Below are 67,467 nucleotides of genomic sequence, written 5' to 3' on the forward strand. Positions count from 1 at the left end.
CTGCTGCTGTGGATCCCCCCAAGCCCTTCCCTGCTGCTGCTGTCCTGCCCACCGGTGCTGCCCGGGGGCCACCAGCAGTGCCCCGGAGCCTGCCCCCCTTGGACTCCCGCCCAGTGCCCCCACTGAAGGGCTCCCCCGGGTGCCCCCTTGGCCCAGCCCCTCTACTGAGCCCTCGGCCCTCGCAGCCAGAGCCTCCCCACCGGTAGGATCCAGGGTACGGCCCCCCAAAGGGGGGCCCAGACAAACTTGATGCGTGGCTCCTCCTCCTCCCCCACTGTCTGGGTGGGGGGAGGGGCAGGCCCTTCCCCCTGGCGTCAGGCAGGCCCTGGCCCTGGAGGCTGAGCTGGGGAGGTGGGTCACCTGGAAGATGCCCGGGAAGAGGGCCGGGGTGGGGTGGGCAGGGTACTATACCTCTGGCGCTGAGGAAACTCTGCCTTTTTTCTCCCCAGGGCCTCCCAGGTGATGGGCCAGCCCCAATGAAAGAACTTTACTCATGGGGTCCTGGGAAGGTGTCTGCTTCCCCCAAGGGGCCCTGCCTAGGGGGTCTGTTGCACCCCACCACTCCACTGGGCTCACACAATGCCAAGGCTGACAGGAGTGTTTTTCATCATGTCCTGAGCTTAACTTTACCCCAATTCTGGGGCCCACCACCTGGGAGCCAGGTGGTCAGGCTCCAGCTGTGGGGCCAGGGACTCCGTGGCCGTGGGGTTACTACGTGCCCCATTCATGCTCCAGACTCTGGGGCAAGGTAGGCCAGGGCTTCTGACCTGCACAGGTGAGAGTGGGCTATCCCCAGGAAAGACCATTCTGTATTTTTCTGTCCCCATCTCCCTAGAATGGAACCTTTTTGAGGGCAGGTCCTTGTCTTTGTATGTTCTGTCCCCAGCCCCACCTCCCAGGGGCCGTCAATAAATGTGATGAGGATGATGATGCTGCCGACTCCTCTCTGCCCACGCAGCTGGCCACTCTGCGGTCACAGACCCCACATCTCACCTCCTGTGCTTCCTACTCTTGAGACGCCCTCCCTTCCTCTCTGCCCATCCAAAGCCCAGCTGTCCTTCAGGTCCAGCACTGCTGCCTCTTCTATGAAGCCTTCTCTGATTACCAACCCCTGGGAGTCTCCTAACTCTTAACTTCCCAGTACTTCTGGGCAGAAGTGCACTCTGCTCCATCACTGTTCAACTACCTCACCTGTACACACCTTCTTTTCCTGGGTTGCTATAAACCCAGTCAGGATGGCACCTGCTCCTTTCTGGCCTGCCAAGTGACCACCCCCATCAAACGATGGTGGGGTTATATTGGGTAAATACTAGGCGGCAAGCTTGGCTGTTGAGCTTGGGACACAAAGTTTGGAGAACAGGATTGGCTTCGGTCAAGTCTAACGAGATGAAGTTTGGCAGGGAGGCATGGGAGGTACTGCAAGTTAAGAGGGGACAATCAGAGTGCTGTAGAAGCGAATGTGATCTTGAGCCATGTTAACAAGGATCAACAACCAGCAAGAAGAGGGAAGTATTGGGTTGGCTCAACACTGTAAGTGGGATCCCCCAAACCAGCACCTTTGGAGTAATGAAGAAAAAGAGGATTGGGACTAAGTCCCATGAGGAACAGTTGAGGGATCTGTTTGAAATACATGTGTAATATTTAGCCTTTGAATCTCTAAAGGCTAGAGATGTATAGCCAGAAGTCATGCAGAGCCAGTCATCAGAGTCAAGACCAATGGGTGGAAATCACAGACTGCCAGGTTTGGGCTCAGTATGAGGCTTTTAAGTCAGGGTTGCTGCTGCAGGTAGATGGTCCCTAGTCCTAAAGCTGTGCAAGCAAGACCTGAGGTACTGGTTGATGGGTTCCTTAGAGATTTAGGCAATGATTGGAGGGACTGGCCCATTTGAGCTTTTGAGAGCCCTTCAAGTCCAGACAGTCTGATTTACCCTGGGTAGGGGTGCAGTCAAAGTGCTGACAGTGCCCACTTGAGAACTGCCATGTGACACTGGCCTTCGTGTTCCTGCAGTCCTCACTTTTCCTACTGCTGGCACTTGAGCTGCTGGAAGCTCAGGGACATTGGAACCACATGTGCCTGCCTAAGATGACAGAAGACTGTATGTTGGCAACTGCCCACAGTTTGAGCACAGCCTGGGGGCAGGCTGGGCTCCTGGTGTCCTGGCCTCTTACGCCTAGCCCAGGCTTCCAGTGAGTTTTCTCCTAAAGGAGAACAGGAGCTAAGATTGGGCATATCTGAGTTTCCTCCACTACCATGAATTGGGGAGCATCCTCTAGAAGGCAGAGTCTAATGTCCACAGCCTGGTTCAGTCTCCCCTCCCCAGCGCAGGTGAGAAGAGAAAGCAATGATCTAAGCAAGGGAGAGAATAGGAGGGGAGAAGAGTGTTCTCATGGTAACCAGAAGGAGGTCCTTCAAAAGGCCTTCCACTCTCCTCACCTTTAGGAACTCAGACTGTTTTAGAGTGAGGAGGGAATGAGGCCCCTCAGTGTTCAGGTCCAGCATGAAAAAACTCTTGAAGCAAGTGGGTACAAAGACCACTAGAGTGGAGTGGGCCCACTTCTGGGCCATGGGAGAAGCTTAGAGTTGGATGGTTAATGAACTCCACTAACCCTCTGCTTGAAGGCACATAGAATGTTCTGGAGGGTTCCAGGCAGTTCTGGCCCTTCTGCCTGCCAACTTCTGTAACTTTATTTTTCCAGGTTCTGGGCCCTAGAGAATGTTCCTGATGGTAATCTCTGTGAGGAAGAACAAGGGGCCTATGAGAAAGTTCCCACCAATTAGACACCAGCGCTTTTATAAACCAAAACTATAAAGTTGCCCATGTAACAAAACTGCTCCTTTTTGATAAAAACAAGGAGTTCCTGCCCCTCCAGACAGTGTTATGTACACCTCCTTGTTTGGGAATCACTAGCTTCTGAGTATTTTCCTAAGCTTCCCCCTTGTTTTCCGAACATGAAACATAACAACAATAAATGTTATTTTTAAAAGTACATATGTCCCTCCCCCTAAATCAAGGCTTACTGAGCTCAGGAGGCCTAGAGTGGGCTCCCATCTTTATCATTGAATCTGTGGTCACTGCAAAGCCATGGCTATAGGCTGCCCCTGACCTCCAAAGCTACAATCAAATGGTTTCCAAGAGACAAACTTGGACTAGCTGTGGGTTTATCCCTTTATACAAGGATTTTACACAAGGTGGGAGTACAGGAATTGGCATTACTGTACCAAAGGAACTCTGGCTTTCTTCTGTCTAGGACCTTGCCACTGATGTAGATTTCTCTTGTCCCACAATAAAAATGAGATTCACACTCTCCCTCCCTGCATAAAGTGTGAGTCTTGTAACAACGTGTGATATATAGCGTAGGGTTCTGCAAACTCAAATGCCTGTGGAGTCCAGGAAGGTCACAGAGGTGCAAAGCAGTCCATTCCCACAAAAAAAGCCAGCCTCCCTAACTTTTCTGGAAATGCATAGTCCTTTTTTTTTTGTTTTCCCTCTTGATGGACATGGGATACAGAGAGGTATTTCTCTGCTCTGGGCAAAAGGGGGCAAGTGTATTGATCGAGACCTTTTACATTTCCCCTGTTGGTGGGAGTACAGCAAACTGGGGAGCAATGTTCTATTATAAACGGCAGGCACTACAGCTTCTCCCAGGTGATGATACAGGTATGAGAGTGAGCTCAATGGAAGCACATTTTCTCATTTTCTGAGAGAAGTCTGAAATCTAGATTTTTACACAAAGTCTCCAAAACTTTTTTGAGTTATTTAAAGACACCATGCCAGCCACAGCCAAACACCATGTAGGTTGGCTGTGGCCCATGAACCATGAATCTTGGTCTGTTCTTGGGCCTCCTGAAGTCAGCCTTCTGTCTAGTAGTGGTCCCCTCTCAGGACTGAGGGCATGAATGTGGGAGGGGCAAAGGTGGGGTTGGGAGGGCCAAACCACCTCCCCACTAGTGAAGACTGTGTTTGGACAGCCTTCAGAGACAGTGAGATGGCTGCATCCAGAGACCCTATGACCTCCTGACACAGTGAGCGTGAACTCTCTGCACTAGTTTCTTGGGGATGAGAGCACAGAATGCTCTCGGTATATTCAAGTTCATGCTGTCCACACTCAGGTTTCACTATCCTCCTCACACACTAACAGAGGGACCCTCAGCTGCTGTAAACAAGCCAGGCGTGAGAGACAAGCTGCTGAAGGCAGGTAAGGTGGGCCTTCTCCTAGGATTTTGCTTATGGCAGGTGGCAGTGTGACACCCCATCACAAGGCTGAGGCACAGAAGGGGCAAAAGCCAGGATAGATGCCACTTTCCTAGTGCAATGAACTCAAAAGAGTGGACTAAAGTAACACCACCACTTACCAGCTGTCCTGACTCTCACTCTTTATGGGATCTGGTGTTTTTGCAGGAAGCCCTTGTCCCCTGCCATTTTCCCAAAAGACAGTGTGGTAGCCACTCACTTGGGCTCCACCCATGGTGTCTCAGCCTCAGGCTATATATAATTACTATATACATGATTACAACACACTGGTCTAAGGTAGGCTATTCTTACTCATCTTGGCTCATGCTGCAACAAGTACAGAGGGCAAGGTGTGCCCGGTGAACGAAATGCCAGAACCTCAGAAGGGAGCAAGAAACCCTACTCTCTCAGCACTGCAGTCTACAAAGGATCATTTCACCTAGCAACAGATAAAGGGCAATGGAGGGAAACAGCAGTTTTGACTCAGGAGGAATAAAGGCGATCTGATCAAGTCCAAGACAGTATCGCAACTGTCTACACATGTACACATTTGATTCCTTTGTCCATTTTAGGACCTGTGTACATGGTTCACTCAGCCTGGCACTGTACTTGCACCCCCATCCCCACCACAATGAGCACTGCTGGGGACAAGCTGGGCCCCTCGTATTCATCTCCTGGTCCAACCTTCTAGAGTTTTGTTTTAGTTTGTGACCAAAAGGAGAAAATGAACTAAAACAGCATGTGTGAGCCTTCCTCCACTATTAAGAATTGGGGAGCAGCCCCTAGAAAGTAGTGAGGGCTAATGCCCACAGCCCCAGGGCAGGTGAGAAGCTGGGAAAGTAAAGACATGGGAGATCTTGGGGGTGGGGGTGGGGGCAAAGGGAGAAATACCATGAGAACTAGTTGTGGGTGAGGGGTCCTTCCAAAAGCCTCACAAATCTTCCCTTCCAAGAAGAGCCCAGACTCTTTCAGGGAGGGGGGTAGGGAGTGGGGTGTCAAGAGTTCAGCTCTGTCCTAAAAGACGTGAGGCAGGTAGGATGGCACTGTAAGTAAGAGTGGAGTGGGTCTAGTTCAAGGCCTAAGGAGAGGCTTAGAGTTAGATGGTTAATGTACTTTATTGACTATCCTGCTAAAGTTGCACACAATGTTCTGGAATGTTCCAGAAGTTGCACACAGTCTGACTCCCACCCCTAGACCCCTGAAACCTTCTGGAACTCTTTATCTACCACCTTGTTCTGAGGCACCAGGGAATGTTCTTGGCTTAGATCTTCAAAAGAATACAAACTTGAGAAGTCTATGTCCATGAGCCCCTGAGAAAGGTCACAGCTATTACAGACCATTAGTGCTTTTACACACAACTCCTTTTGATAAAAACTTTGATAGAATCTTGCCGAGGACACTGTTATGACCCAACTCCTGTTGAGAACCATACTTCTGTACATTTTACTAAGCTTCACTTCCTGTAGTTTGTGTTTCAAAAATACTTTCCCTCGTTTCCCAAATATGAAACACAACATTAAATGTTCTATTTTAAAGTACATATGCCTCCTCCCCACAAATCAAGTCTCACTGAACCCAGCAGGCCTGAACAAGAGTGGGCTCTAATCTTTACTGCTGAATCCTGTGGCCACTGCAAAGCCAAGACTAAGAGGTTGCCCTTGACCTCCAAGGCTAGAGAGAATCCATTGTTTCCAAGAGGCCAAGTTGAACTAGCTGTGGGTTTATCCCAATTTATACAAGAATTTCACAAAGATTGAGTGCAGGAAGTGGTATTAATATACCAAAGCACCTCTGGCTTTGTTTAGAACCTAGACTTAGGCCCTAAACCTTGTTCCAGATCTTTGGGAAAGGTTTTCCTATCCCACAGCTCTACATTCAGCCCCAGCGCATAAATGCTCCAGCACCTACCACCTCACAACTTACACGGCACCTGCAGTGACTGGGGGTTAAAAGAGCCTGACTACAACTCTAGCTGAGTGATGACCCACTGCTTAGCAGAATTATAAAAAGAAAACAAAAACCTCGGCCAGCTCTAATGAACCCAGTTTCCATCATGCACCTCCTGTCCCTCAGTAGTCCCTCTAAACCCCCCAAATTCCCCATAGCCTCAAGTAACTGTGTTTCAAGGATTTGGCTTGTGGGGCCTGTGATAAACACTGCAAAGTAAACAGAAGGGTGGGCCACATTCAAGAGACTGAAACTCCCAGTTTTTTGCTCTATTTCTGGGAGAGGATGAGCTGCAGTTAGTCATGGGACTGGCTGGTAAAGGGATGACGAAATGGCAGGCACACTGTCCCAAGGATAAACCTGACTCTATTAGCATCATGTTTCAAATCACTGAGCCCCCACTAGAACTATGGATAATAAACTATGACAGACCTCAAGAAGGCAAATGACTTGCTCCTCTGCTGTCATGCCCGAAGGAACTCCTCCAAGGTCATATATTAGATAAGCGTGGGCACAGGAACACTTACTCCTTATGCTCCATGACCTTGTTTTCCCATTCCCACATGCCATCAACAGAATAGGGACTGGGTTCTGGGGCTGACAATAAAAGGACGTCAAGGTTCCCACACATCAAATTCTTACCCTATGTCAGGTCTCACCTGTGGCTTGGGGAACTCACAGAAAGACAAAGTTCATACAACCCCAGAATTTTTCTTTTGGCAGCCAACGATTGGTCACATTGCACGTTTCAAGGTTACAGAGGAGCCCCACAGTACAAACGTCGGGGGAGCAGACAGTGCTTGCTCAGAGCTTTACAATAAAGCCAAGAGCAAGGGTTCCAGAAGTTGACAACCACAGGAAGGCAACCTCTGGAAGCAGGCGCCCAAGGGACTCCAGAAAACCCTTCATTCTGGGCTTTTGGGACTTTCCATCTTGGGGCCTCTTCTTGGGCATTCAGAATCCTTTTCTGGGTCGTAGGGGAGGGACATGCAGGTGAACGGCTAAGCAAGGTGGATGGGGAAAAGGAAGGGGGAGAACAGTTCCTTCGGACCCCAGCAGAGGTAGAAAACGGAAGACAAAGGGTTCAAGAAGACAGGAAAGGCTATTTTCTTGGGGTTGGCTGGGGGCTGCTCCCCTTTCCTCCTCTCTCCAACTACAAACGGAAGCTTATGATGAGGAAGATAGTGACGAGAAGGACGACTAAAGTGGCATCTCGGGTCTCGTCCCACTGGAAGTCCTTCTTGGCCCGGTTCTCCTGCTGCTTGCGAAGGGCCTCTCGCCGGGCCCTCAGGCGCCGTTCGCGCTCAAGCTGTTCTCCGTAGTGCGCCTGGTAGAAGGCGTCAAAGTTGAACATGGTGCGGTTGGCGCCCGACGCGGTCCGAGAACGGGCCCCAGCCCGAGCGTCCGGCGGAGGGGTGCGGGACGTGCCAGGGTCGGCCGCCGGCGTCCTGGGGGGCCGGACTCCAGGTCCGCGCAGGTCCTCGTAGCTGAGCAGGCCGCGGTCATACTTGCGACGCAGGGTGGCACTGCTCAGCACCACATAGGCCTGGGAGATGCGCGTGAAGCGCTCGGAAGCCTCTGTGCTCCCCGAGTTGCGGTCCGGGTGATAGAGGAAGCTCTGCCGGTAGTAGGCCTCCTTGATTTGCGCCTGCGTGGCTGTGGAGGGAACGCCGAGCAGCTCATAGAGCGCAGTGCGCGAGTATGGCCCGTTGCTCAGGCAGTAAGTCCTTATTACTTCTAAGCCCAGGTCGGATCCCGGCTTCTGTGGGGTCCCCGGGGCACGCCATAATCTCCACAGTAACAATCTCGGCCACCTCAAATCGCGCTTGGCTACCATCTTGAATACGTCCGTGGGCGGTGCAAGATGAACTGGCCTATGGGAGACAACGTTTTTCGCAGCGCGTCAGCCCTATAGCCAGTCGAGTAAAGAGGAAGGCGGGGAAAGGCGTGGAGCATGTGTATTAGGAGGCAGCCGCGTGACCGATGATATAAAAGTTGGGTTCCGGGCTAAACCAACCGCAGTCGTGCTGCTAAGGTGGTGGGATGGCGACACGTGTGCGGAGACCGGAGCACGGCGGCCCGCCGGAGGTGGTGAGGCACTAAGTCCCGCGGGCATCCCTTTTTACTTTTCCCACGATCTCTGCTCGATACCTTACCTTTTCTGTTTTTTTCCCCCCCTCAGTTTTATGACGAGAAGGAAGCGCGAAAATACATGCACAAGTAAGGGGAGCCTGGATGTTTTGCGGTGTCGGGGGTCGGGGACCGGCAAGTTGCCTTGACTGCGGTCAGAAGATGGGGGATGGGGGAAGGGAGGGACCCGGGTTGATCCTATTTCTTACATTGGCAAAGTCAACTCTAAGGAAATCTCAGAATCCCGTAGGCCACAAGTGAACCTAGCATTAAAACGGGGTGATCATACCTTTTTCTAGGTTGTTCTCCAAAGTTTAGTATGACAACTCGTTTACAGCGTGTGGCAAAAGAGCCAGGGGGCAGTGGATACGTGTAAGGGGTCAGTGCTGTTGGGGGGAAGGAAGTTATACTTGCAGAGAATCATCTGTGTGCCCTTTTACATGATCTCTCTTAAATTCTCACGACAACTCTTGATATATAGTGTCCGAATTTCTGAGAGTGTAGTCATTTGCATCATTACAAAGCCTTTTAACAAGTGAAGCCCAGGGCGGGGCGGGGGGGCTTCCACACCTAGCGTTTCTGATAGGCTACTCGGTACAAAATTCTACAGGTAGCTGTTCTTTCCATTCAAAGGAGAGTCCAAGACCAAAAGGTCAACAAAAATCCGGCCCAGCTGTCGTTTTGTAGCAAGTACAAACTTTTTCCAGCGGCAGAGGCATTTTGAAAACCATTGTCTGATTCTTTTATCTTGGGAAAGCCAGATACACTGGCTTTATATTACTTTTATATGGTAACCGATGGTTGTCAGTCATCTTTTGAAACATGTTTAGTCTCAACTTCTTGGTATGAAGAAAATGTAGATGTTTTATTTATACTTTTTTGTATGTGTGTTGATATTTAGAGCATATTGGGTTAAGTAAGATACATTATTAGGTAGGATACAGAGGGTTGGGTAAGCTGTTACTACAGTTAATTTTATGTGCTTACTATTTTTTTTTTGGTATCATTAATCTACAATTACATGAGGAATATTATGTTTACTAGACTCCGCCCATCACCAAGTCCCCTGCACAAACCCCATTACAGTCACTGTCCATCAGCGTAGTAAGATGCTACAGAATCACTACTTGTCTTCTCTGTGTTGCACAGCCCTCCTCGTGCCCCCCCCACATTATACATGCTAATCATAATGCCCCCTTTCTTTTTTTCCCCCCCAGTCCCTTTCCCTTTGGTAACTGTTAGTCCATTCTTGGGTTCTGTTATTCTGCTGCTGTTTTGTCCTTCAGTTTTTTCTTTGTTCTTATACTCCACATATGAGTGAAATCATTTGGTACTTGTCTTTCTCCGCCTGGCTTATTTCACTGAGCATAATACCCTCTAGCTCCATTCATGTTGTTGCAAATGGTAGGATTTGTTTTTTTCTTATGGCTGAATAATATTCCATTGTGTATATGTACATCTTCTTTATCCATTCATCTACTGATGGACATTTAGGTTGCTTCCATATCTTGGCTATTGTAAATAGTGCAGCGATAAACATAGGGGTGCATCTGTCTTTTTCAAACTGGGCTGCTGCGTTCTTAGGGTAAATTCCTAGGAGTGGAATTCCTGTGTCAAATGGTATTTCTATTTTGAGCTTTTTGAGGAACCTCCATACTGCTTTCCACAATGGTTGAACTAATTTACATTCCCACCAGCAGTGTAGGAGGGTCCCCCTTTCTCCACATCCTCGCCAACATTTGTTGTTGTTTGTCTTTTGGGTGGTGGTGATCCTTACTGGTGTGAGGTGATATCATTGTGGTTTTAATTTGCATTTCTCTGATGACTAGCTGTGTGGAGCATCTTTTCATGTGTCTGTTGGCCATCTGAATTTCTTCTTTGGAGAACTGTCTGTTCAGCTCCTCTGCCCATTTTTTAATTGGATTATTTGCTTTTTGTTTGTTGAGGTGCTTGAGCTCTTTATATATTTTGGATGTCAACCACGTGCTTATTATTTTAACAGTGGTTAGTAGAAAATCGTGTGTGGCTTGTGTTTTATTTCTCATGGACAGTATTGCTATAGATTTTTTTTTTAACATACAAAGCTATTGCAGTATTGACTGTGTTCCCTGTGCTGTATTTTCATCCCTGTGACTTACAGCTGGAAGTTTGTACCTCTTTGTACACTTCACCTGTTTCGCCCATCCCTCCGCTCCCCTATTCCATGGCAACGACAGGTTTATTCTCTGTATTCATGGTCCGTTTCTGTTCGTTTGTTTGAGCTTAGATTTTTGTTGTGCCTTGTTGGTCCTTACGTGTCCGAGTAACATGGATAATTTTTCTGGAAAACGTGTTCTTGGGTAATGCCGTATCAAAGCCTGATTGAGTTGGAAATACCCAGTGGCTGGTCATTAGCTGAGTGAATTGGCTTCCTTCATGTTAGCTTTGCAGCTGGTATAGTTAAAATTTGTGTCACAGAATAATTTGTCACTGTACTGCATGGGCTTTGGGGGTCACTTTTAAATAGTCATAGCTGAGCTTGGTGGCTGGGAGCACACCTTGGGATTGTTCTCCTTTCTTTTGCTCTGGGGGGATTGTGGCCCAGGATGCTGACCACGGGCTTGTGTTTGTGCCTTCGCAGCTCACGGATGATTGAAGTTCAGACCAGGATGGCTGGGCGGGCACTGGAACTCCTCTGTCTGCCTGAGGGCCAGCCCTGTTACCTGTTGGATATTGGGTGAGTGGCTGGGGCCCAGTTCCCATTGCTGAGGTGGTGGTGTCTTTGCTGATCTCATGGTTGAGCCCCTGTTCATTTGTTTTCCAGTTGTGGTTCTGGGCTGAGTGGAGACTGTCTCTCGTGTGAGGGGCACTATTGGGTGGGTGTCGACATCAGCCCTGCCATGCTGGGTGAGTATTTCTGGTTCAGTGCTGGGTGGGTGGCTCCCCTTACTGGCACAAGAAGCCACATAATCGTGTTTTTTTCACAACCTGCTGTAGACGCAGCCTTGGACCGAGAGATGGAGGGAGACCTACTTCTTGGGGACATGGGCCAGGGCCTCCCCTTCAAACCAGGCACCTTTGATGGTTGTATCAGGTAAGTCTTCATCCTGCTTTAGTCCTGCAGGCCAGTGCACCTGGCTGTGCAGATACTTAAAAATGTGTCCCCTGGGATTTTCAGATTTACAAGGTTAGAGCAAGGCCCCCAGAAACAAATTTTTTTTTTGTTTCTAAACTACATACTCCTTCTCTTCTCTTGTGCTGCCCGGTTCAGGCACCCTTTGGTCTAGATTCCACTGCGGGTGGGAGAGGCCTTCTGAGCCTCTAAAAGCCATCTTGTGGGCCCTAGCAGCCATGTTGAGGGTCCCAGCAGCCATGGTTTTACCTTTTTGAAGAATTAACAGAGTGGCCTGGACTGCTATAGTTTCTTTGTGTTTTGGGGGTCCTTTCTGGGTCATCAGAGTTGAGTTTTGAGGGTGTACGTAGCACTTTGGTAACAGGTCTTCAAACATCGAAGTTATTATTGAGACAATGAAGTTGTGCTGGGTTTTCTGTGGTAAGTGCTGAGTGGTGTAGTGTGTTTTGGGGCAGAGGAAGGTGTGAGTGGTACAGGGGAGACGACCTCCTGTGACTGCAGGTTAAGCAGGAGGGATCTGGGTGAATAGTAAAAACACGGGTCTGAGGTTTTCTTTTAGGGCAAGGGATTAGTTTACATCTGGGAACAGGATTGGGAAGAAAGAAGTCAAGGATAGCAATTGCGTTTTAGTAACTGGGTAGGATGTTCTATACCGCAGAAAGCCAAAGCCAGGGATGTGGCTGTTGTGTTTTAGGAACAGACGGTCGTTTGTGTTTGAGAGACACTACTATGGTGAGTTTTTATTTTTAAATGTTGATTATATGTAAGACTGTACAAGGTGCTGTGGAGTTTATGGAAACAAAACACAATCCCTGTCTTTAAGACTCCGTGGTAAATTAGGGGCTGTGAGACAGAGACCAGTCAAGTACACATGAGTCCGAGTGTGGGGTGTGACTTAGGGAGTCAGGGGACCCAGGTGAGCACAGGAAAGGCTGGGGCTGGGCCTTGAAGGTGGGGAGGATTTGGATGGTCAAGGAAGAGGTTTCCACGTGAAGGAACAGGGTGAGCAAAGACAGAAGACAGAAAGTGGGTAGGGAGAGCAGTCTGATGGGTCATGGGGTGAGTGAGAGATTACTCAGAAGATGAGATTCTGTGGGATTGTTCTTGGAAGGCTTTTCACTCTGTGGGTGGTTGGTGGGGAGCTGGCAGGGGCAAGGTCAGATCTGTGTTTCAGGAAGATTGAGGGAAGTGAGAGAAGAGGGGAAAATGAGGTTGCTGAGCTATTGAACTGGTACTGAGTGCTGACCTAGGAGAGTAAAAGTTGGAGGAGCCACTGGGGCCTGGGCTTCTGTGGGTGGGTGTAGAGCAGAGAGGAGGTGAAGCCAGAAAAGGACATGCTGGGTGCTGGAGGTGTTCTGTCTGGGAGCTGGTTTAGGAGTAGAGTGAGGATGGCTTTGTGTAAGTACAGTAAAAGGAGTTTCTCTTGATTGGAGGGAGGGAGTGAAGGGGTAGGGGCAGAGGGAGCCTCCACATGCTTAGTAATCTTAGATTTGAGATGCCTGTAGAAATAAGATGGAAAAAATGTTCCTTGGGGCTGGCTGCAAGGAAGTTAATGCTGACCTGGGTATGGGCCAGTATGGTAGAATCGTGACCCAGAGTGGACCTGCACATGCCCAGGAAGTTCCTGGCAGGAGGGTTTCACTTGGACATCAAGGATGTAGCTGTTAGGCTTGAGAGGCTGGAGGGGGCCATGTACTTGGTCCCTCTCCTGACTAGCTCCTTTCCTTCCTTTTCTTTTTTTAGCATTTCTGCTTTGCAGTGGCTCTGCAATGCTAATAAGAAGTCTGACATCCCTGCCAAGCGCCTGTACTACTTTTTTTCTTCTCTTTATTCTGTGCTGGTGAGTATGAAATTTCCCTGCCTGGGCAGTGATTGCATAGAGGTGTCCCATGGGAGGACCCTTCAGGTGGGACCACATGGGGTGGCAGGACCACCTTATTGTGGTTACTATTGTCCAGGTCCTTAGCCTAAACAGAAAGCTCAGTGGGCTGACACTCCCTAAGGAAATGCAGAAGATGCTGATGTCAAAATAGGAGACCAGTCGCAATGCCTGTGTCCACTATGCTCAGCCTTAAGCAGAAGTTGGTTTGGGACATGGACTCCATAGAGTGAGGACTGGGACATTGTGTCTAGGCCCCACAGGACACCTTCCAGAGTGCCCTCACCTGTGACATCTCACCTGAAGCTCAGATGGGGAGCAGGGTGCTTATTTACTCCTGAGAAAGCCTTTTTTTTTTTTATTTTGGTATCATTAATCTACAATTACATGAGGAACATTATGTTTACTAGACTCCCCCCTTCACCAAGTCCCCCCCATATACCCCATTAGTCACTGTCCATCTGTGTAGTAAGATGCTGTAAAATCACTACTTGTCTTCTCTGTGTTGCACAGCCCTCCCCGTGCCCCCCCCACATTATACATGCTAATCATAATGCCCCCTTTCTATTTTTCTCCCCCTCATCCCTCCCTTCCCACCCATCCTCCCCAGTCCCTTTCCCTTTGGTAACTGTTAGTCCATTCTTGGGTTCTGTGATTCTGCTGCTGTTTTGTTCCTTCAGTTTTTCCTTTATTCTTATATTCCACATATGAGTGAAATCATTTGATACTTGTCTTTGTCCCTCTGGCTTATTTCACTGAGCATAATACCCTCTAGCTCCATCCATGTTGTTGCAAATGGTAGGATTTGTTTTCTTCTTATGGCTGAATAATATTCCATTGTGTATATGTACCACATCTTTATCCATTCGTCTACTGATGGACACTTAGGTTGCTTCCATTTCTTGCCTATTGTAAATAGTGCTGCGATAAACATAGGGGTGCATCTGTCTTTTTCAAACTGGGCTGCTGCATTCTTAGGGTAAATTCCTAGGAGTGGAATTCCTGGGTCAAATGGTATTTTTATTTTGAGCTTTTTGAGGAACCTCCATACTGCTTTCCACAATGGTTGAACTAATTTATATTCCCACCAGCAGTGTAAGAGGGTTCCCCTTTCTCCACAATCTCGCCAACATTTGTTGTTTGTCTTCTGGATGGTGGCCATCCTTACTGGTGTGAGGTGATATCTCATTGTGGTTTTAATTAGCATTCCTGAGAAAGCCTTTTTAACTTTTATCTTTATGACCAGTGGTGTTGATTTTCATGGTTTACTGAGATCTGGGTAGGGATGGTTTGAGGTCCTAAGTCCTGAAAATGAGTTGGTTTGTTATTCTGGAGGACCCAGGGGTTGGTCTTGGTACCCCTCAGGTCTTGGCTTCCTCAGGGTAGGTGGTTCCTGCCAGTGGCTGGTGGTTCTTGTGCATTACATGGTTTCTCCCACTTGGGAGGGTTAATCCTGAAGTTCTTATGGCTTTGTGTTTGCCTTTCTCTGCTGAAATGTGCTTCCCTTCTATGTTTAAATAGTCAGTTCCTGCTGCATTTAGCCCTGTGCTCAAGTGTTCCTCTGAGAGATCTTTCTTGAACCCAAAGTAAATACAGCACTCTGTCACTTGCCATCTCTTTGTCCTAATTTGTTGTTCTTTTTAGCCCTTAATCACAATTAAAAACAAGCTGTAATCCTCACTAAAATGTGAGATCTGGAAGTTCACGGGCATCTCTTCTGTTCATGGCTGTATCTCGTCCTGAGAACACTGTTGTGCTCTTAGTGGAACACAAATATTAAGCAAATAAGGAAGGAGAGTCAGGGTCCTGGCCCCATGGGATATTGTCAGATAGTGACGTTTCTTTTGCTTGCAGGTTCGTGGGGCCCGAGCTGTCCTGCAGCTGTACCCTGAGAACTCAGAGCAGGTGAGTCCCTTGGCTTCGGGAAGTGCAGGGAAGGGGGAGGAACCCAGAGCAGGTGCGATGTCCTGCCTCTTACTACCTGCCCTCCTGCTCTTGGGAAGTGACAGAACAAGGAACCTTATGCTGATTGGTGCAGAAAATAGGGAATGAGCACCCCAGAGTGGTCCCTGTGATGCCACCCCCCCAATGGCACGTTTTTGTGATTTTCTCAGGAAAGGGTGGTACCTGCAGGGCTGGGATAGGTGGTTTGTGTTCTCTTGACAGGTAAGATAGTATTAACAGGTAAGTTAGTAAATGTGATAGGAGATTATTGATCTCTATAAGCAAATAAGCATAAGTGGGGAGGTGGGGAGACAACGGCACAGGCCTCTGTTCTGCCAGGGGAATGAGGAGGTGCCAGCTACAGACTCTGGAACATAAGTGGTGAGTTGTCCCTGACTCATAACCACCAATGAGTCTGCCTCCCAGGTGGTGGCAGAAGTTTATTTCCTGAGTGGGCTAGGAAGTGAGACTTGGGGGGAATTGCGTGTTGTGTATGCCCCTGAGGGGAGTATATGCAGCGGCTGCTTCTAGCCTGCCCTTGCCTCTGTGGCTTTTAGGGACGCAGAACTGGGAATAGTCTGATAAAGACCTTCGGTTCTCCCAGGCGAAGTTCATCTTGGGACTATATTGGCTTCTTGAAGGGAGTAGAGGGAAGGTTGTCTGCTCCCTCGGCCTCTCTGCCTGACCCCCTTGCTGTTCTCTCCTCAGCTGGAGCTGATCACCATCCAGGCCATGAAGGCCGGCTTCACTGGTGGGGTGGTGGTGGACTACCCCAACAGTGCCAAGGCGAAGAAGTGAGTGGGGGCGGGCCAGTGAGCTGCCCGCGCTGCAGAGAGAGGGCAGAGGTGTGGCCCCTGATGGCCACCGAGGAGTGGGCCAGCATAGTGCTGGGCTGGTCTTGGGGCCCTCCCTCTCTGTACTTGTCTGGGAGGGAGCATGAGGACCTGTTTTGCCCTGCAAAGCTTTGTGACCCTGTCCCTCACTCTGTACTTTCTCATTGTAGGTTTTACCTCTGTCTGTTTTCTGGGCCATCGACCGTTATGCCACTGGTGAGGGGCCTTGAGTTTGTGGGCCATGGCTTTTGGTTTCCTTTCTTGTTGGGCTGGGCCCAGTACCTGTTGGAAGGGCTCAGGCCTGGGTGCCCAGACCTGGGGTGTGGGGTGGGGCAGATGAGATGAGAGACCTCCAGGGTGATCTAAGGGTACTTGGGTTCCTGTGCAGGGCCTGAATGGGAACAGTGATGAAGAGGAGGAGGCCACAGAGTCTGTGTTCCTGAACGAGAGGTAAGGCCGTTGTTCAGCCCTGCCTAAGGGGCAGGGAGTTGCTGATGCCCGGTCCATTAGTAGATGTGGCAGAAGGAAGGTGCTGGCAGCAAGACGACTCATTTCTCTCTGCTTTTACCAAGTCTCGGGTTCAGAGGCAGCAGTGATGCCCAGGTGGTAATAGAACCAGGGAACCCCGGCTGAGGCTGCCTCCCCGACCTTGGTCCTGGACCCCATCCCCTCCTGGCTCCTGTAGCTCTCCTTCCTCTTCCGCATCCTCGTCTCTCCTCTCCTGGGTGATTCCTGTCAGTGCACAGACGTGCTGCACAATTTCTCCTGTCTACAAAAAGACCCTCCTTCAACTGCACACCAGCTCCTGGCTACACAGGCCCGTTCGCGGGCCTCCCCTTGTAATGGAGCTCCTCATCCTCGCCACCTCTGGCTGCTTTGCCACCACTCTCTCAGTCCTCTGCTCAGGCTTCTGATTTGGCGCAAATTGCTCTTGTCAGGCCACCACCAACCTCTTGGCAAATCTGTGTTCACTTCGTAATTTTTCTTCTCTGCCTTCATCTTAACTTGAATGCTCAGCAGAAGCTGACACAGCCGATCACTCCCTTCACGCTCTCCTCACTTGGCTCCCCTCCCCGTCCTGGTTGTCTCGTGTCCTCTCTGGCTATTGCTTGGCTATTGCTTCTCACAGCAACCTGGGGCCCAATCTGGCCCCTTCTCTCTCTGCTGCCTTCGATGCTAACTCTAGGTTCGTAACTCCAGATGTATATCCTTGGTCTCAACCCCACCTCTGATTCTGAACCACCCCCTAAGTGTCCTTACCTTGACTTCCCACAGGTGTCTCAAACAAAAGCGCTCAGCTTTCACCCCCAAACTAACTCCTCCCTTCTCAGTCGCTCCGTCTTCCTTAACCTGCCCTTCAGGCAGTCCGCCAGCAGGTCCTGCGCCCACAGCCTCCGGGTGTAGCCAGTCCCAGCCCTCTTCCCACTCCCACCTGGGTCACTGAAAGCTGCCTTGCTTGTCTCTCTGCTCCCAGTCTTTGCCTTTTGGAATTTTTTTGCCCAGCAGCAAGACTGATCTTTTTTTCCCTTTAAAAAAAAAAGTACGTCCCGTTTTGCCATGTAAGTCATGTATCTTCAGTTGAGTTCTCCTTACCTTTCTTGTTTCCCTTACCATCTTTCAGGGCTCTAAATCCTGTGTATTTGTTTACTTGGTTATTATTTGTATCCCCAGCCAGAAGGAAAATGGGAGAAGCTGGTATGATGTCCCTGACATCAGAGTAGTATCTTGTTAGAGGTATTCTGTATTTGTTGAATGAATAATTGTAAGGTAGCAAAGGAGTTTCTTTTTTAGTTCTGGTAGAAACGAGTGAGGTCTTAAGACTTTAAAAGACACTTAGGAGGAAAAATAGCAAGAGAATAGATGAGTTTGAAAGGCCTGTGGGTTGTGAAGATAGTGTGTTCCTCATGTCCACCTCAGGTTTATGCCCTCTGACCTGTGGCCCTCCAGGGTCATCTCTCTTAGCTTCCTCAGCCCATTGCCCCTGAGGTTTTGGGGGCTCTTCTAGATGTTTTCTGCTGTGAATTGCCCACCCCTTGCTCCCAGCGGGTGGTTTCCCCTGCTGCATCACAAAGGAAGTACAAATTGTTAATTCCCTCCAACCACCTTAGGATCCCTCTGGTTGTCACAGTGGTACAGATGACATGTCTTAACTAAATTTGGGTAAGTTGTGTGATCTGAGCATCTAGTTCTCATCTGTTTAAAGGAAAGAGGGTATAAGGCCACCGACTTGGGTAGCTTGTTGGGTAGAGTTTATACAGGACTCTCCACAGTGCCTGGCCCAGACCGAGTCTCCCTGGCTCCGCGGGCTCCTAGGTTTCAGTCCTCAGGTGTTGGGAGGGCCAGATGTGGCTGCTGTCTGTCAGATTAATTGGGTTTTTCCTGTTACTCTCACTGCTAATCACGTTCAGGCCACTTAACAATAGTGAATTAAGGAAGGTGAATTTTTTAAAGTTCTACTTAATCTTAGATCTCTAATTTTTTTTAACATAAATTTTGCTTCACCTGCACCTGCCTTAATCCTCACCACCTGGCCTCTACCCTGCCACTCCTAAAGCAAGGGGTTTGCCCTGCTGACCATTTCTGCTTGGTGCCATTGGTCTGGAGTTCTCAAAACACCTTCACCTGCTCCCTTTCTCTCCCTGATGACTCTTTACCGTTGTTCTTGTGTGGCTCATGTCTTATCCCCTACTTGCTACCCTGCCCCACAGCTTGTCCTTCCTTACAGTCTCATGGGGATTGGTCTTACGTGTCCAGCCCCCAGTTTGCACCTGGCACATCAGACCCTGTCCCCCAGGTGTGGGTGCTCTGGGGTTTCTTGCGTGAACTGCTGCCTCTGCTCACCCTGAAGTGCAGTCATGCTGTGTTGTCCCTTTGGGGTAAGATGTCACCGCTTCCCTGAAGGGAGAACACATTCTTGGTGTTCTCACCTCTGTGAACTGGCCCAGCCAAGTGACATTCTGAGATTTTTTTTAAAGTTTTTCTTTGATTAAAAATATGCGTAAAGAGGAAACAGCAGAGTAGGATCACTCCATCCTTGGCAGACCCCAGAATCTTACTTCCATCTCGACTTCCCCCTTTGGGCCTTTCATGGAGGCCCTTGTAGGTATTCTTGCCTGGATGCTGCCCCCACCTCCTGCATGTAGAAATAACCAGCTTGTTTGGTTTTGCCCAGACCCTGTGCTCTTTGGCCTCCTGGTGCTCCCTTTGCAGCAGCTAGGTCTGTGCGCTCACTTTGCCTAGGGTAGGGGGTCATGGCCACCCCCCAGTCCTGGGCTCTTCAAGGGCCTGGCTGGTTCGTGCCTGCTGTAGAACATCCCTGGGCCATGCATGCAGGTGCTCAGGAAATGGTGTGCGTTATGCTGGAAGTTGGGGATCTGGTTTGGGGGCCTAGGCCCCAGTTCTCAGGCCTTTCTCCCACGGGGCTGTGGCAGGTCCCTTTTCTCCTCAGCCAGGGCTAGAGGCCAAGATCAAGCCCTGAGGATCATTGTCGGGGCTGTCATGAGCTGGGCAGCCTTGTTTTCCTGCCTCAGACATTTGTAGTTGCTGGGAGCCCCTACTGGGTGTGTACCAGGCACACTGACCCACAGCCACAGAATGGCCTTAGGTGGCTGCGCTGGGCATGGGGCCTCTGGCTTGGCTTGGACAGTATCAGGTATTCGGGAGCTGATCCTGGCCTGTGTTGCTCCAGAAGTAGTTTGGTCCCCTGCCTGCCCCACAGGCAAGTGTGTATGCACCCCAACAAGGAGTCATTTTCCCCAAAGATGCCCAGAGCCGGCATCTTTGTGCCAACTGGGTGCCAGTGTGGCATCTGGGTGCTAGCCAGGCGGGGCTCCATCCATGGGCTCACAGCTGTGTCTCCCGCACAGGATTCCGCATAGCATTGGAAAGCACAGGGTGATGTGGAGGAAAAGGCGTGAGTGGGTGCTGGAGAAGAAGGCGCGCTACAGGCGTCAGGGCAAGTGAGTACCTGGGCTGGACATAGGCTGCTGGGGCAGGGGTGGGTGTGGCCACTAAGGGCTCACCTGCACTTAAGAGTCCCAGGTTCTCAGTGCCTTTCTCTGAGCCTGTTCTTCCTGTTACTTGTTCATCACAGGGCAGTCAGACCTGATACTCAGTACACTGGCCGCAAGCGCAGGCCCCGCTTCTAGGCGTCAGCTGTGTCTGACCGGACAGCTGCGGCCCGCCTCACTGCTGTGCCAGCCAGCCCAGGCACTTGCCTCAGGGAGATTTTCTGTGTTCAACTGCTACTTCATCAGCGGATAAAACAGTGTTTTAGAAAAGTTGTACAAGTTTTTCTTCACTAAAAAAAGTTATGAGAGCACTTTAATTTGTTCTGAAAGCAATAAAAAAACTTTCTGTGGAACTCTGTTCTAGCACCCAGCTCTGTGGTCCTAAACAATTTATCCAGTTCCTTGTTGGTAGGGGTTCCCACTTGATTCCCCAGGTACAGATTAAAGACCCTTAAAGTATGGAAGCACTCAACCCACGAGGAACACAGGTAAATTAATTTAGAGCTTCTCATGTATGTTGTATGTAGCCATGTTACATTTTATAACGTCAGGTACGGATGGGAAGGATGGGTGGGAGGAAATGTATCCATGGTGCCCTGTGACTTAAGGCCTCAGTCAGTTCAGTTGCTGGTTCCCCTTTGGTCTGAAGGCTTATCCAGCACAGTGGCCCAGGCTCACCTGAGCTGCATGGGCTGCTGCTGATCAGCCCACCATTTAGCTGCCTCACAGGCCTGTCTCCTGTCCCGTCTGGTGGTCAGGAGGGCAGGTCCTGCCTTGGGGCACGGGGGACTGTCAGTAGGCCCATACGGGGGCATCCAGTGGTAGATATGGGCCTGCAGTGCAGAACAGGTGCAGACACGGGGTCGGGAGCAGACATTCAGGGCTGTGGCGGAGGGGCTGAAGGGGCTGGCAGGTGAAGGCTGAGGGGGAGGTTGGGATGCTTTGCCTCCAAACCTCTAACTTTTAGGGCCACACACCCTCAAGTTCTCATGGCATTACAACAGCAAAGATCTAGTGCAGAGGCGTGGTACAGATACAAATGTTTATTCTACATAAAAATTTCACAAAATGGGCAGCTGGTTATACCAAGACCTTTGGTGAAAGGGTCGAGGGGAGAGCTGCTGTGAAAGGCAGCACAGACCGTGGTCAGTCACTGGGCAGGAGCGAGCTGAGGCGGCTGGGCAGACGTGGCCCCATGCCCTGCATGTACTCGCATGCACACTCTGCCTGCTGAGGAAGAAGGGTCTTGGGGTAGGGGCACGTTTCTGATTTGAGAAGCCCAGAGATGGTGGGGAGGAGGAAGGTGCTCCTCTCCGGCTGGCTGCTGAATACTGCATCCAAGACACCTGACACCCATGTGGCACATCAACGGGGACAGCAAGGGTGGGACATGACTGCAAGCCTGAAGTGAGATCTGACTTCCCAGAGCACAAGAGAGCCAGGGACACTGTCCCACACATGCAACATACGATGGCTTGAGAACTTGACCAAGGACTGGCAGGGAGAGTGGCTGGCCCAGGCTGTGGGTTTCTGCCCCAGCAAAGGCCTGGGGCCTGCTCTTGTCTCCCCAGCTCAAGGGCAGCTAGAGACCAGGCAACCAGATGGCCTCTTCCAGAATGTTACCTGGGCTCAAGCATAGCCCAGAGGGGTTGCTCCTGGGACAGCAGGAATGTGGGAAGGGAGGCTGAGGCAGCCAAGACCTATAGGACTCTGCCCCTTGGCAGGGAGGGAGCCTGGTCTTGATAGGGCCAGAAGCCACCTGGCCACGGCACCCTGCCTCCCTGGCAGTGATCGGCTCTTAGAGGCTTAGAGCTGGGCTGCCTCTCAGGGCCACCCTTCACCTAACCTGAAAAGCAGCACCATGTGGCCAGCTGGCCGCCACCCCTCAGGGGGCTCAGCTTGGGATAGCTGGAGAGGACAGAGGTCAAGGCAGATGGGCTGGTCAGTAGGAGGCAAGGTGGGGGTCTAAAGAGAGCGCTGATCCCAGAAGAGAGCAGACCCAGGCTGGAATGGAATTACTGAAGGCAGAGGAAGTAGGGTGTGGATGCCCTGGGCAGCCCTGCCTGGGAAGGGCAAGGTGGCCTGGGCCAGGGGGGCCTGAGTGTTGTCCCTTGCTGACCCATCCCTGCCCCTCCAGCTGTTTCCCAACCTGGCTTCCCTCTGCCTCTCTGGACACACACATTTACAAAGATCATGCACACGATGGCTCAGGGCAGGGTAGGTATGAAGGGCCCTGTGGCAGAGAAAGGAGCAGTACAGGGTGGGAAGGAGGGGGCTCCGAGCCAGAAGGCAGCAGCAGCCAGGGGGCCTCCTCAGGGTGAACCATTCAGAGTGGCAGGTGGGCTGATTCCTACCCGAAGATTCCCCCAAAGGTGGAGGCAATGACAATGCCCAGGACCACACAGCAGATGATGATCATGATTTTCTTCTGCACCAGGGAGGCAGGAAGGAGAAGCCTCAGTCAGCTCACGGGAGGGGCTGGGGGTGGGGTGGGGAGCTGCTATGTATACATGAGGGTGAAGGGGCTGAAGGCCTTGAGAAGGGGCATGATGGATGTTGGGGGCTGGAGAGTTGGGGATGGAATTGGGGGAGGGTGACAGCCCCAAAAGGGTCTAGAGAAGTGGTTATTACGGGGAGCAGAAGGCCTGGGAGAGGGGTGAGAGCTCTGTTCAGAGCTGAGAGGTCGGGGAGGGACTGTGACAGGATGGGGACTTCAATGGGTGCATGGGGGATGGGAGCTCAGGGCTGGGGCTGCTCACCCTGCGTGCCTTGCTCTGGTACTTGACAGCCTTCTTGGTGTCAGACACGGCCCTCTCCACATAGTCCACAGAATGTTCCACGTTGTACTCGATCCTGTCAATCATCTCCCCCTGCAGGGCCCAGGCACCGGAGTTCCAGAGGGCCCCCCTCAGGGCCAGGAGGGGGCTCAAGGTAGGACTTCAGGAAAGCACCCTGAGGGGAGAGAGAGTAAAGGGGTGTGTGTGTGTGAGGCGGATGGGGTACAGCTTCTCACCTGTGTCCTTCGGGCCCAGAGCTCTGGGCAGTTCCCACCTCTCCCGACAGAGCAGCCATGCTGGGGAGGAACTGGCCATGTGGCCTCAACCAGAGGTGTGGAGCACTCTCAGCTGGGGCCCTGACCCCTGGGGCCAGTGGACGGAGCCAGGCACAGGAAGGCAGGGCCAGGTGCGGGCTGGCTGGAGTCTGGCTAGAGCTCCCAAAGTGGTCACAGCGAACCCTCTACTCCATCCTCTCTAGGCACAATGGTTCTATCCAGCTCTGTCTTTGGGATTCAACCTTTAAGATGCCCCTACCCAGCCCCATAGCCCTCTTGGGCCCCAGGCAGCCCGCAGAGGCCACTCAGTGACACTACCCACAACTCCCAGCAGCAGCGTCTGACAAACAACCACTTTCTCCAAGTTCACAGCTCCCAATGGCGTTCACATCACCCTGATCTCTCACCCAGATGGCAGCAATGGCTTCCTCATGGCCTTGCTGCTTCCTCGGGTCATGCCAACTCCCACATTTATGACCCTCCAGTCCAGCACCACTACCAAGTCCCCCACATCTACCTCACGGGCAGCCACCCTGGGCTCCAGCCATCCAGCGACCTCCTGCTCCTCCAATAAGCCAGGCTCTTGGTCAGTCTCAGGACTGGGATGTTGCTGGCCCCCTGCCCTGAGCCAGCTCTCCACTCTTCCCCTGGAAGTCTTCAAAGCTCAAATGCCACCTTCTCAGAGGTCTTCTCTGTCCTCCCCACCCATAGTGGCCACCGCAGGTACTCTGTCACAGTGTTCCTTCAGGTGCTGCTTAAGGACTAGTTGCATTAAACTCACCCTTGAACTTGTTAGAAATGCAAATTCACGAGTTTGACCTACCTACTCTGACCTATTCATCTCCAGGAACGGGGACAAAGAAACTTAGGAGCCCTCCAAGTGATTCTTTGGCACTTTCAAGTTGGAGAACCACTACTTTACCACATTGCCCCCTAACCCCTGCACAGCTGCAGGATACCCCACTGTCACTCACTTGTCCTGCCCTTTCTCCCAACAGACATCAGCTTCAGGAAGCAGGCCCTCAGCTGTCCTGGTCACCACTGTACCTCCAGCTAGAAAAGTGCCCATCCACAGAGCTCAGGTGACAACAGCTGGTAGCAAGTGAATAAGACAGGACAAGGCTGGGTATAGGTGAATATGGTCATGCAGGGCCTGGGGTCCTGGAGGGCCAAGCAGAGCCATGCAGCGTCGGGGGCCTGGTGGCAGAGCCATGCAGAGGAGAGGGTCCTTCACGGGGGCAGGGCCCTTGAGGCAGTTTTTAAAAGCAGGCTGTTAGTTACCTGGAGACTCGGTCCCTCCCAGGCAGGGCAGCGTGTTGGGCAAAAAGGGCAGGGGTTAGTGCAGCCCTGGCACTGAGGCAGGCTGGAGAGGAGTGGCCCGGGCGCTCACCTGGCTCTCCACAAGCATGGCCATGTCCATGAACATGTCGTGCAGCTCACGGATACTGTTCTCCAGCTTGATGATCTCGCTGTGCCGTGTCTCTATCTCACTCAGAGCCTGTTTCGAGATGCTGGAGTCCATGATGATCTGGGTGGGGGCGGGGGACAGGGACTAGGACCAGGCCGGCAGGAGGCCAAGGGAGAAGGCAGCTGGGATGGGCTGCGGCTTCCTTTGCCCAGCCCTCCCCCCACCTCCTGACTGGTTCTATGACTTCATTTCTCTGAGACACCAGACTTCCCACCTATATATGGGGCTACATACTGCCCACCTGTGCCCGTGGCACAGCAACTGCTCAGTAAGTGGTAGTTTTCATGGCCAGGTTGTAGACCCTGCTGACCGCCCCAGGGGCCAGGCCCTGAACTGCTGTTCTCCCGGGCCATCCTCCCATTCTCCCTCCCACACTGAACGTCACTGCCCCTCCCCTCCCTCCTCCTGGACCCCACAACTCCAAGCTGCCTCCCACCCTGTGTGCCACCTTCAGGAAGCCCACCCACCCCCCGCTCAAAATTCACTTGCACATAGAGACGCCCAAAGATGTTGTGTCCCCCAGGAGAGGAAAAGGGTTCTGAGGATGGTGGAAGGAACACCCTGGCTGTGGCAAATGGGCAGGGGCAGCAGGGAAGTGGACCCAGCTGGGATGAACCAAGAGGCAGGTGTCTTTAATTCCATCCTTGCCACTAACATTTATGTGACCTCGGTCTGGTCCCTTCTCCTCTCCGGGACTCAGCCCTCTCTAAAGCCTGCCTCACGAAGTAGCTGTGTCCCACTACCACCCAGACCCAGCACTGCACACACCCCAGGGGTCCCTGTGGGAGGGGGCTGGTCCACACTCACCCCGGAGGCAAAGATGGCCGGGTTCCCACTCTCCAGCATGTCTTCCAGCTCCTCACTGGTCGTGGTCCGGCCAGCTGCAGGCAGGGGTCACACTGAGCCCCGCCCCTCACCTTGGCCCCACCCTCCAGCCCCACCCCCTCGGCTTACTGATCTCCAGCTGCCTCTGGATGCGGCCCTTGCAGCGCTCTCTATAGTCCGACTGCGTGGCATTGTACTCAGACATGACCTCTACAAACTTGCGAGACAGTGTGGAGTGCTGCGGGTTCGAGATAGGGGTGCAGGAGTTAGGCCCAGCCCTACCTGACCCTAGAACCTCGGGCGCCCCCAGCCCGGCCCAGACCTGTGTCTTTCGGATCCTCAGGTCAGCAGATGAGCGGTTCAGGCCTTCCTCCTGCTCGATGCTCTGCTCGATGCCTGGGGCAACAGATGGCTGCTGAGCCGTACCCTGCCGCCATTCACCACTGCCCCCCTACCCACATACCCAGGATCTGGCCCAGGACCTCCCCTGGAGGGTTCCTGTGAAGTCTGTGAGTGGGGGGTCACATGGGAATCAGAGGAAGGGGGCATGGGGTTCCAATGGACAAGGGTCCACCAAGGGCGCTTCCAGGCATCATGTGGGTAAACACATGCACATCCACACGTGAGGCCTTGGCACACACCAAGCTGGGTGTGTGGGCTCCTAATGTGCTAGGCCTGGTGGCGCAGGCCCACCCCGTCTCCCTCCTGCTCAGGAAGGCTGTGCACCCAACAAGGTGCCATGCCCAGAGTGGGAGGGCCGGGTGGCCACAAACCCACAGGGCTCATGGCCCCTAGGCCTGTACATTCCTGGGGTGCACACACCTGAGCTCACACAGACACACGGGGCTTCTGCATTGCACCAGGTGGTGCTGGCCACTCCTTTGGCCCTCTGCAGCTGAAGTGGGGGGAATGCCCAGAGGGGGGCTCTCCCATGACGAAACCTCATGTGTCTGTCCCAAGGCCCAGCCAAGCGCCCGGAACACATGGGCCTTGCCAGGTTGTATCAGTGAATGGGCACATGATGGCACCCTCAAAGGAGAGCAAGACTCGGTGGACCCCCAGAGTTTGTGAAACCCCTGCTTGGAGAAAGAGGCCTGAGTGCCCCCCAAGCCCCAGACAAGGCCTGGAGCCCAGACTCACTCTTTAACTTGGAACGGACTTTGTTTGCTGTCTTCTTTATGTCAGACATGAGTTCCTCTAGCTCCTCCTTCGTCTCTGGGGAGGTAGAAGGGGTGGCGGGTGGACTCTGGGTTCTCCACTGCCTGATGTGCAGGCTCAGCCTCTGGCACAGGGAGCCCAGCGAGGGACTCTAGGCAGGCAGCCCTGGGTCCTGGGTCTCCCCTCTTCCCCTGGCTAGGGCCCTGCCTGTCCCTCTGGTCTTGGGCCAGGGCCACATCAGCTGCATACAGCCTCACCCCTTCTCATGCTGCCTTCCAAAGAGCCTCCCTTCTTCCTCTGCTGCCTCTCCCACCCCCTGCAGATAACAGATGGGTCTAAATTTAAGGCAGAAATAATTGTGGAGCAGCTGGCGATGCTAGCGTTGGCACTAGGGAATGGTTACTTGATACTTGCCTGAGCTGAGGGTGTGGGGGTACAGCTCACCTAGCGTTACCTGGCAGGTCAGGGGACCAAGTGTCCAGCCAATACGGTGATGGAGCCGTGGGCCAGGGAGGCAGAAGCCAGCACCCCCATTGAGTACCCTGGTTGGGGCAGACCTTGTTTTCTCAAATTCCTGTCTCCCCACAGGTGCTGAGCTCAGTAGAGGCCAAATGCTAACGGCCCAGCAGGGAGATGGGGGTGGGATGCACAGGGCCTGGCTGGAGCTGATGGAGAAAAGCTTCAAAGAAGTGGGTCCCCTGGGGCAGAGCTGGCCTGGAGTGGCCAGGAGCTGGGCCTATGAGGGTAAAGGTAGAGGTAGGTGGTGACATAGTATCTCTGGTGCTTGTTCCAACTGGAACCATTCCTCCAAATCTGGCAGAAGTCAGGAGGATGCCCAGTGCACCCCTGTGAGGGGTTGGCTGGCAAAGTGGGGCAAGATGGGTGCTTTCTTTTGGGGTGCTGGGTGGATCAAAGGGTCCTGGTAATGACCCAGCCTCAGGGCAGCCCGCAGGACTGCACCCCTGGAGAAACCAGGGCAGAGCTCCTGGCTGTGGCCTTTCTCATCCCTGTTGCCCTGCTGCTTGGGGTGGGGGCTGGGGCTTCTCCTATAGGGGCCTGGGGAGGGGTGTTTACAGGGGTTGATCAGGTGGGGCCCACCTCCCAAGTAGAATGTGGGTGAAGGAGAGGGGGGTTTCGAGGAGCGGAGGAGGGTGCCTTATTCATAGGAACAAAGGAAAACTTGGTTACCAGCTGCTCTGACGACTCAGCCTCTTTTGCTTGAACTCAAAATAGCCCAGCCCGGATGGCAGCACCCAGAGAAGGCAGAGTAAGCGTTGGCCCAGGAAAGCCCCCCCACCCCCACTCACTGCCATCTTTCCCTTGACTTCTCTGTGAGTCTGCTCCACCTCTGCCCTAGAACACTCAACAGGGAGACCCGCCCCACGGGGTTGCCTGTTAGCCCACACTGCCGACCACGAGCCAGCCTGATGGCTCCACTCCCAGCGGTGATCCTGAACTGGTTGCTACTGACTGAATGGCATGGAGGGAAGGGCTGCTGGTGGCACATGGGAGACAAGAAGGGGAGCTGGGCAACTCCATAGCCCCAAGCCCACCTGCCTTCCATCAGGGATAGGCCACTGCCCTGCTGCTGACAGTATCTGCTCCCACAGCCAGCCCCCTTCCAGGAGTGGGATGGACAAGAGGACAGAGTGATCTACACAACCAGAAGTGATCCACATGGAGACACACACTGACCCTGATACACACGGGCACAAAGACATACCACATCACATGCTGCCACCCCAGGCAAATCTCTGGGCAGGGGCAAAGCGAGGACTTTATCAGATGTATGGATGCCCTGCTTTGGGCGGTCCCTCTCTCTCCACCCCTCCTGGGACAATCTCCCCAGCTCGCCACAGACTCATTTTGTCTTCTGAGGGCCTGGCATCGGGCTTGGTCGGCTTGGCACTGCCTCAGGGCTAAGGAGCTGTGGACTGGGAGGCAGTGTTGGAGATGAGACTGAAATCAAGCCCTGGACACTTCCCCTTGGCGACTTGGAGGCAGCAGGGCTGCACCCTCCTGGTGTTTTCTTACAGGCCCACAGGCTGGGGCCTCCCAGAGGAGCTGGGGAAGCTGGAGAGGAGGTGAGCTGGAGGAGAGGAGCAGCTGGCACATGCCCAGTCTAGTGAGTCCAGGTTGCTGGCCCCCTGTCTGCCTGGGGCTGAGGGTGAGCCCCCACCAAGGGAGGGGATTTTGCCCCTGCATGCTGTCAGCATGGCACGGGACAGCATGGTTATCAACACCTCAACAGGAATTGTGACAACCAGGCCAGGGGAACCTGCCTGGGAACAAAATGGATTGTAGACACACACAGACTCCCTGTGAGGAGGGAGAGAGGTGGCTTTCTGGAGCCCTGAGAATGCCTGGCTCTAGGGTACCACTGGCCAGGTGCCAGGGCTCCAGCTCCTTCCAGAAGCTCTGCCTGCTTGGCTGGCTTGCCCTCCCACAGCGCTGAGCCTCAGAGCTGCCATCTGCTCCTCTGGAGGCAATGGAGAGGAAGGGGCTGGACTGAGAAACTGCCTATTGATCAGAAGCAGCTCCCTCCCAGAATCCGAGTGCCGCAGCCAGCCCATGGGCCTTAGAAAACAACCAGCTTACCTGGGGGTGGACAGGGGGTGGCCACCTGACCCACCCAGGCCTGAGAAGGGCTGCCTCTCCCTCCATGCAAGTCTGCATGAGACCAGGTCCAGCGTGTGGCACTGGGCACTGACCTCCACCCTGGGCCTGGGCCAGCTATTTCCTCAGGCTTCCCACAGCCCTCACCTGCTTGCCCAGGTACTCCTCAGTTGGCTGACAATGAAGGGTGCTGGGGTGCCAGGAGGCTCCCTTCAACCCCACCCCAGAAGCTCCTCTTCGGAGGCCTGTGGGGCCTGAAACTGGCCCCTCACACCTACACACTTACTCTCATCAGGGTTGGGGGAGGCCAGGATGGCACTGTGCTTCCGCTTCACCTCCTCCACATTCTCCGAGATCTTGTCAATGAAGCCGCGGATCTCCTCCACCTGTGGACTGAGGCCAGGTCAGGAGAAGAAACCCAGGGAGGACACTTCTGGGGACCAGGGCTTGCCAGACTGGGGCTGAGGTCAGGACTCAGGAGAAGGCTGGCCAGGCTTGGGGGTGGGCGGAACTGCTCCACGTATCCTTCTAGACTTGTGTGGGAAGGAGTGGGCAGCTCCAATCCTGAACTTTGCTCCCCTCTGAGCTTCAGTCTATTCTCTCTCACAATGGGTTCATTAATTTGTGTGGGCTGCCAAGCCAGGTCCAGGTAAGAGCCCTGGACCTAGCTCAGGGGTGGGACATGGCCACCTGGGGTCTGCCCATGTATGTCATGAGATGGGGTATGCTGGCTCCCACCTGTTCGAAGAACTCATCCATGAAGCGATCTCGGTCCACGGTGACTGTGACATCATCATCATCATCGCTGTCCTTGGCCTACGTGGGGGTGTGCACATAGAGCAGACCTGTGGTAGGACCACTGGGTCCCGCTGGACCTGGGCCCTTAAACTGTCTGGCACCCATACACAGCAGGCTCTCAGCCTGCAGCTCCAGCACCTCTCCGTCTTCTTGGCAGGGACAAGTCCTGGCTGTGCCCCCAGCTCCAGCCACAGTGAGACTGGGACGACCCCTGGGGACCTGGCAGAAGGAGAGGCCTTGCCTGTCAACTTAGTGACAGCCCCAAGTCTCCATCCCCGGGCCAGGACTCCTTCCCCTGCCCTGCTGCCTGCCCCTTCTCCACAGGACTGGGTCCTCCCAGCAGGCCCCTCGCCCTAGGAGGCCTCGGGAGGCCTTGCCACAGCTGGCCGGACAAGCAAACCTCAGGGTTTCATCCCCCTGCAGTGGCCCTAACTCACAGGCCTTGCCTGAGACAGGCTGCCCGTGGAAGCCAGTGTTTTCTACTCCCCTGGCCCAAAGGTTTTAATTAAGATGGGGCTCAAAGTTCCCAAGCGCCTTTCTGGGGAGGGTCCTGGAGGAGGAGGAGGCCTGGGCACTACCTCCCTCCAAAGAGGGAGGATGACTCAGAAGTGGGACCATCGCACAGCCCCCGACAGGCCCGAGATACTGCCTGTGGGGCTCTGTGAGGTGTGCGCTTTGCCCCTTCAGCCCTCTTGGGAATCTGCTCTCTCCTTGCTAGTCTTGACATAGGACCTTGATCCTCTTTCTTTCCAGGCCCAGCTGGGTTCAGCAGGCCCAAGAGGCCAGTCATGTTGACACTTGGCTTGAGACCTAGCCTTAGGCCTCAGCTACAAGTGCGGGCCTCCCGGTGCCCCAGGAGCAGCCCTACAAAAGCCACCCCCATCGTGGGGCAGGGTAATTACACCTGACTTCCCAGCATGCTGGTCATCCGCAGTACTGCTTGCCTTATACACCTTGGGTCGCCAGGGTCAGCCCACTGGGCTGGCAAGGCCAAGATCCCTCTGCACAGCCAAGGCCAGGATGCCCAGGGCAGGTCTGTAACCCCTCAGACTGTTTCTTGGGCCTGGTCGTGCCTTGTTTCTTAGCAGCACCCCATGGGAAAGAGGCATTAGCTGGCCCAGCATTGGCCTCTTCCTCAATGCTCTCATGTCAGGGCCAACGATGGGGCCAGGCTGAGGCCGAGGGGATGGGGAAGTTGGGTCCTGCTGGCCTGCAGGGGAGGGCCCAGGTTCTGGGTGCAGCACAGACACTGACTGGCTGAGGGGCTTCCCCTCTGGGTCTGTTGGCCCCTCTGTGCAATGGGGACAGCGATGCCTGGCTGCAGGGAGGGCTGGCTGAGAAAGAGAGAAAGCACAGTGTGTTCTACAGAGGGCTGTGCCCCTGGGGCTCTCAGGGTCCCACTACCCCACAAAAGTGGGACCAACCAAGAGAGGGGGTTGTTTGGGAGCTCTGTGGAGGCAGCTCTGAGGGGCCCCGCTCAAGAGATCACACCTCCTCCCCAGCAGCTAAATAAATCGTTGCTCCCACAAATGCCTGTGGTTGCTACCAGGTGGTCCCCCCACCCCACAAGCCCACCGACAGATACAGAGCAGCTAGGAGCCATTTGCACACTTCTAGACTGTACCAGATCCAGGGGTTGAGTCAGAAGAGCACTCCTTAGGGAAACTGAGGCAGAGTGCAGCCTGGAGGAGCCGTTTCCCTCCTGAGGAGCTTGCCAGGGTGGGAGGTGGCCCCTAGAGTTCCTGCCATTCAGCACCCTGTCCTTCAGGCACCCAGAGAATGACGGGGATGGCTGGGGACGGGTAAGAAGGAGAATTTTCCAGCTCTGCTCCCAGAAAGTAATGACCAGCTAGGGCCAAAGACAAGGGCACTTGAGTTACCAGAGGTGAGTCATTGCCAGAGACTCCCGGGATCTGGGCTGGTGCCCCTCTCTGGGGCTTAGCTTGTCCATCAGTAAATGAAGGCATATCTTCTCCAGGCATCCAGCCAGCTCTGACCTGCTACCTCCATGGCCTCCCCAGAAGTCTGAAGGCTGGACTCGGGCAGTTTCTCTAACAGAGGTTGGCAGGAGGCTCTCCTCCAGGCTGTCCATCTGAGGGTAGAGCTGGGAAAGGGACACCTCAGGCCAGGGACTGATGGAGGCACCCAAGTTGGCACACTGGAGGTGGCATTCAGATTGGCCCAAAGCCAAAGGGAGGGTTTATAGCCTGACCTCACAGCCTTGTCATACTAGCTGCAGCTCCAAGCCAAGCCCTGAGGGAAGCTCCTTACCGAGTCCAAGAGCTTCTTCCTCAGGACATTCCACCCCCACCCATCCCCTTCACCTCACTGCTGCAGCTGGACATCTGATCCCAGTGCATCCCACCGATGACCATCCCCCAGCCTCTACAACCTACCTACTGTCCTCCTTTCCTCATGCAATCCCTTCTGCCGATGGTGCCTTTTCTCTCATGCTTAGATACTACCTCCTCCTGGAAGCCCTCCCCAGCTCTCCAGGGTCAGAATCTTGCTTGTCTGGTCCCTCACCCTCTATTCACATCCCTTCCGGAGCCATAGCCACAGACTCTTAGGCCCTAAGGAACCTGAAAGGTCACCTTGGCCTCTGCTTCCAGCCTCAGCTTGCACACCTCCTGAGATGGCGAGCTCACCAGCCTTCTGTCCATCTTGGGCTCCAACTGTTAGGAGGTCCTGCCCTTTCCTGTGGTTCGGCCCCAGGCCACAAAGAACCTGTTGATGACCCCTCCCTGGGCTGGCCCTGCCAGAGATGCAAAGGCAGTATCCACACACTTTCTGGGTTTTTCTTCTCAAGTTGACCTTCCTTCCTCTTCAGATCCTCTCTGGGGCCTTCAGGTGCAGCCCCTGTCCCAGAATTGTTCAGCTAAGCTTGTCTACAGTCCAGGATTCAGGCTGAATCTGCTATTGACTGTGGTCTAAGCAGTGCCAAAGAGCTGACCCATCCCCTCCCTCTTTTTACATGGTCTACCTCTGTTAATGCAGCCAGAAATCAGTTTAGATGACCATGTAGCACTTCCTGCTGAGGAAAGCCTCAAGCCCTTCCCTACCACTGTCCACCTGGCTGGACTTCAGACTCTAGTGAAGGACCTTCTTCCTGTTTCACTTCGTTATTTCTTCTGATCCTTGCTCCAGTTCGTGCAAATCTGATGGCTCGTGACTCTGCTGCCCCATGTAACCCCTGTACATCTAGGCCAGAGCGCCATGACATCTTTCTAGAAACATCCTCCAGATGAGCCAAGAGCCCTAATCAATTCTCATTGGACACTGAGTAAATAAAAAGGAAGTAGGATGACGGCTGCCCCCACCCAGACGCACTCCTGACCAAGAAGTAACTAGGAAATCGGCTGGCAAAATCTAGTGTCCACCCGAGGAGACCGAATCAGAATTTATGGGGGTGGGGCTGGTGACACTGTTAAAGGCCCCTCCCTGCCCTACCCCTGCACCCCCTCCCACCAGGGCGCAAGAACCCTTGCCCGGTTTCCCTCCTCTGGGATGGGCTTTCTGTTTCAGCGCCAGCCTGAGTAATCACGCATGAATGGGGGCAGGTGGCAGGGAGGCCCTGCTGTGGCCTCCTTCAGGAAGAGAAGATGCCACAGGTGGGCGGGAAGCCCTCAGCCTTCCTCTAGGAAGGCCAGACAGCTGTGGTGGTCTCTCCTGGCAGTGGCTCCAGGATTCCAGGATATCTTCCTGGAAATAACAGTGTGATTCCTCCAAGAGGCACGGAGGCCAGCAGCCTCCAGGCCTGTCTGGGGATGGATAGGGGCAAGCCAACCAGCAGAGTTGATTCATTCCTGTTGAACAGGAGTTGCTGTTGTCTGCCTCCAGGGCTATTTTTTTCCCCCTTATTTTTAATGACTAATCAAAGTCAGTATCACTAGAGCAGAGAGGCCCAGAACTGAGTCAGGGGTGTGTGCGAGGCCAAGCTGGGTCCAATGAAAGGGGGTTCCTCAGTATGATTCCTTCAGCCTCTCCCCATCCTGGGTCCTCCTCCTCCACCAGATCCCTGCTCTCACAGGGTCTGCCCCTTAGCAGGCCCCAGAGAAGGTCGGGGAGGCAGCTTCAGGACAGGGAAAGAGGCTGGGTTCTGCCCCAGGTGCTGTGTGCCATTGGATAAACTCCTGGCCCTTTCTGAACCTCAGTTTTCTGATTTGCAAGATAGGAGGCTGGCCAAGCTAGTCCATGAAGGCCGTTCCAGCCGCACCCCTGATGACAAAGTGCCCAAATCCATTGTTTCTTCTTGGAAACCCCAGGGAGGTAATGGGAGGGAAGGAGGGAGACCCTACCTTGGGTCTACATTTATACCCACGGTTACATCCACTCTGCAAGGTGATCCTGCTGGCTCCACTGTGCAGATGAAATGGGTATTGAGTGATAAGGCATGAACCTGCCTGGTGTTGACCCAGGATCCCCAGTCTCTTCCCAGTCTTGAGAAAGAAAAGGGGAAGAACAGGTGGGCAAAGTGGGGCAGTGGGCTTTCCCATTCAGGCCTACTGCAGCTGCTCCAGGGAGCTAGGCCCTGCTTTAGACGAGGTGTCAGAACCACCCAGCCTCTCTGCCTTTACTCATGACAGCCCCTCCTTCTGGACCACCCGCCCTCCTCCCATTTAAATCTAGCTCTTCCTTCTGGGCCATCCCAAGTTCTCTTCCACCAGAAAGGCTTCTTCCAGGGTCTAGCTGCTCCAACTCTCCCTCCTCTGACTCCTGCAGCAAGTCATTTGGGTCTCACATGGCCCAGCATGTGAATAAACACTATTCTGGGCCCAGAGAAGGGTGGGTGACCTCCAAGAAATTCTCAGAAAGAAAACCACGAAGGCTCCGAACTGAGGCTAGGAGGCAGCTGCAGATCAGGTGGGGCTGCCTGGGGCCACCTTGCCACAAGTCTCCCTGGTTGTATGACTGGGCTACTCTTTGCCCTTCTTAGGCCTCGGGGTTGCCCTTCTGATCCGAAGGCTGTTCAGAGCACTGAGGCCCCACTGTGTTTGCACACTGAGAATCAGCCCCATGAGAGGTGGGATGGCGAAGGCTGGAGGGCTGGGCAGAGCGCTGAGGAAACAAGCCAGCTCCTTCCCCAAGTGTGACTTTTATAAATAAGCTCCCTTTGCTTTCCTTCCTTCCAGTGTTGGGTGGAGGAGGAGGCGGGTGGGAGGGAAGGAGGGTTGGGGGTGGTGCAAGCCGCTGTCCCAAGCACCACCTCTGTCCAGCCCAGCCAGTACTGGCCTTTTGGTCCATGGGGATTCTTGTGGTTCAAGGGCTCCCCCAGATAAGGAGTCAGACTCAAGAGACCTGTCACCACCCACCCCTCTTGCCCTGAGACATTGGGTTCTATCTCCACCTCATAGATGGGAACCTGAGGCCCAGAGGTAGCACACCAAACTGACCCTCCCCACCCAGTGTGGGCTTCTGCCAGCTTACCCTCAAGGCTGCTAGAAACCCCAGTGGGCAGGGCCACCCAGCAACGAGCAGCCTCCAGGGCTCTAAATGTTTAAGGGGTGGGGTCTGCAGAGGAAGCCTTAGTGGATTCACAGAGAAGTGACCATCTAAGGGACCACCCCGGCTAGTAAGTGTGTGTGTGGGCATGCAGGGGGTGAGGGTACAGGGGGTGAGGGTCAGAGACACATAACAGAGCAAAATACCTGGGCTCAAGCACCCTACAACCCAAGCTCTCCTGGGGGTCCCCAGTTCAGCCAAGCCTGTGTCTGTCTTCAGGACTAGGCAAAGACCCTTTCTACCATCCCTCTACCATCTACCACATAAACCACTTGCTCCCTTGTGCCTCAGTTTCCCCTTTGGCAGTGAGGATGAAGGCCGATGAACCAGAGGCCCTGCTGGATGTAGAGGACTGTGTTACCTCTGACCCCTTGGTTTCAGCTCTCATCTGCTCCACCAGGCACCCAAACATTAGCAAAAACATCACAAGGCCATTCATTGATGAGATAACATTCTTTCTGACTCAACAGAGCTTAGGAAACTTGAGGGCAACCACAAGGGCTGGTGGGGGAAGTGCTTAGATATTATATATGATGTGAGGGACCATCTTCTTCCTTTGAAATCCCATGGAGTTTACCCACCGGGGCTGGGCACTCAGCCAGAAATGACACAGGTTTGATGGGGTGGGAGCTGGCAGCCTGCTCCAGGTTGTCTGGGAGACCAGCCTGGTATAATGGGGGAGACCTAGGCACAAACCTAGGGAGCCTTTGGGCATGGAGGTCAAGCCTTGGTATCAAAAACCCAAAGGACACTTGAAACTTTCCATATGAGGGGCCCTAGGTCTCTGGCTCCAAGCTGGGCAGCAGGGGACAGGTTCTGGGGATCCACTGAGGTAGGGTCCCCCACCGGCTTGTGATCAGTGTTGGGGTTGGGGAGGGGGCCTGCCCGTAGGGCTGTCAGCCAGGCGACCAGATGAGACTCAACCTTTTCTAGAGCCTTGATGGCTCCCTACTCACACTTCACTGTCCCCCACAGGCCCCAGGATTTCCATTTGCCTAAAGTTCTGGTAAACGGCAGAGGTCAGGGAAAGTGGGGCGCCTGAGGATGAGGAGCAGGGGCCAGGGGTCTCGGTCAGGGCTGGGAGAGGGTGGGCTCCTAGCACATCCACCTACTCCCCACACCCCGCCCCAGGAGCCACACCCCGGGGGCCCCCAAAACACAGGTGCAAAAATAGGTTAGGTCGGAATGAGACCAGGGAACCCCGGAAGGTCAGGAAACGCCAGCCGGAGCTGCCCGGAAGCCAGGAAGGTGGACCCGGGGCGGGTCTGACCCTCCCGGACCTGGGACAGCAGCAGATCCCGATTGTGGCCGGGTGGTGAGCCACAGGTGATGGCACCTACAGGTGATGGAAGGTGATGGGGGCGGCGGCGCGCCCCGCCAGACAGCGCCGCGGAGGGGCCCTGCCCCACCCGACCGCCCGGTTTCCGCAGCGCGCCCCGCCGCGGGGCTCTGGGCAGGGGACCGCCCTGGCCCCTTCCCAACGCGGTCCTGCCCTCAGTCTACACCTGCGGTGAAGGGGGGGGCAGAGGGGTCAGTGATGAGGGGACAGCGTGGGGGGTGGGGCGAGGACGTGACCTGCTTCGCGGGCCGAGGGCGAGTCAGGGTTCGGTCCCGTCACCGATATCCGACAATACCCCTCCGACCCGCCAAAACAAAGGGTGCCGAAAGTTTATTCGCCACCCCGGGCTCCAGCCGCCAGTCCGGAAGCCAAAGGGGCCGAGCTCACGCGAGCCCGTGACCCCGAGTGGGTCCGAGGGGCGGGACCCAGAGGAGGTCGGGGTCCCGGGCTCCGCACCGCTTCCTCCCGCCCGGCCGGGGCCGCAGGGGCTGCCACTGGAGGGGCCGCCGGGGCTGCGCGGGGAGCGGCCAGCGCCTGGGCGCAGGCGGCGCGCGGTGGCGTGCGGGGGACCGGACTCACCGTGCGGAGCTCCTGGGTTCGGTCCTTCATGCTCCCGGGAGTGGCAGCGGCGCCGGCAGCAGCCGTATGAGCCCCGCATGCGCGGCGGCCGCCCCGCGGCTGCGCAGAGCCCGCCCAGCCCCGCCCCGGCCCCCGGGACCCTGGACCAGCCCCAAGCCCAGTCCTGCCCAGTGCCGACCCGGCTCGCTGGCCCCCCTCAGCGCTGGGGTATCGAAAGCCAGGGACCTCGTCCTCCTGAGTTCACAACACTGCGTGATCCCTACTTGGGATCGGACTCCGGAGCTCCTGCTCCAACCCTCCCTCGACCCAACTGCTTAGCATCTCTTTCTGGTCCCTTGATCTTCACCCACAGAGCCCCTCACATCCCTGAGGAATTGCTGGAGATCAGACCCCTCCCCTCGCCCCCCGCCCACTCTCCTTGATTTTACTGCCTTGGCACCTGTAGCACTTCCTTCCAAAAATCTCCTCCAGCCAAAAACCTCCTACAGAGTGAGTTCCAGCGTCTGAGCCCTACCCTTCCCACTTTCCGCCAACATCCCATCCAGAATCAGGCTAGGCCCCCTCTTTCTCCAGGATTTCTCAATTCATGGGTTTAATGCTGGGTGACCAACCCTTTTGTTTTAGTTTCCACTAAATCACTCCTAGAGGGATGTAGGGCGTTTCCAGACCTTCTATCTTTGGGGAAGGGAGATCTAAATTATAGCCCGCTCTCTTTCCCCTTTCCCTGCATTCCCAGCCCCAGGCCTGAGAACCTATTTCCTATTTAGAAGCTGGGGCAGCTAAACCTGGGGCCCAGCTCCCTCTCCCACTAGCTCTGTTACTTGGGAAGATAGATCTTAATGGGAAGATCTTCCCAGTACCTTAGAGGGATGGGGGAGGGGCAGAGGATAGTCAGTAGCAGATGCTCCTTTTCTGGTCCCTGCCAGTATCTTGTTGAGACAGTAGCCACACACCCTTGCCCCAGCTGTCCCCTCTGTGCCCTGGCCCAGACCCTCTTAACCTCAAGCCAAGCACCCCGCCTTCCTTTCCCAGGGCTGCCAAGGTGCTCTGGAGCTGGGCCAGCTCCCTGTTGGCTAGGGTGTCTGGGCCTGACAGTTCTCCCAGACTGGGGGCACAGGTTAGCTGGCTGGCAGACAGGCCTGAGACACTGTTCCAGCTGTCCCTCCTTCCCTGGAAATCTGGCCCAAGGCTACTACAGATGTGGCTTGGCATGAGTGACAGCTACACGCCTTCCAGTTGTCCAGACCTCAACCTGGAGTGTCCAGTAGAGTAAGCACTGGTGGTGCCCCATTTAACAGAGGACTCACCTATGAGAGGGACTTTCCCAGGGTTGCAGGGAATAATTGGCAGGGAAGGTACTGCATGACTCTTGGTCCAGGGTGTTTTCCTGTGTGCAGGGTAATCAGTGGGGCAGGTCATAGGTGCACCCCCAGAGCCCAGTGTCTGGCCCTGTGCAAGAGGGCAGGAAGGGGAGGCACAGCTCAGGCTCTCAGAGAGCCCCAGTGTCACACCAAAGCATCACTCATTGAGATGCATATTAAATGGTAGCATGAAAAATGAATAAAGAATGAATGTATGCCCTTTACCTTGAGCTTTGCCTTTCTGGTACAGGTCTTACCCTCATTCATTCATTCATCAAACATTACCTGGAAAAACATGCTCTGGGGCCACTGTTTGTACCTAAGGTGCTCCTAGTGTAGTGGAAAGACAGACATGGTTTCAATGTGAGGGACCCAGGGTGGCTTCCCAGAAGCAGTGACTTTGGGGCTGGGTGTTCGGGGAGTAGGGCTGCAGCAGGGAGAGGTACAGGCATTCAGGACAGAAGGAACCTTCCCAGAGCCACTGGGGTGGGAGTGGGGAGCTTTTGGAGAACCTCAGAGCCTGCTTTGGCACTCCAGTATGAGGGTGGGTAGGAGATGAGGCCAGTGAGAGAGGCCTAGAATGTTAAGCTTTATTGTACAGGCAAGGGGGAGGAAATCAAGGGTCGGACTTTCATTCTTTCAATCAAAAAATATTGAGCATCTACTATATGCTGAATTGTTCTAGATGTTGGGGATGGGTCAGAAAACAAGATAGACAAAAGTCTTTGGAGTCTCATGGAGTCCACATTCTGTTAGAGGAAAGAGATGATAAATAACATACCTAATAGTAATAATATGCTATGGAGAAGATAAAGTAGGAAAGTACAGGTAGAGTGTGCTGGGTTCGAGGCAGGTCTCCAATTTTCAATTAGATGGTCAAGGAGAGTGTTGCTGAGAAGGTGGCATTTGAGTAAATATTTGAGGGAGGTGAGGGAGTGAGCCACGTAGGTCTCTGTGGGAAGAGCATTCTGGACAGAGGGGACATGACATCAGGTGCATGACCACCAGCAGGGGGCATGCCTCCTAGCACATTGGAGAAACAGCAAAGAGACAAGATATCTGGAGCATGGTGGGTGAGGAAGAACTCAGAGGGGGTGAAGTTAGCAAAGCTGAGGGAGAGAACTTGTGACTGTCTTTGGCTTTTACTCTGAGTGGGATAGGAGCCACAGGAAGGTTCTGAGCAGAGGAGGGTCATGATCCATCTTGCGCTTTAGCAGGATTGCTTTGTTTGCTGGGTGGAGAATACAGATCTTCCTCAATTTACCATCAGGGTTACATCCCAACAAACCCATCATAAGTTGAGAATATGGTTAAGTTGAAAATGCATTTAATACACCTAACCTACTAGTCATCATAGCTTAGCCTAGACTATCGTATTATGCTCAGAACACTTACATTAGCCTACAGACAGGCAAAATTATTTAACAATCTATTGTATAATAAAGTGTTGAATATCTCATGTAATCTATTGAATAACTATACTGAGAATGAAAAACAGAATGGTAAGTATATTGGTTGTTTGCCCTTGTTATGGTATAGCAGATACGGATAGCAGAAAGCTGCAGCTCAGTACTGCGCCACAGCATCTCAAGAAAGGATCGTACCACATATCCCTAGCCCAGGAAAAAAACAAAATTTAAAATGCGATGTTTGGTTTCTACTGAACGTGTATTGCTTTTGTACCTTTGTAAAGGCAAAAAATTATTAAGTTGAACCATTGTAAGCTGGAATGTCTGCAGACTGAAGGGTACATGGGAGGAAGCAGGGATGTCATTTACAAAGTGAAGGCAGTAATGCAGGTAACAGCAACAAAGGTGATGGCTGTGGTGGTGGTAAGAAGTCATATTCTGGATACATTTTAAAGGTAGAGCCAACTGAGAGAAAGAGAGGAACCCAGGAAGACTGGAATCAAGGTTTTTGACCCAAACACCTGGAAATAGGGTGTCTTTTGCAAAGGTGAGGAAAGAACTGGAGAAAGAACAGGTGGGAGCAGGGATAAATCAGGATTTGGGGTTGGGACCTACTAAATTTGAGTTGTTCATTAGACATCCCAATGGGGAGGGCAAGTAGGCCATTGCTCGTTATGAGTCTGGAATTCATCAGAGAGGCCCAAGCTGGAAGCGGCAACACAGATGGTTCCTAAATCAAAGGAGGAGCATGTAGCAGCATGATTGACAGCTGGAAGGCTGCTGTGGTGTCCAGTAGAGAGACTGAACAGAAGTATGACTCAGGCTGGAGAGGAGGGTCAAACACATTCAAGAGATTTATTTAATATTACTATCCTTTGTTCCAATTACAAAAAGAATGTTGTAAAACATTAAAACAATGACAGATATGAACCAGAAGCAACAGGCCCTGGTGACTGATCATGAGCAGATAAAAGCAGAGCTGGTGTTCGGAGGAGGCATCTGGGGGCAGGGGAGGAGTTCAGGTCAGAACAGGGAGCATTAAAGGTGCCAGCCCTGCCCTCCAGGGGAGCCATGCAGATAGTCAATGAGGGGTTAATGTGCATACCCGCTGGAGACTTCAGAGGCAGGAGTTGCCTGTCTTGGGGTGGAGATGGAAGTTGTGGGCCACAGTCCAGGAGTGTGCACATCCGTGTGTGGGTCTAAGGAAGGAGCAATAGCTGAAGATGGAGCTGGAATGCTCTGTGACGGGTGAGGGGTGGGCAGAGATGGAACCAGAAGCATGGCGGGGGCTAAAAGAGAAACTGCTGCACATGATGCCTTTGGTTCCTAGAGCAGCTGACTCCCTGGGATCAGAAGCCAGTTCAGAGAGGCAGAGCCTTTGAATTGGGGCTTAAAGGATGAGTAAGAAGTAGCCAGGTGGAGAATGGGGGGAAGGTGTTCTTGGCCAAGAATGTGAACAACCATGATAGGGAATGTGAGAGCTTAGGGCTTATTCCCAATGAGAACCAGGCAGCCCCATAACATATGTGGTTCCCACCCCATCTTTAGTGTGGATAATGGATGGATATTCAGTTCAGGCCAATGCCGTGTAAAGGCCTGTCCCCACTCTAGACAATGATGCATCTGCAGCCCCATATTGGCACACCACACCCCCCACTTTTTCATGGTGTAGAGGTTTCCTTATTGCCCTGGAGAAGGGAATCCTGATAGCCCAAAATAGCTTTCCATTTTCTTTTGATCTTGGCCCTGCCTCACCCCTTGGAGCCACCTTCCTTGCTCACTGTGAGAGGCCATAATGCCCATACCTTGGCACATGCCTTAGTTCTCAGGCCTGGAGACCTCTCCTCTGTTTCCTTCCTCCCCACAATACACCTGGCCAATGACTTGTAGTCCTTCCCTTCTAGACATCACCTCCTCCAAGATCCACCTGTCCCTCACTGCCCAAGAATGAGTGTTGGGTTCCTTCTGTCTGGTCCCACAAAGACCTGTACTTATCCCCATGAATGATAGCACTTACAGTCCCGTGTTACATGTCTGTCCCCTCATTAGATGGGGACATCTAAAGGGAAAGAACCCGGGCATGTTCTTGTTCATTCCCCAAGGCTGGCACAGAAAGTATGTTTGCGCAGTGAGTGGTACACACTTGCATGCTTGAATGAGCAGTGTTCCTATAAGGGAGGACTGAGAGAAAGGCTGGGCATTTGGGAGCTCCCAAGCCCCTGGGCACAGAGTGTGGTTCCACCCCACGGGCTGGGGGGGTGGGGGTGGATCACTTGCCCACTGGATTCCATTATTGGGAACTGCTGCCACCTGCTGGGCAAGGCCGGTGTTGCCTCACCGAGGCTGTAGCTGCTGAGCACCTGTGTCCAGGTTGCATGGTGACAGGCACTATGCATCCTTCAGAAGCCCTTGAGCTGGTGGGAGAGACACCTTGACAGTCACAAGACAATGGTAGGGAAGTACAGGGGCTATAACGGTCTGGAGGAGGAAGAGGTCAGCAAGGGGCACTCAATGATCAAATCTGGGACAATTTGAACATCAGAATAAATCATGGGGACGAGTTATAATCTATTGAATAAAATAGGAAACTACACCTATCTGATATAAATAAATAGATGACTGTATGGGGAAGAAGATAAAGTTATTCTTTAGAGTGCCAAATAAAAAGTGTAGAAGAGATGATGAAATTAGAAACTCTCCATTTGTGAACTGTTGCAGTAATAATTTGGCCAAGAAACATCAATGGATACTGAGCCCTATGGGTGAAAGTGGGATGAAAAGCATGTTTCATAGTCTCAAAGTACCTCCCTTCTGCAATACTTACTAATCATGATCAAGTGATCAACATTAATACCATCAGTCATGGTTCCAAATGATATCGGATATGAGAACACAGCATCATTTCTGCGATATTTTTTTGCCCAAAATGTGTAACAGTGGTCTCATCATGAGCAAGGACTGGGCAAACCCAAACTGAAGAACAATCTACAAAATAACTTGCCTGTGAGCCTCAAAAATGTCAAGGTCATGAAATTCAAAGAAAGGCTGCCAACTGTTCTAGGTTAAGGGAAACCAGAGAGATGTGACAACTGGGTGCAATGTTTGATACCACATTAAATTGTTTTACTCTAATAAAAGGATATATACATATAATTTTGGACACTGAAGAGCAGTTTGGAATTGTTTCCAAATAAAAAGCTGAAATAAAATAAACACCTATCAAAGAGTGTTAGCTTAGCAGACATAATGTACAGGGGGGCACAGGGAGGGTTGTACAACACAGAGAAGACAAGTAGTGATTCTACAGCATCTTACTACACTGATGGACAGTGACTGTAATGGGGTATGTGGTGGGGACTTGATGATGGGAGGAGTCTAGTAACCATAATGTTGCTCATGTAATTGTAGATTAATGATACCAAAATAAATAAATAAATAAATAAATGAATATTAAATAGTAGTAAAAGAAAAGCGGGGGTGTTTAGCTCTCCTCTTGGCTGTTGCCTGCAGGATTCATTTTGGACAAGCCCCTGCAGAACCCTCTGGGACTGAGGGGGTGTGAGGGGCCTCTTTTGTGCTCCCACTGCCCCAGACTCTGTTTTCTGATTACATCTATGCCTCATCCAGGCTAGCCTCGGAGTTCCCTGAGAGCAGGGGTTCTGTCTAGATCATGGCAGAGCAGCCTCTCAAAACACACTGAACAAATCTCAGTGAAAGGTGGAGTGCAGTTCGATCCTAATTCATGTGGGGTTCAAAGAAACTGTTACTCTGGCTGTTGCAGACATACCTGGGTGAGGGACCCATGCAGAACCAGGAGTTATGTCTGCAGAGAGTTTCCTGGGGGGAACTGGAGAAAGCACATACTGTTCAGGGCTGATCTGAGGACCTGATCCCCAAGACATAACCTTACCAAAGAGGCCTCTCAATGGGGAAAATCCTTTTACACCTTTGATGTCACTGGTATGCTCAGCGGTCACATTGACAGCGACGTGGGATACCGAGCCACATCCCCCCCGCTGAGCACAGCAGACCCAGCTATGCTCAAGGATCAGGATTTGGGGGAATTTGTTGGAATGATGTGCAGTATGCTAGTGAGGATGGACATTCAATATGGCAGGAGGGATTTGCCAGAAATGGTTACTTTTTTCCTTCTCTTTCCTGCTGGGCTAAGGTTACAGTTGTGTGGATGATGCCATTCAACATGCCAAGATGCTAACACTTCAGGATGGAGGGCTAGGGCACACGAAGTCTCAGCATTCAGTCTTTTTCACCTCTTGATGTGAGTACAGCGCCCCCTTGGGGTGAGGGACCTGTGTGACTGGGCAGGAAAGGGCTAGGGAAGCTCTGGGCCTGGCAGGAGGGTTCCAGATCCAGGAGGGGAGGCAGGGGCATGGCTGGCTGGTAGGGGGTGGGGCTTGACAGGGAGTGCCTTGCCCGGAAGGCAGGGCAAAGGGCCATGTCCTCCGCCTGCTCCACCCTGTTGACAAGAGTCCCGGTCACCAGGCCACCCTCTCTGTCTGGGGCCCTGGAGGGGTAAGTGCCCTTCTGAACCTACCTTGTCTCTTTCTGGAGCGGGTGATCGTGAGAGAACTCCTTTTCCTCTTTGGCCAGGAGCAGGGTCGTGGGGGGTGGGGGCCGGGGATGTCCAAACACTCTGCCACCCTCTGTTTATCCTTAGGCCAGACAGAAGCCACACCTGCCACCCTCTCAACACAGCACAGTCCTCCTGTGCTCCTCAGAGTTCATGAGACTGGGGCAGTGAGGGGCAGGTCCAGACAGTCTCAGATCCTTCCCCTCCTGGTATCAGCATCAAGACTAAAGCCAGTGGAAGAACCCCGAGTGGGGCACCTCATCCAGGCAAGCCCCAGATCACAGCTTCCACCTGTCACCCTGCAAGGAGCCCAGAATCCCCAGCAGCTGGAGCACTGGGGGACACCCAGACACCCAGAGCCGTCGCTGGACCAAGCCCTCCAGGAGCGGGATGAAGCCATTGCCAAGTGAGAGGCAGCTGCTTGTGATGGTGTAGATGGCAGTGGGTGGCTCACCCTCAGGGCTCTGTCCTGCTAGAGGAGGGGAGGGGCAAGTCAGGTATTTATGGAAGAAAAGCCACAAAACACCCACCTTGTCACAAGGCAGCGGCTGGTGCCAAACATGCCCACCTCCAGGGCCCAGAACCAGACCTGCAGGGCTGGAGCCTCAGGCTGCTCTCTCTGCCACCTGCAGGAAGCAGGCAGTGGAGGCTGAGCTGGACACATGCAAGGCCAAGTTGCGAGCTGTGGAGGCCCAGCTGCTGGAGGTCCTGGAGGAGAAACTGAGGCTGAGGCAGGAGGTGGAGGCCTGGGAGGTAGGGTGGGAATGCTGGCCAGGTCTGGGAGGCATGGGGAGAAGGGTGCAGGATGGGCCCTGAACCTACTCTCCTGCCCTCAGGAGGACATGCAGCAGCTGGTGAGGCAGCGGGTCGAGAATCAGCTGCAGAGAGAGTCCAGGGGTGCTCTGGGAGCCCCTGTGGAGCCTGGAACTGCCAGGGCCCCCTGGGTCCGATTCCCCCTGGGTCGGTGGGGACGTTGGCGGTGAGAGAGCTCAGCCCAGAACCTTGGAATCAGTGTCTTTATTCATTAAAGCTTGAGGTCTGACCACTGCACCCTTGTTGTTAGCCTCTCAGTGCTTGCCTAGGTCCTTCTGTGCAGAAAGGTGGAGTAGCCTGCAGGGCCTTGAAACCTGGGATCTCATGTCCAATCTTGCCAGCAACTCTTAGGCCAGAAAGTCTCGGATGGCAGCCACGAAGTCCTGTGGAGAGTCACTGTGGATCCAGTGGCCAGTGTTGGGCACGGTCTGCATCTGGGCCCGAGGGAAGAGCCGCCTAATCTCAGGGTGGTGGCTGGGACTGTCCACCGGAGGCAAGGCCACCAAAGGGGTGAAAGTAGGAAGATGCAGAGAAAAAGAGATGTGGAGGCAGAGCAGGGAGAGATGGAAAACCACATGAACCCGCAGGCCCAGCAGTATTTCTGGGATCTCAGGTGTTCTCTGCCCACGTCCAAACCCTCCCCAAGGCAGGCTCCCCAACCTGGGAGCTGGGTAAGGCATGCTTCTCCCACCACCAGCCTGTCTTACGGCACATATTGAGAGTTTCCACCCAGGAGGAAAAGGGTTGGCCCAAGGTAGGATTCTTGTCGTGGTGGGAAGGCCAAGATCTTCTCCACATGCTGGGCCAAGGCATCCAAGTTCACTCTCCACATGAAATGCCCGTCTACCTCCACCAGATTGGTGAGCAGGAACTGCCGCACGGCCATGTCCTGTGTGGGGTGTTCCCTTGTAAGGCCAGGGGCCGCCACTCTTCCCTTGATGGCTCACAACCCTCACAGCCATTTAGGGGCTTGGGTGCATTACCTGGATAACAGGGCTGAGCTGCTTATCAGCTAGTTTTCTGGCACAGGAACGGGATGCCTCATCAGGGATGTCTATGGCCCTCATGGCTGCAATGTAACTTGGGAAATCTGAGCTGGATGTGGTCTCTACTGGGCTGATGTCCACGGCAATCAGCTGCTCCACCAGCTCTGGCTGTGGGAGAGAACCAGACTTAGGACCAGCCTTATGGCAGGCAGTGTGTCTCAGGCATAGTTCCCAGATCCTGAACTTGGCCATCCAAGGCTCATTTGAGTCCCAAGATGCCTGCTGGAAACTCAGGGTCTACACTGGATTGGAGGAAGCCTGGATAGGGACGGCTCACCCTCTGTAGTGCCAGCAGCATGGCTGTCTTGCCTCCCATGCTGTGGCCAATGAGGACACAGGGCATCAAGTCCAGCTTAGGCAGGAGGTCCTGTAGGTCCTGGCTCATGGCCTCATAGCTCATGTCTGGGCTGTGGGGACTGTCACCATGGTTCCGAGCATCCACCGTCAGCACCTGGGGTGTAGGGTGAAAGAGAGGAAGCGCTGGCATCCACATTCGGGGCAAACCTGCAGGTTGAGGGGTGTGGAAGCCTGGGAGAGATCCTGAAGTGGAAAAAGGGCCCGGATGGTGAGAAGGCCCAGTTCTTAGACTGAGGAGGACCAGAAGAACCTGGGGCCATTCTGCCAGAGAAGAGAAGGCTAAGGAGTATAACCCCGTCTCCAAAGGTTTGGCTCATCAGGGTGGCCATCCCAGAGAAGGCAGATGCCAAGAATTTCCAAGTTGGGCTGCTGTAAGAGGTGGTAATCTCCCTGTCATCCCTAGTGAACAAGCAGTAACTGGTCCCCTTAGCGGGGAGGGTATCGATGCTTAGACTTTGGATAGCAGAGCCTAGCTCAGTGAGCACACAGATGGAAATATAGAACACGAATGAACGACTGGATGGATGCAAGCATGCAGGAATTAATGGGGTCCATCTAGGGCCTGGGTCTGCCCTGCGACCTCCATCCTTAGATCAACCTCTCATTTCATTTCTGATGAGACACCTGCCGCTCCTCAGCCAGGGCCCAGCTGCGAGGGCAGAGAAGTGGCCCCGCCTCCCGCGGGGGACCCGCCTCTCCCGGAAGCGCACCTTCCGGCCTGTCTGCTGGGCTAGGGCCTTGGCGACAGAGTTGAAGTTGGTTTTGCAGCCGAAGAGCCCGTGCAGAAAGACGAGGGCCGGGTGGGCCGCCTCCCCGTCCAGAAGCTTGTAGGAGAGCGGAACCGACCTGGAGGGAGGAGCAAGGGTGGGGGAAGGGTGCGAGCCGGCTGGGGAAGGGGGTTTAAGGGAGCAGCCTAGGAGGGGGCGGGCCCAAGGAGGAGGCAGGACCATCGGGGGCCGGACCGGAGGGGGAGGGGCGAAGGACGGCCGCCCACCAGACACCCTTGACTGACCTCGGCTTGGCGCCGCCTCGGCCACTGCTGCTGAGTGTGATGGGCACTTTGAAGAAGCTGAGGCCGGAGAGACCAAGCCCCCTCTGGGAGAAACTACAGGAGTGGACCCAGCGGAGCATGTCGGGGAGCTGCTACACGGCGCGCACCGCGTCCGGTCCTCCTCGCCCCGCCTCCCGCCCCCCGCCTTCAATCAGGGCTCCGCCCAGTTCTGGCTGGAGTCCCGCCCTCTCCGGACTCTTTCGCTGAATTCCCGCCTATACTTACGTTCCCTTACGTAATCCCAGAGAACATTCCGCCCCTCCAGCTCCGCCCCTTGCGCAGAACGTAAACCCCGAGGCCACCGCGCCGATAGGCGGGAGGCCCCGTCTCTGGCCACGCCTTGGGCGGAACCAGGTGCCATGGTCTCCGCCCCCCAGAAGCTCCGCCCATCCCCTCCCCGCGCAGAATCTTCTCGAGGAGTCAAGTGTCCTGCGGTCTGGGAGTTCTGTCTCCGCTGCTCTCGGGATATGCTGGGTTTGGGGCGCGAGCACCGGGAGGTTGCGGGCCAGGCCCTTTGCAAGCCGAGGAGGCCCTGCGGTAGGGCTGCGCTCGACCCCGCTCGTTGCCGGCTCCCTTGGGCGAATGCCATACTTTATTTGCCGCGGGCGGGCGCGGGTGAGAGGCACCAGGAGTGGCTGCTGTCGCTATGGTGCCAGGTTGAAGGCGCCGTGCTGCAAAGCCGGGAGACCAGGCAGGCTGTACTGAACATCTATTACCCGTCCTAAAGTCATCTACTCTAAATAAGTTAGGAAGGACTCTAGAGGTCTCTAACCACCCTCCATTTTCGCTATTTACAGATGGGGAAACTGAGGCAAATGGCTTTTACAAGAGGCAGAATCGGAACCTCAGTCTGGTCTGCCATTCCTGATGAGAGAGTCAAGGTGGGAGACCAGGTGTTTGTAATGGAGGGAGCATTCAGTTGAAATGGTTCACATATGCTCACACAGCAACACTCCCCGCCCCAATCATTTACCAACAGAGAAATAAACAATCGTCTTTCCATGCCCAGAACTCAGCACGTCCTGCGGAGAAATCACCTCCTTTTGGAAACCTGACCGGCTGCCATCCTCCCAGTCTAGGATGGTGTCGGCAGTGATGGCATTATCTCAGGTCTCAGCTAGCTTCCACTGCAGTCCAGCTCTCCACCATTGCAGGAGTAGCTGTTCTTTCTGTAGAATTCTTCTGCTCAGAATCCTGTCCCCATCCCTAATGTTGAGCTGAAACCTCACAATATCCCAAGTTTTCCCCAGTCTGATACTACCTTCCTTTTCGCCCACGCTTCCCTCTTTCAATCCTCAACCATGCACCCCAAGAATTACACTGCAGGCCTCCCTTTAGGTCTTTACCCCAACATCTCTCCCTGCTGGGATGTTGTGACTGCCTTCTAGATAGTCAGTTGCCTATAAGTCCTATTCCTTTTTTAAGGTCCAGGATAACTGCCCCCTCCTCCCCAAAAGCCTTCCCCGATTTCCCCAGTTGAGAGGAATCTCTTCCATTCCATGCTCTCAAAGCATTTGTGAGAGCCTGCAGTACAGTATTACAGACTGGGCTTTCTCTATGTCCTCCCTAGGCTGGGGGCTCTTGGAGGACCAGAGTTAATGTTTTATTCATCTGGTGCGAAGTGCAATAGTAATTTTATTGAGTGATCACGGAGTGATTTCAGGGCACTAGCTGAGGCTTATAGATGAAGGTTCATTTGGTGGCTGGCTCATTTCCCCCTCCAGGAGATGACAACTGGGCTAGTCAGGGTTATAACACTCTCTCCCCAACCTCTTTAGGGCAGGCCTGGTGGAGGAGTTAGGACCGTGGAAAGCATCCTAACTCTAAGGCCTTTTATTATCTAAGTTCATTTAGTAATGCCTTGCCTTATAAAATGGCCCCCATCTTGAATCTTCCTGGCAGGTGTTTTGTTCTAATCTGAAGAGGGCTTTGAGGTCACTGGGGACTCTAAACACACCAGGTGGTGTGATCATTTCTTGCCAGCACAGTTTTTAGGGGAGTGGTGAATTCATCTGAGCCCTGGATGGGGCCTGGTCCAAGGCCTGGAGGGGTGGGTCCTTGGAGGAGGCCATCAGGCAGAATTTTTTGGAATTGGTGAATGGAGGGGAAGGGGATTGACTAGTGTTGGCAATCCATAGTGTTAGTATTTCACACCGCCCCTACTCTCATCCCAAACTGCTGTCTAGCCCGGTAACCTGAGCCTGGTCCACGAGCCTTGACTTTGCTAGGATCCAGAGTCTTGAGTCTAGGGGCAGACGCAGTGTTGAGACATTCCTGAGTCCTGGGCCCCAACTGGGTCACGTGGCTGGTTAGGGCCAGGCAACAAGCAGAAAAACCAGTCGGCTTGAGGGGGTGTTAAGTCCTGGAGGGGCGATCTTCTGGAGCCTCTGATATGCTGGGGTGATGTAGGGCAGAAACGGGGTGCGGAAGTCGGCACTATCTCCGCGGGGAGGTCAACACTCGGCTCCGTGTTTCCCAGCAGTCCGGACCTCCCGGGGAAGTGGGAGGGTGTTAGAGCTTCATTTTACTGCTGAGAGAATAAACAGAGCCGCGGGAGGTGAAGTAGCTCGGCTCCAAACCGCTCAGCCGTGCGTGACCCAGCCCGAATTCCTTCCCGGGCTCTGTGACTCCTCCTGCTGAGCTCTGAGTATTTCGTCATCACCCTGCTGGCTGGGCACTGAGGGTCCGAGGGGTGTGGCCTCCGGCGGCAGGAACGCTGCGCCCTGGTGGCGGCGGCATTGAATGGGTTAAGGTGGCGAGGCCGCAGGTGTCCCGTAACCACACCTGGCTCAGTATCGGTCACGTGGCCAGGGTTTCACCTGCCCCGCTGAGCAGGGACAATTACGCCGCTGTTCCGCCGTTGGTCGCCATGGTGACAGGAGTGCGCCTGGGGAGGTCACCAGGGCAAATTCCTGCCCACCGGCCGGGTGGGGCAGGGGAATATGTTGTGCTGGTGCAGTCTAGGGCTTCCCGAAGACCCCTCGAAGTTTTCCCAGGGGGCCCCTAGGTGACTTCCCACCCAGGCTCCTCCCCGTCCCTGTCCCTCCCATCTCCAAACCTAGCTTCTGTCTTCTCAGACCCTGAACCGGGGTCTATTCATCTGCCAGGACTTTCATATACATTATCTTGTTTAATCCCGGCAGCAGCCTTTCCCACGTGGGAATGATAAGCTCCTGGGCCCCCACCAGAGGCGGTGGGCTCTTTGAGAACATTCCCTTCTTCCTTCAACAACCAACAGATACCTTTGCACACAGTCCTGAACAAAACAACAAACTCTGCGAACCAGGCAACCGCAGATTGTGTATTTATTTTCTTCAGAGCCGACTGGGAAGGCCCCTGGGGCCCCCAGTGGAAGGTGGGAGTGCACGATCATCGATCATCTCATAGTTCTAGTGTTAGGAACACCTCTAGTGTCAGGACCTCTGCCACCCCAGGTCTGCCCACGTCTCCCTTCCAGGCTTCGCACCCAACCCACTAATCCTGCAGCCCCTATTTCATCCACTCACTCCTCTGTTTCAGAAATTCCCACAGCCCTGCTAATAGCAATGCTTGTCAATTTACTACCTCCAGACCTGTGCACCCTGTGTCCCTCTTACAGTCTTATCTTTAAGCACAGATTCTTAAAGTTGGCGGGGTGGGTGGTGGGGGCGGGGGCGGTTAATGAGGAGGGGAGGCGATGGAGAGGAGTGGAGGTGGTGGAGGGGGTTCTGTGAATTTTGAAATCCAGCAACCTTCACTTCCCTGGAGGAACACTAGCCTGCGGGATCCATATGGCTCCCTCTGCCTGCAGTTGGGAGCCTTTATTTATGGAGCACCTACTATGTTCCTAGCACTGGAGATGCAAGGGTGAACCCAGATCCACTCATAGGCCTGACAGTCTGGTGTGGAAGATACTAACTGATGTGTAATCATTACACCCAGAAAATATACAAAGGAAAGGGAAAGTGTAAAACTGAGGAATCTGATCCTGAGGTCAAGTCAGCGGCTCTGCAGAAGTGATGCTTGAATGGAGATCTGAAAAATGAGTAGGAGTCGGTCAGATGAAGGGGGTGCAGTGGAGGAGGCTGTTTCCCAAAGTGGGAATGCCGAGGGCAGTGGTGAAGTCATCCCATCTCCCAAGACAGAGTCTTGGGAGTCATTCCTGATGCCCCCCTTCTTCCTACCTCCCTAACCCAGCCCAATCCCTCACCTAGTTCTATTGATTTATCTCTCTCAAATAGCTCTGATATCCATCCACTCCTCTCCATCTCCACGGCCCCATTTCTCCCCAGCATTGCCACCTCCTCACCGGGCTTGGCCATTTTGGCCCCTCCAGTCATTTCTCTACGTGATCCTTTCTATGTATTTCTATGTTAATCTAGTTTGTTCCTTCCTACGTTTTCCTGTTTTTCTGGGCTCTGGATTTTGTGCTTATTGCCCCTGGAGATGCATGTGACAGACCTAAGAGTAGAAAATCTGGTTTCTGTGTTTCAAAAGCTGAAGCCCTGAGGGGAAGGGAATGCCTCAGCAGATGCAAGCATCATGGCCAAGGATGGGAGGGGTTTGCCACCTGCTTCTTGGCAGGATCCCCAGAGAGGAACGGTTTATGGGTTTACTGTTTTTCACCATAGGCAGCTTGCAAAATATTCCCTGGTGCCAAAGCAGCACACACAGTATAAGCCACAGGTCAGGATGGAAGGAATCATAGAGACAGGATGAGCTATCTCAGCAAGGATCACCATTTCCTGAAGGCTGCATGCTATCCAGCTTCTCCCTACCCCCAGCCTCCTCCTCCACAGCTCAGCAAATTTGGTGCTGCTGAATATTCTGGAATTGTGTCTCAACCTCAGGAGGACTGAACTTCAATTCTTTTCCAATTGCCTCAGCAGAATGCAGCATCAAGGAAATAATGTCTCACATCTAAGTTTGTGAACTGACTTTCATAATTGCCACAGCGCCACACACATTTGTCCACAGCTGACTTTCTTTTTAAATCAACAATAATTCATTTAACAAATATTTACTGAGCATCTGCTAATGCCAAGTATGAATTTTAGAGCTAGGGATATGGCAGTGACACGGCCCTGTTCTGCCAGCAACACAAAAAACCAAAACCAAAAAAAAAAAAACCCTGGCTTTTTAAATCTCCAGTGGGCATACAGGCCATCAACAAAAATCAAAGAAATAAATATGTAAGTACAAATTGTGGTAAGTTCAGTGATCAGGGTACTGTGCTTGATGATAATTGGGGTGGGAGATATTAAATAAGGAAAGACCTCAGGTAAGGTAATATCTGAAGGATAAGAAGGAAGCAGTCATATTGAGGTAGAGCAGGGACATGGGACAAGCATCATGATAAATTTTTCCTGCCTATCATGAAAAATGCCAAAATATTAACAGTATAGTAAGAACAGGAGGGACTCCATCTTAAGGCCAAGATTCCATTTTAAAAACCAGGGAGTCAGGAGGTAAGATTCCTAACATATTTTATGGTATTTAGCCAACAACTGACCCTGTCTTTCAGGCAGGGCAACCAATCCTAAATGGTATGTCCCCACTTCTTGAGGGTAACCACTCTGTTGGAGAACCAAAGGATCAATAAATTCCTGTGTTAAGTTAATCTTACAGAATATCTAAAGGACTGACTATGAATGATGACATAATGTCTCTCACTAGAGATGGACATCATGAAACCACATGTCAAGCCTATGTACCTTGGCCCTTTGCCTCATCTTGAAATACTCAAAAGACAGGAATTCTAAGCCTTTAAGTGCACCCCCTCTGAGGTTCCTGCACTCCCCTTTCTTTGAGTGTACTTTGCCTTAAACAAAAACTTCTTGCTGCTCAACTTACTGCATTTTGTCTCCATGCTCTTCCAAGCCTGTCAGGAGGTTAATAAGAGACCTCTTTCCCGGTGGTAGGCGTCTTTGTTACTTTGCTATTTCATTCAATTTTATAGACTTAAGCACAAGCCTTCACTCTTTCTGTTCTACTTGAGACAAGGAGGGAAGGGCTACTGAGATCTGATTTGGGCTTGCAAATTCTCATTGCCTGGGAGACCTGGATGGGACTGCAGCTGCATGATCTTGCTCTTCAGAAGCCTGCCTGAAAATCTCCTTTCTTCACTTTGGGGAAGTTCTCAGAACATAATTTCACTCCATCCAGTGCTCTGCAGCTCCCCCAAATCCTGGGGTGATAGGGGCTTAGTTTCCATGCTATGCAGATTCAAGCAGACACTGGACACCAGGTGACCCTGGCTTCATGAGTTGACAAGGGATCTGCCCTATGCTGACCAGGAAGGAGTTCAATGAACTTCCCTTTTCTCCTTCTGTTCTTCCTTGTCCTCTACTGCCCACATGGCTGCTGCCATTCACTACCATTCTCACTTTAATGATTCCTTCCTTACCTACATTGGTCTGACCTGTTAGAGAATTCTTTCTTGATCAGAGTCAAGAACCGTCTCCTGCCCAGGTTGAGGTTTCACCTAGTGGGCAGAAAGACCTCCCCAGATACAGCAACAATATGAACACCAGGGGGAAAAGTGTTCTAGGCAGTGGAAATAGCATGTGCAAAGGCCCTAAGGTCTAACAAGACTTTGTCTTGTTAGAGGAAGAGAGAGGAAGGCAGTGGGAGCTGGAGCAGAGAAAGGGAGGGGAGAAATGCATATATGAGGTAGTCTGGGGTTGGTCTAAGCAGGGACCTGGTAGGAGGTTTGCCATAAAGAGAAATGAGAGCCAGTGAAGGTTTTAAGCAGGAAGAGGCGTGATTTACATTTGTATAGGACTATTTGGCTGCAAAGGGGAAGGTGGAGAGACAGATAAGCTGAGAGGCTATTGCAGTTGTCCAGTTGGAATATTATGGCAACTTTTGACTGGGAGGTGGTGGAGGTAGAGAAAAAAGGAGATAGATTTGAAATATATTTTGGAGTTAGAATTAAGAGAGCTTGATGAAGAACTGGATGGGTAGACAGGAAGATGGTGATGAGGAAAAGGAAGGAATCAAGGGCATCTCCCAGGTTTCTGGACTGAACACATGGGTGAGTAGCTGTGCCATTTACTGAGATGGGGAAAGTTGGAGAGGAACTTTTTTTTTTTCCTCCTCTACAGGCAACTAGTGGGGGGGACCTAGAGTTCCACCTGAGGCATGGTAAGTTTGAGGTGCCCAGGAGCTATCATAATAGTTACAATTTATTGAGTGCTTAACTTGTGCCAAGCACTGTTCTAAGTGCTTTCTGTCCATTAACTCATTTAATCTACGTAATGACTGTGTGATGGTCCATGGAGTATTTACAATCCCTCCCTTTTAGCTGAGAGAATTGAGCCACAGAGAGGTTAATTAATTGCCCAACATCACATAGCTTGGAAGCTGCTGGGTCACACTGTTAACCACTGCCTTCCGTGGTATCCAAGGAGGCAGCTGGACGCTTGAGTAGGGAGCCCAGAGGAGAAGTCCGGGAGCCAGAGCATGTGAAAGCTATGGGAAATGGCCAGAATCAAAGGGGACAAGTATGCATTGGAGGAAGAGAAGAGGGTCCAGGATAGAGGAGCCTTGGAGTCAGGTAGAGGAGGGAGGAGGACCTGGGAAGTGAGATGGAGGAGTGGCCTGAGTGGGAGCACTACCAGGTATGGGTGGTGTCACAAAAGGCTGGAGAAGTAAGTTTTCTCAGGAGGAGGGAGCAATCACCTGTATCAAAAGTGGCTGAGAGTGCTAGTAAACTCTGGATAGAAAAATGACCGTGACTGTGACCGTTGGTCCTGGCAACCTGGAGGCCACTGGGAGCCTTGCCAAGAGCAGTGCAGAGTGGTGAGGACAGGGCAGGAGCAGACAGGAGTGGCTGACTGGCATGTGGGCAGGGAGGGAGTGAAATTAAGGGTGAGGATAACTCTTGAGCAGGTGACAGAGGAATGTGGTGGCATCTGTTTGGAGGTGGGAAGTCCAAGAAACATTTTTTTTTTCAAGTTGAGAGATTCTCAAATAAGTTTACATGCTTCTGTGAAGGGTGTAGTAGAAAGGGGCTGGAATTTGATAATGCAGGAGAAAGAAGCTATTTCTGAGCAACACTTTTTATTATGAAACATTGTAAATATATATGAAAGGAGATGGAATGGGAGCCCCCATGTACCCATCCCCCCAGCTTCAACAACAATCAACTCAAAGCTAGTTTTGTTTGATCTGCACCCCATATATCTCTTCTTCCACTTGTGCATTATTTTGAAGTAAATCTCAGACATCATATCATTTCATCTATAAATATTTCAGTATGTATGCCTCAAAGGTAAGGACATTTTTGGTTTTAAAACTTAAACCACCTTATCGTTTATAAGCTTTAAAAAGTAGTAATTCCCTAACATTATCAATTATCCACTCAGTGTTCAGATTTCTAATTGTCTTATAAATGCCATAAACTTTAACAGTCTGAATCAGGAACCAATTAATGTCCACAGCTGTGACTGGTTGGTATGTCTTTTTAATTTAATTTTATTTATTAAGGTATCATTGATATGCAGTCTTATGAAGGTTTCACATGAGCAACATTGTGGTCACGACATTCACCCATATTATCAAGTCCCCCCCACATACCCCATTTCATTCACTGCCCATCACTGTAGTAAGATGCTGTAGAGTCACTACTTGTCTTCTTTGTGTCCCCCCCTACATTATGTGTGCTGATCATAATACCCTTTAATCCCCTTCTCCCTCCCTCCACACCCATCCTCCCTACTCCGTTTCCCTTTGGTAACTGCTAGTCCCTTCTTGGAGTTTGTGAGTCTGCTGCTGTTTTGTTCTTTCAGCTTTGCTTTGTTGTTATACTCCACAAATGAGTGAAGTCATTTGGCACTTGTCTTTCTCCGCCTGGCTATTTCACTGAGCATAATACCCTCTAGCTCCATCCATGTTGTTGCAAATGGTAGAATTTGTTTCTTTCTTATGGCTGAATAATATTCCATTGTGTATATGTACCCCATCTTCTTTATCCATTCATCTACTGATGGACACTTAGGTTGCTTCCATGTCTTGGCTATTGTAAATAGTGTTGTGATAAACATAGGGGTGCATCTGTCTTTTTGAATCTGGGATCTTGTTTTCTTCTGGTAAATTCCTAGGAGTGGAATTCCCAGGTCAAATGGTGTTTCTATTTTTAGTTTTTTTGAGGAACCTCCTTATTGCTTTCCACCATAGTTGAACCAATTTACATTCCCACCAGCAGTGTAGGAGGGTTCCCCTTTCTCCGCATCCTTGCCAGCATTTATTGTTCCTTGTCTTTTGGATGTTGGCCATCCTAACTGATGTGAGGTGATATCCCATTGTGGTTTTAATTTGCATTTCCCCAATTATTTGCAATATGGAGCATCTTCTCATGTGCCTGTGGGCTATCTGAATTTCTTCTTTGGAGAAGTGTCTCTTCAGATCCCCTGCCCATTTTTTAATTGGGTCATTTGCTTTTTGGGTGTTGAGGCATGTGAACTCTTTATATAGTTTGGATATTAACCCCTTATCGGATATGTCGTTTATGAATATATTCTCCCATACCATAGGATGGCTTTTTGTTCTACTGATGGTGTTCTTTGCTGTACAGAAGCTTTTTAGTTTGCTGTAGTCCCATTTGTTCATTGTTGATTTTGTTTCCCTTGTCCAAGGAGATGTATTCAAGAAAAAATTGCTCATGTTTATATTCAAGAGACTTTTGCCTGTGTTTTCTTCTAAGAGTGTTATGTTTTCATGACTTATTCAGGTCTTTGATCCATTTTGAGTTTACTTTTGTGTTTGGAGTTAGACAACAATCCAATTTCATTCTCTTACATGTAGCTGTGCAGTTTTGGTTGTTGATATGTCTTTTAAATCTCTTTTGATCTATAAGTTCTTTCCATCTCATTTTTTCCTTGATTTTTTTTTTCTATTGAAGAACCCAGTTTGTCCTTGAGTTCTCCACATCTGGATTTTTCTGGCTGTATTCTGTGTCACTGTGTTCTCTCTCTTGCATGTGTTTTAAGTAGATATTGGATCGAGAAAATCGATCAGATTCAGATTTTATTTATTTGTTTATTTATTATTTTAATTTTTCTGCAAGACTACTTCACAAGTAACATTGTACTTGATTCCTTTTTTAATGGCAGCCTAGTTGTACTGGTTAGGGCATTTTTGCTGGAAACTCCAAGTTGAACTGGCTTAAGCAATAAAAAAGTCACCATCTCCCACACTCAGAGATCTAGAGTAACTTGAGGGCCCCAGGGAGGAGCCAGTTACTGGATAGAAAAGGTTTCCAGGGTTCCAGGTTCCTCCTCTCCAGACTGATGTCCCCATCATTGTCCTTATCCTCAGGCTCATTCTCTTTGGGGTTTAAGATGGTGATAGAATTCCATATGCTACCACCTGAGAGGACAATATCCTGGAGTAGATGGGATACTCTCACTCGTAGGAATGTGGAGGCCCGGCTCTTCTGCCCCATAACAGACCTTCTCTCCTGCCTTTTTGGCTGGAAGTGTCACATGCTCCCTCTACACCAACCACCATAGAGGGAAAGAGACCAGCCACCGTGACTGGCTTAATCTAAGCAGGAAATATCCTTGGAGCTGGGGGTGGGACTGTTCCAGTTATACTGCATGAAATGAATATTCCATCTCCTTGCACACTGTGTGTTTCTGAACAAAGTTACCTGGAAATAGACTTGCTGGGTCAGATCATTTTTTTATTTATAAGGTACTTAGTTTTTTAAAGGAGTCAAACTGTCCTCCCAAATTGTTTATCAATATATGCTTCACCAACAGGGGAGGAGGAAAACAAAAGAGGCAGGGGAGTGCAGTGATTAGTGAACCTGGGCTTTAGTGGGCCAGCACCTCTGTGTAATATCTGTGTGAACTCTGGGCAAATAGTATAGCATTCCTGTGCCTCAGTTTTCCTATCTGTAAAATGGGGATGAAGATAATAATACAACTAGACACTCAATACTTGTGTTTAAAAATTGTTAACTATTACTATTTTTTCTCAGATGGGTTATCATCAAAATGCTGCTTGTTGTCCCCAGATCCATTCTCTGCTTTTCTCTGTGCTTCTGGGAGGCTGTCTTTTACAGACTGTATCATCCTTGCCTTCTGGCTTGAGGGTGAGATGAGAGAGTTGCTGTGCTGCTTGTGTCTCCCGTGGCTCCCTGCTTTGCTATGGCTTCTGTCCAGAACCCCTTTGCCATGCCTCTGTCTTTCAACCAGGCTCCTGTAACTTGGTTTCCTCTCTTTGCTTCTTTGGGCCTGGGGGCAGTAATGTCTTCCCATTGTTGTTGCCTGATACCTCAGTCTCCATTACTGAATCCCTTAACACTATTCATACCTCTCTGTCCATAGTCCCTTCAATAAAGTCTCTTTAAAATCCAGCGTGCTGTTTCCTGCCAGGTCCCCTGTGATACAATTGGTCTTCCAAGTTTGCCAATACCTGAAAGTGGAAAAAAAACTTGTTTAATTTAGAGAATTCAGAGAAATATTGTTTTATAAGGAAGTTTTGCATATTTTCCTGTTTATTAGCAGAATAATTCTATTAAATTCATTTTTTAACTTAATCCTACTTTATTTCATTTTTTAAAGGTGGGAGATGGGTATGTGTGTATTTTGGAACTTAATTTTTTTTTTATATTGAGGTACCTAAAATAAAAGGTGCAATCTTAGTGTACAGCTTGATAAATTTTGACATGAATATACAGTCAGGTAACTGTCACCCAGATCAAGACATCAAACATGCTCACTGATTTTTTCCTTGTTAAAATATTTCTTTTACTCGTTGCTTCCTCTCCTTGGTCAGTTATTCTATTGGATCCTTTCTTTCTTTCTTTTCTTTCTCTCTTTTGATACAAGAAGGGTGTGAAGTGATTTCTCATCGTGGTTTTGATTTGCATTTCGCTAATGATGCATAATGTTGAGTATCTTCCCAAGTGCTTATTGACCATTCATGTATCTTATATATCTTCTTTGTAGGAGCTTCTACCCAAGTCCTTTGACCATTTTTGAATTTTTTTTGTAGCATTTCAGGAGATCTCTATATATTCTGAATATTATTATTTGCAAATGTTTTCTCCCAGTCTATGGGTTGTGTTTTCACTCTGTTCACATTGTCCTTTTATACACAAAGTTTTGAATTTTTATCAAGTCCAACTTGTCTATTTTTTTCTTTTGTTTCTTGTGCCTTTGATGTCATATCCAAGAAATCATTGCCAAATCCAGTGTTGTGAACTTTTGCCCTGTGCTTTCTTCTAAGAGTTTTATACTTGTAGCTTCTATGTTTTGATTTTTGATCCATTTTGGGTTAGTTTTGTATATGGTGTTAGGTAATTCTTCTGCATGTGGATATCCAATTTTCCTAAGCACCATTTTTTGGAGAGACTGTCCCTTCCTCATTGGGTATTCTTGGTACCCTTGTTGAAAATCGTTCGACCATATATGCAAGAGCTTATTTCTGAGTTCTCAATTCTGTTTTTATTGGTCTACTTGTCTGTCTGTATGCCAGTACTACACTGTTTTGATTACTGTAGCTTTATGATATGTTTTAAAATCCAGAAGTGTGGGTACTCCAACTTTGTTCTTCTGTATTTGCTACTTAGGGTCCCTTGAGATACCATATGAATTTTAGGATGAATTTTTCTATTTCTGAAAAAACTACTACTGGGATTTTGATAAGGATTGCATTGCATCTGTAGATCACTTTGGGTAGTATGGACGTCTTAGCAATTTTAAGTTTTCCAACCCACGAATATAGGGTACCCCTCCATTTATTTTTGTTTTTTAAAATTTCTTTTGGTAATGTTTTGTCGTTTTCAGCATACAAGTCTTTTGCCTCCTTGGTTAGGTTTGTATTGAGTATTTGATTCATTTTGGATAAATTATAAATGAAATTGTTGAATTCCTTTTCAGATTGTTCACTTATTTTACATTTTTTATGCACTCAAATCTAGTTCTCTTTTCTTTTATTCCTTCTGGGGTTTGTGTCTTGTTTAGGGAGCTTTCCTCATTTCAATCTTATAAAAATATTTTCTGCCTTGTCTTTTGGTTCTGCCATAGGTTTTTGTTTCTTTGATTTGTTGTTGGACTTTTAAGCCATTGGAATTTCCAGTGAACCACCAATTTCTCAGTGATGATCAGAACTTGGACAGAAGTGAAGGTGGAAGAACAGGGATAGTAAAATTGTGGCTGCTGAACAGCAGGATGTTCTTTGGGGAACAGCACCAAGTGGCTCCATTGTTGGGTCTGGTAAGGAGGCAATGAAGGTCTTGGGATATCAGGCAGAGAAATTTGGATTGAATTGTAATTCAATGTCCCTATTCATTTTTTTCGACCTTTTCTCTTACTGTCCTATATAGGAACGTTCTTCTTCAACCAGGTCAGCCATTGGCCACGCCCGTATATATTATTCTTGTGCCTGCCTCCTTGTCTTTGCCCAGTCAGTGACTCCTGCCTGGAAAGCCTTTTCCTTTTAGCTCTGCCCAACTACTTATTGAAGAAAGGAGGTGGATACATGTAAGACCTGGTCCAGGGACCCCTCCACAAAGCCTTCTCAGACTATTGCAGCTCTTTGTGATCTCTGAACTCTTCTAGAACCAACCTGATGTTCCTTGATTGTACATAAGATGTAGTCAGTTTCTTCTTCAAACTACACCATGGTTATGAACCTTGTCTCTCCTTTACTGGGCGTCAGCTCCATGTTGGGCATTCTGCTAGGCTTGGGGCATACAAAGGTGAACAGGATGCTCAGGGCCTCTTGCTAACAGAACTGATGGTCTCAGCACAAGAGAAAGACAAGTTAAGAGGTGACTCTGGGTGGTAATGGGTGGGTTAGTGTGGTCTTCGTGGGCTTCCACAGTGGTGTGGCATGGCCATGGCTAAAGTGTGGAAGGTGATGGTGTAGCTCATCTTCAGATACCTGCGAAACAGATCTTGAATTCAGATGTGGCTTTATGAGCAAGTGAATGTGTGGCTAGAGGGCTGTCTCATTGGCTTTGATGAATCTCTGAATCATCTATTAGATGATGCAGAAGAGATTCATTCTAAAAGAAAGTAAAGAAAACCAGGGGGTCGAATCATGCTAAAAGGAGATAATGTTACTCTGCTTCAAAGTGTTTCCAACTAGAAATGATCAGTGAAGTGAGAAATTATTCAGAAGACAAGGCACTATGTTTGTTTCTTCAGGTGTCCTTTGTTGGGAGTATTGGTCTAAAACATTTGTTCCTATTGTTTTGATTATGCTCATGTTATTACCAGGTGACAATAAAGGCTGTGGGATTGCTTTTATTTAAGGAAGAAAAAGAAAAAAAGAAGTGGTTCTGGCACAGAGTGACAAATGTCATGGTAGTTCTGGATGGACAGGACTCTCTAGGGACAGGTTAAGTGTTAGGGAAGCTTCCCTCAGCTAAGATGTGCAGTGACCTCTAAGCTTGCCAAGAGAGGTGAGGTGAAGGTGGGGAAACTGTGCCAAGTAGAGAGAACAAGGTGTGCTGAGGCCCAGGTCCAGAGAGCATAGGAGTTTTGAGGAACTGAAGGACATCTGGTAGGGTTGGGCCCTGGTGGTTAGGGTGGGGAGGAGATGGGGAGGGCAAGCAGAAACTGAGAGGCAACCATGGCTCTGCCCTTGCTGGGCTGTTAAGGCTGCAGTGGGGTCAGAGTGGGACCCTAAGAGCCATTTTTAGGTAGGAGACGGGGAATTTTAAGTAGTGAGTGTCATGGTCAGGTTCAGGACTTTGTTACTCAGTCATTTGGCAGTCCCCGGGTTAGTGGCTTGGAAAGGGGCAGAGCCGATTTGGGGGTGTGGATGGAGCCTGGAGGTGGGAGACCCTGTTGAGGCTCTTACAGAAAGATGGTGGTGGCCTGGTTGGAGTCACAGCAGTGCAAGTGGGGAAGAAAGGAGTTGGATACATTTAGAAATAATGACAAGATTGACACTTTAGGGGCTGGTAATCGACAGGAGGTAGTAGGGCCTGATGTCCAGTCTCATCAACATGTGAGCCTTGGTGGCTTCGTTGTGTAAAGCCTACCTTGCAAGGTTCTTGTGGGGACCCAGTAGAACAAGGACAATATCACATCTGTTACAGATGAGAGTGAGCACAGGTCCCTCAGCAAGCACCAGAGCCACGGCTCACCCTCTCTTCTTTACCTGCTTTGCAGAGCATACATGTCTTGGCACAGAAGACCTTCAGTGAGGTGCTGGCAGGGGAGGGAGAAGGAAGGTACTGTCTGTTCTTCCAGGCCAGCCACAGACCTTGAGGAAGCCACAATAAACCCTGTGTTTGTTTGATAAAGCACTTGGCTTTTGGTCTCACAGGAGGAAGAGCTAGAACAGGTGTGGCAAGGCCAGAGCGGCCCACAACACAGCAGTGGGAGGTGGGGTGGGATGAGCCCCGGGGCCTGGCCAGGGGCTCCAGGCCTGTGGATTTGGGTCTTACTACCCAGCCATCTTGTTAATATTCCCAGGCTCATGCCTAGTTGAATACACCAAAAATGGTAACAATACCAACTCCCATTAATTGAGGTCCTTTTTCACTCACGCAGGCATGCTTTCATTCCAAAAAGAGGTGTTGGCCTGTGCCAGGTGCTGTAGACACAGTGAAGCTCAGGACAGTGCCCCTAACCTTGGGAGATGATCTGGTGGGCAGGTCTGACAGGAAACAACAACACAGCATAGTGTGTGTGGCACGGGAACTCCGAGAATGGCTCAGCTAATCCTCAACAGAGCTCAGTGGTATGGTCACACCCATTTTGTAGAGGAGCAGAAAGGCTCAGAGGCGTCAACTGCTTTCCTGGTAAATCTGGTTCTAATTTTCCTCTGCAGGGCATGATAAGGATAAAAATGGGGATGGAATGGAATGCAGTTTGGAGGTTCCTCAAAAAGCTCAAAATAGAAATACCATTTGACCCAGGAATTCCACTTTTAGGAATTTACCCTAAGAACGCAGCAGCCCAGTTTGAAAAAGACAGATGCACCCCTATGTTTATTGCTGCACTATTTACAATAGCCAAGAAATGGAAGCAACCTAAGTGTCCATCAGTACATGAATGGACAAAGAAGATGTGGTACATAAACACAATGGAATATTATTCAGCCGTAAGAAGGAAACAAATCCTACCATTTGCAACAACATGGATGGAGCTAGAGGGTATTATGCTCAGTGAAATAAGCCAGGCGGAGAAAGACAAATACCAAATGATTTCACTCATATGTGGAGTATAAGAACAAAGAAAAACTGAAGGAACAAAACAGCAGCAGAATCACAGAACCCAAGAATGGACTAACAGTTACCAAAGGGAAAGGGACTGGGGAGAATGGGAGGGAAGGGAGGGATAAGGGCGGGGTAAAAGAAAGGGGGTATTACGATTAGCATGTATAATGTGTGTGTGGGGGCATGGGGAGGGCTGTGCAACACAGAGAAGACAAGTAGTGATTCTACAACATCTTAATATGCTGATGGACCATGACTGTAATGAGGTTTGTTGGGGGGACTTGGTGAAGGGGGGACCCTAGTAAACATAATGTTCTTCATGTAATTGTAGATTAATGATAACAACAACAACAAAATGGGGATGGAGGGACAAGTTAGAAGGGCCCTCATGGATCATGTGGTCCAACCCCCTTGTTAAAATGATGGAGAAGCTCACACCCGGAAGGGGAAGAGAATTGCTGGGTCTCACAGGAAAAGGAGCAGGTCTAGAACTGGCAGCCTCCCAGGCCCGGGTGCTCCTGCACACCAATGCCTTTCTCTTCTCCAGCCATCCAAAGACTCCCTGGGACCCCCTCACATGGGACCCTCCTCAGTTTAGGGTGTGTATCCTGCATCACCCCTGTTTAGACCCTCACCTCCAGAAAAGGTGAGAAGAGGTTGAGTTAGGACAGACCCTGAGGCGAGGCAGGGATGTGTGTGTATGTCGGGGGTGCACAGTGGGGTCCCTCAGCACCCCCAGGAGAGCCCAGGCTGGGGGGAGACCAGAGAGCCAGGGAGGGTCTGAGGGACCCCCTACCTGAGGGTCTGTCTTTCTTCTCTGTCACACCCCTCTGGCTTGGGGGTGCTGAGGGTTGGCTCTGGGCCTCAGGCTGCTGCTCTGGCATAGTGTGGCCCGGAGCCATTCTGTCCAGGCTGTCCTCTTGAAGCTGGCGGTAAATGAATAACTTTGCTCCTGTCTGCAGGGCTTTCTTGGACAAAGAAGCCACCTGGTGCCCTTTAGTTCTGACTTGGCCACCCAGCTGCCTGAGTGCCCTGGCCAGGGATCAGGGGGTGAAGGCAGATACAACACCTTGGCCCTCTGTACCCACTACCCCAATCTAACCCCAGAGAGGCCCAGAGGACGGTTCTCTTCTCTGTTTCCTCCCCCTCACCTCCTATTTCTAAGCCCCCTCTTTTTCTGACCTTTCCTACCCTGCACTAAGTACCCCCCCATTGGGCCCCTCCTCTCAGAGAGCCCCCCTACTGAACTCTGCCCCTTTTTCTCAGCCCCACTCTCCCTGAGCCCACATCCACTCTATCCAATTCTCCCTAGGACCCAGCTCCATCAGTCACCCCCCACCCTAAATTCAGTGTCTATTTCCTTCCCCCCAGGCTAGAAGGGTGGCTCCCAAAGGGGTCTAGTTTGGAGAGAGAGCAGTCACAAAGCCAAATCCTTCCCTGGAATCTTACAGAGAATGATCTACAGCTAGGGTCCTTTCACGGTTCAAAGATATACTTTGTCTTCCTTGGGTCATGAAGGGTGACAACATAAAGATATTCTTTACCAAGAGGAGAATTCTGGAGGGCTAAGTGAAGGACTGTACTGAAAAATCTAGCTACTGCTGGAATCTTTTGCTTTACCTTTGCTGTAAGCAAAGAAGCTCAAGACACAGTAACTTTGAAGTAATTTCAAGTCTCCCCAATCCCAAATACCTGTGTTGTGACCCTCACTCACCATCAAGTTGCTAACTTTGCCTCGATTCCCTTTATAGGCAACCTCTTGTTCTACAGTTTCCATTCCCTTTTCCTTGCATTGCATCTGCCCGTACACTTCTTGCTAAGGCCACTGTGGTGACCACCTTGCTGTTTTTAGTCCCATGGTTATTCATCAGGCCTCATCTTGCCTGACCACTTCTGCAGCCTCAGATGATGTTGCTAACACCCGCCTATTGAAATCCTTTCTCTTTGGTTTCTAGACTGACCTCATCTATTCTCCTGGTTTCAGTTGTCACCTATATCCTAACAACTGCCAAGTTTACCACTCCTGAGTTCCAGATCTCTATATATGCCCTGCCACTTCCTGGCCATCTGTCTAGCGGTCCCACAGGCTTGCCAGACTCTGTACAGCAACCTGGTCTCCTATTTTGGTAAATGGTACCACCATCCATTCTGCAACCTAAGGCAGAAAATTGGGCTTATCCTAGTTCTTCCCTCTTCCTCACCCCACATATCCAGATGGTTCTCCAGCCCTGCTCATGGCTTCCTTACCAGCCTCCCAATGTCCCTGCCCCCAGCCCCACTGTTCCTGCCTTATTTCTGGCATCTCACAAGGGGGTGGCTGCATAGCCTCTCAGATTGCTTCCCTGCCTTCATCTCCCTCCTTGAATCCCAGTTACATGGAGGCTAGAGAGGTTATTTGAGCATAAATCTGACCAGGTACATTCCTTCCATGACTCCCCAAAATCAGAGTAAAGTCCAAAAGTCTGTGCTTCTGCACATGAAACTATGACTTGGCCTCCTCTGGGCCCCTGGGCCACATTGCTACTTCCTGTTACCTTGCTGTCTAGCCAGCCATGTGGAGTCTCTTCCTGGATCTGGACACAGGCCCCCTTTTCTGCTGCCGGGACCCCCTCCACCTTGTCTAAGATGCAGATACTTCCAAACTTGTTTACCTCAAGCACTGGTGGAGTGTCACCAGAGGGTTCTGTATCCCCCCTCTTTCCCTCCCTTAAGGGTCATCCTCTCTCATCTCTCCTGCAGGTGAGAAGATTCCAGTTTTACTTTTGGGTGTGTGTTTTATGAAAAACAATAGGTCTTTTTGTTCTCCTCTTCCAAATATGAAATCATAACATTGAGTGTGTTCTTTCATATGGCACAGGGGAGATTCTGGGGTGCAGCTGCACAGTGGAAGACCCATGCTCCAAGCACAAACCCAAAGGGCACAGCCTTGAGCAGAGGGTCCCTGACACCCTCCTCCCACTTCCCCATGGCTCTCCGCACAAGGTGCTGCAGGTGCTTGGCCCGCCTCTCTAGGTTGGCCTTCCTTGTCAGAATTCCCTGTGAGTGGATCAAATGACCACCTAGGAAGCACCCAGCTCCGTTTACCACCTCACTTCTCGGTTACAGAACCTCTGTTTCTCTCTGAGCTTGATCCTGGGCAGCTGGGCAGAATCCAGCCAAGGCCGATCCTTGGGGGGAGTGGGGACGCTCTGCAGGGAGGCGCTCAGGACAAGGAGGCACCGGCAACTGCAAAACGAAAGGCTTTTAT

General features: G+C 51.5%; 6 protein-coding genes and 1 non-coding gene across 14 annotated transcripts in view; 3 read left to right on the forward strand and 4 right to left on the reverse strand.

Moving 5' to 3' along the window:
• The window catches only part of VPS37D (VPS37D subunit of ESCRT-I), a 3,970-nt gene extending 3,039 nt beyond the window's left edge, over positions 1–931 (forward strand). For 2 of the 3 annotated variants that reach the window (XM_057487232.1, XM_036887387.2), the window contains exons 4-5: positions 1–202; positions 450–931. The exon at positions 1–202 is cut by the window's left edge. In XM_057487232.1, coding sequence (XP_057343215.1) covers positions 1–202; positions 450–480 — 233 coding nt within the window. In that variant the 3' untranslated portion in view covers positions 481–931. Of the gene's footprint in view, positions 215–449 lie in introns of all 3 variants that reach the window. The other variant, XM_057487233.1, reaches the window with a different exon arrangement.
• Positions 932–5,328: 4,397 nt separating this feature from the next.
• On the reverse strand, positions 5,329–8,047 carry DNAJC30 (DnaJ heat shock protein family (Hsp40) member C30). The gene has a single exon (XM_036887383.2). The coding sequence runs from the start codon at positions 8,014–8,016 to the stop codon at positions 7,333–7,335; it is 684 nt and encodes a 227-aa protein (XP_036743278.1). The 5' UTR covers positions 8,017–8,047; the 3' UTR covers positions 5,329–7,332.
• Positions 8,048–8,148: 101 nt separating this feature from the next.
• On the forward strand, positions 8,149–20,440 carry BUD23 (BUD23 rRNA methyltransferase and ribosome maturation factor). Its single transcript, XM_036887384.2, has 12 exons — positions 8,149–8,270; positions 8,362–8,399; positions 10,930–11,025; positions 11,113–11,195; positions 11,286–11,382; positions 13,165–13,261; positions 15,155–15,205; positions 15,953–16,038; positions 16,248–16,293; positions 16,466–16,527; positions 19,944–20,036; positions 20,171–20,440. Exons 1-12 carry the CDS (start codon positions 8,223–8,225, stop codon positions 20,223–20,225), a joined length of 852 nt encoding a protein of 283 aa, XP_036743279.1. The 5' UTR covers positions 8,149–8,222; the 3' UTR covers positions 20,226–20,440.
• LOC118913418 (small Cajal body-specific RNA 20) lies at positions 19,482–19,613 on the forward strand. Its single transcript, XR_005025204.2, has one exon. It is a non-coding gene; the product is annotated as a small Cajal body-specific RNA 20 (non-coding RNA).
• A 675-nt stretch (positions 20,441–21,115) lies between the features above and the next one.
• Positions 21,116–37,510, reverse strand: STX1A (syntaxin 1A). Of its 4 annotated transcripts, none has more exons than XM_036887363.2 (10): positions 37,425–37,510; positions 29,945–30,022; positions 29,493–29,592; positions 26,573–26,647; positions 25,755–25,828; positions 25,562–25,670; positions 25,415–25,488; positions 24,530–24,667; positions 22,847–22,957; positions 21,116–22,515 (listed from the first exon to the last, which is right to left on the reverse strand). In XM_036887363.2, the coding sequence occupies exons 1-10, from the start codon at positions 37,452–37,454 to the stop codon at positions 22,438–22,440; spliced, it is 867 nt and encodes a 288-aa protein (XP_036743258.1). In that variant the 5' UTR covers positions 37,455–37,510; the 3' UTR covers positions 21,116–22,437. The 4 variants fall into 4 exon arrangements, 3 of the variants coding, with proteins under 3 accessions (XP_036743258.1, XP_036743259.1, XP_057343217.1); XM_036887364.2 differs by having other exon boundaries at positions 22,428–22,565; XR_005025195.2 differs by lacking the exon at positions 21,116–22,515 and adding an exon at positions 24,114–24,231 and having other exon boundaries at positions 22,847–23,039.
• An 8,276-nt stretch (positions 37,511–45,786) lies between these two features.
• Positions 45,787–48,209, reverse strand: ABHD11 (abhydrolase domain containing 11). 3 transcript variants are annotated; one of them, XM_036887356.2, is made up of 6 exons: positions 48,014–48,209; positions 47,712–47,847; positions 46,922–47,095; positions 46,582–46,752; positions 46,306–46,487; positions 45,787–46,032 (listed from the first exon to the last, which is right to left on the reverse strand). In XM_036887356.2, exons 1-6 carry the CDS (start codon positions 48,130–48,132, stop codon positions 45,921–45,923), a joined length of 894 nt encoding a protein of 297 aa, XP_036743251.1. In that variant the 5' UTR covers positions 48,133–48,209; the 3' UTR covers positions 45,787–45,920. The 3 variants fall into 3 exon arrangements, with proteins under 3 accessions (XP_036743251.1, XP_036743250.1, XP_036743254.1); XM_036887355.2 differs by having other exon boundaries at positions 45,787–46,078; positions 48,014–48,207; XM_036887359.2 differs by lacking the exon at positions 46,306–46,487 and having other exon boundaries at positions 45,787–46,078.
• A 19,237-nt stretch (positions 48,210–67,446) lies between these two features.
• Positions 67,447–67,467, reverse strand: part of CLDN3 (claudin 3) — a 1,248-nt gene continuing 1,227 nt past the window's right edge. Inside the window, exon 1 of the mRNA XM_036887386.2 lies at positions 67,447–67,467. This exon is cut by the window's right edge and continues 1,227 nt beyond it. The gene's annotated coding sequence lies outside the window, so the exon portion shown is untranslated.

This window comes from Manis pentadactyla, chromosome 10 (genome assembly GCF_030020395.1).
Source record: "Manis pentadactyla isolate mManPen7 chromosome 10, mManPen7.hap1, whole genome shotgun sequence".
Lineage (NCBI taxonomy): Eukaryota > Metazoa > Chordata > Mammalia > Pholidota > Manidae > Manis > Manis pentadactyla.

What these genes read in the sequence shown, in the direction of transcription:
- STX1A (XM_036887363.2), bottom strand. Translation starts at nt 37,454, where the DNA reads ATGAAGGACCGAACCCAGGAGCTCCGCACG. An exon ending in CCAGAGGCAGCTGGAGATCA is followed by an intron (nt 25,489 to 25,561) that starts GTAAGCCGAGGG and finishes CCCTGCCTGCAG; the next exon opens with CTGGCCGGACCACGACCAGT. An exon ending in ACCAGAGCAAGGCACGCAGG is followed by an intron (nt 22,516 to 22,846) that starts GTGAGCAGCCCC and finishes TCCCTGGTGCAG; the next exon opens with AAGAAAATCATGATCATCAT.
- DNAJC30 (XM_036887383.2), bottom strand. Translation starts at nt 8,016, where the DNA reads ATGGTAGCCAAGCGCGATTTGAGGTGGCCGAGATTGTTACTGTGGAGA.
- ABHD11 (XM_036887355.2), bottom strand. Translation starts at nt 48,132, where the DNA reads ATGCTCCGCTGGGTCCACTCCTGTAGTTTCTCCCAGAGGGGGCTTGGT. An exon ending in CCCAGCAGACAGGCCGGAAG is followed by an intron (nt 47,096 to 47,711) that starts GTGCGCTTCCGG and finishes CCTACACCCCAG; the next exon opens with GTGCTGACGGTGGATGCTCG. An exon ending in AGCTCAGCCCTGTTATCCAG is followed by an intron (nt 46,488 to 46,581) that starts GTAATGCACCCA and finishes CACCCCACACAG; the next exon opens with GACATGGCCGTGCGGCAGTT.
- BUD23 (XM_036887384.2), top strand. Translation starts at nt 8,223, where the DNA reads ATGGCGACACGTGTGCGGAGACCGGAGCACGGCGGCCCGCCGGAGGTG. An exon ending in ACCTTTGATGGTTGTATCAG is followed by an intron (nt 11,383 to 13,164) that starts GTAAGTCTTCAT and finishes TTCTTTTTTTAG; the next exon opens with CATTTCTGCTTTGCAGTGGC. An exon ending in CATCGACCGTTATGCCACTG is followed by an intron (nt 16,294 to 16,465) that starts GTGAGGGGCCTT and finishes GTTCCTGTGCAG; the next exon opens with GGCCTGAATGGGAACAGTGA.